We start from the raw sequence: 72089 nt of genomic DNA on the forward strand, positions 1-72089 counted from the left end.
TTTACTTATTCCGCGAGGTACGGAGGTAGTAGATTAAATGAAAAAAAAATTAATAGAGGGAAGCCACTTTTACTAGAGGGAAAGCAGATTTGGAGGCGGATTAAAAATAGATAGTTAGTAGGAGAAAGCCAATGTGCTATGTGATTATAAATTCTCCCGTGATGGAGTAAAAGACGATCAGTTCTAATACATTTAAACATCAGCACCAGAATATGAAGAAAAAAGTTTCTTGCCTTGATCTTGAGTATTGACCTCTAACGGAGTAGGAAAACTAAATGGAATTGGGGATACGCAATTGAATCTGACCCACCATTCACTCACCTGTTCACAGTATTGCAGGAAATATACAGCATCAGGTATTCAGGTGGCATGTTCGCAATTGAAACCGTGACCAAGAAGTGTTTCATGGAAAGCCGTATTACAAGGTAGATCAACACCTAAACATCGCAGAAAATATTTATAGGCCACTGGATATCAGGAGCAGAATGAATCTCCGCAAGAATTGTCGTTCAAATTAGCAATTGCCTATCTATTTTTGCATTCCCAAAGGGTGCACACGTTAACAGTGGTGAAACTCCGGTTTTCTAAACAAAGAAAAAGCTGGATAATTTATGTTTTTAAAGATTCAGCTATGAATGAATTCTTTCTTCACATTTTTGTGACAAATGGATGATTTTTTGTAATCATTATATTCTGAAGATCTAATAATGAATAGTTCATTTTGCCCATGTAACCACGAAAAAGAAGACCTACTTATGTCATGAGCAACTGCGGCTAAATTCAGATTGAAACGATGTCGACGGAAAAAAGAAGAGGCCAGTCAACGTTTCTTCAACCAGCATAGGGGAGTTCCACCGTACCATAAATGATTATTGTTAGGGGGAAAGTTTTTTCTAAATCCACCCAAATGCCAGCTTTCCCTAAAAGCGGCTTTCCCCCTAACAATTAACAAATGAAAGGCTGCACACACTATCTAAATATAATGAAAATATGTCGGACACTTTGCAACTCGATGATGATTTTCCATTTTTGAAGCAAAGAATATCATCTAATCATTTAAATATATAAGAACTGTATTTTTAATTCATTTTTATTTCCAGAATCAAATTCTTTGTTTAGATTGATCAATTTGAAGATACACAAAAATATTGTAGAGTTTTATTCTTTTCTTTGATTATCAAAAAGGAGAGAGTGGAGATTTATGATTAAGCTTAGTGGTATGTTTTCAGACTTTTTTTCTCCTGTTATTCAAAATCAACATCAATTTCATTTGTAGACAATTTCTAAGACAGCACTCTTAATTTGGTGAATTATTTAAGACTCATGTCATGCTTTGGTTGGTATGACATGGAGGGATTTGGAAAATGAGGCGAGGCCAGGTGATCCGGAGCCATCAGAATTATTAGTTTTGATTTAGTGAAGTAGTGTGTTGCAGCCGCCTTTGACTCAGTTCACTTTATGATATAGCGTAATTAGCTACGAGAGCTTGACAACTAGATATGAGCTGGTGGATATAACAGGTAGCTTTCATCCGATTCATTTGTTAAATTATTTTATGATGAGATTCTCAGGGAAATGTTTCTTTTGGAAAAATATTTAGTCGATCACCTGCATAGACGAAGACAATTTGTAGGCGAAGAAGAAGAACTTGAAGGTTTAGAGCGATGGATGCCCGCCAAAATGTGCATACTGTGAAGTCCCATGGGGCTAGAGTTGCAAGAAAACATATGTATGATTGGATTATGTTGGTTCTACTGATGGTGCTGTACCTCATCATCTACCTGATTCATCCGTTTCGCCGTTACATCGATAGGGATATGATGGATGATCTCAGATTTCCATTGAAAGATGTCAAGGTCAAATTCTGGGTTGTTCCGTTATATGCAGCTGGGCTGCCTATCATTACTCTGTTAGGATTTTATTACAAGAGGAAAGATGTTTATGATCTGCACCATGGCATGCTTGGTCTTTTGTTCACTGTAATCACAACCGGTGTCTTGACGGAGGCGATAAAAAATGCAACCGGAAGACCTCGGCCACACTTCTTTTGGCGTTGTTTTCCGGATGGCAAAGATGTTTATGATCTAGCTGGGGATGTTATCTGCCATGGGAAAGAGAATATGGTCAGGGAGGCTTATAAAAGTTTTCCCAGTGGTCATACTTCATGGTCGTTTGCTGGTCTAGCTTTTCTTTCGTTATACTTGGCAGGCAAAATCAAGGCATTTGATCAAAAAGGTCATATTGCAAAATTATGTGTTGTGATTCTTCCTTTACTGCTCGCATCTGGTGTTGCCATAACTTTAGTGGATGACTATTGGCACCATTGGGCCGACGTGTTTGGTGGAGCTATTCTAGGTGTGACGGTGGCAACATTTTTTTACCTGCAGTTTTTCCCACCTCCGTATCATAAAGAAGGTTGGGGACCTTATGCATATTTCCGGATGTTGGAACAGTTGCATAATACCAATGGTGCACGAATAGAACCAGAAAATGAATGTTAGATGAATTGGAAGCGTTAAGAGATGATCGACCTTTTGATTTCAATCTAGAATATAGATGAAATTAGCATGTATATTTAGGAAGTCGAGGCATGAATCACCTGAATCTATAGGATCATCAAAATGTTTTTTTTTTTCACTTTGTAAAGTCATTTTGAATAAAATAAAAAAATCGCTTGTAGAGATGAAAGTTGCATATAATTTTTAATCAATCACCTGAAATCACCAAATGTTTCCTATACTTTTATGTAAAATACATCTACTACATCGTCCGTGATCGATGTAGCGAGAGTCAGATATTCGACAACTTAAACCGCAAGAGTGTTTCTATTTTAAAATTTTAAAGTCACCAAGATTTACTACTTGAACATTGAAAGCTGCTTGCATTTATATATGGAGTTCTTACACAATAATTGCACTTAGACGTGTACCCAAACAAAATTTGAGTTTCTTATTGTTCCATAATAATTGTTGGATTTAATCATGCCAGTGATAAATTAAATACAGATTGAATTTAATATTAGAGTTATCAATTACTCTCTTCGTTTATTAAATAATAGGCTGGTTTTTATAAATAAAAGTTTTAAAAAAATAGACTGGTTTATTAATTGGAAAGTCAAATGTTACTTTAGTTTTGTGGGACCATTTTTTTCTTAACTTCTTTTGATGACAAGTGTCATGTGGACCACTTCACTTTACTTCTTTTACTGACAAGTGTCATGGGGACCATTTCCCTTCACTTCTTTTATTAACAAGTGTCATGAGGACCACTTTCAATGATTAGTTCTCTTAATTTCCTTAATTTTTCTCTAAAAACAAAACCAGCCTATTAAAAAAGAACGGAGGGAGTACTTATTTAGTGGAGCAAATTCATAATACTTAGGCTGCTTAGTGGAGCAAATTCATAATACTTAGGATGCTTTTGTTTGTTTTTTAATACAATCAGCTGCATAATGCTTGGCTTGAAGCAAGGTTAAACAATAAGCCTTCGAGATTGATGACTTTACTTCGAAAAGGATTATACTTTGATTCTTTGGATCGATTTTTCAACCTCCAATACTGTGGTTGGTCATTTATCTGATGTTTCTACTGCTTCGATCTCGGAGGCTTATTGAGATGAAATTTGGTTAGATTTATTCAAGTTACGTGACTTAGAAGATCCGAAATATTCGACAAGGTAATCTCATTGTGTCTCAATTTCTTTCGGAATTGAAGAAACCCATAGATGCATTAGTTGTTGCTAGTTATATTGTCTCTGATCCGGAAATTGTGGTCACTATTTTAAATGGATTTTATCCTGAGTATGTTGTTTTTGCTACTTTTATTCGGGTTCCTAATCCACCATTTACTAGTAGAGAAATTCATAATTTCTTATTTAGTGAAGAAATTGTAGTTAGTAATAGATTACATGCTTTAAAATTGACATCTGAGAAGGTTTTTGCTGCTATCTCTGATTTTCAATATCCATCATATAGTTATTATTTTTCACCTAGAGCTTACAATTATACTGATGCTAGAGGCAGTCGTGATAGAGGTCGTGGTTGGACTCATAATTCCTCCATAACATATTCTTCATTTAACCAACCACCTTCCCCACCTATCTGTCAACCTATGTCATCTTCTCAGAAACCACCTACATCACCTAGTTAGCCAACTGTGCCCATCTTCTCAGAGACCACAATTTTTTTTATCGACCCCCTGCTATATTAGAAAGGCCATAATATTATACATATTTAAAACATGATCGTTATCTGCAAACATGCAATGGCATATTAAACTTTGCTTATCAGGGTAGAGGATCCTCCTCAAAAAATATATGTTATGCTAGCTAGTGCAAATGTATTTGTTGAGAATCCATGGTTTGTGAATTTTTGTGCAAACAATCATATTACTGCTGATGAGAATTCATTCACCATTAATTCTCCTTATATAAGTTCGAAAATAATCAATACCGCAAATGCACCAGGTATCCATATATCTTACTTTAGATCTAGTACTAAATATTTAGACAATCTTTTTGTATTTAGTAATTTTATTTTATTTCTTTAATATGCTCGAAACTTGATATCTAGTTACACTTTACATCCAATAATAACTTCTCATTGACCTTCACTTATGATGGTTTTACTGTTCTAGATCTCTCCACTGAGAGGATTATGTACAAGAGATATCAGAGTAATGGTCAACATCAGATCAACATCTCGTTCTTTCATTTCATCATCAGCTTTTTCACCAACTGATTTTTTGAAAAATAGGCTTGGGAATGCCGCATTTCAGATACTTCAAAGGATAATTAAACAAATCCTTTGTTATTATTGATTTTAGGAATAAATTATTTTTTTTGTAATGATTATTAGATAGGATGTAGTGGCTGACAACCTTTTTAGTCATCAACTTCTGTAAGTGATACCCCTCTTGTTCTTCTTCTTATAAATATTTGGGGTCCTTGTAATGCTACAGTTGATGTCTCTGTGTATTATGCTGCAGTAAATGATGACTATTCAAAATATTGTTGGTTCTTTTATTTGAGAGAATTCACATGTTCTTACACTCATGAGCGGAAGAGTTGCTGAATCAAAATATAAATATATTTTTAATCTTGGTAAAAGTTTGTTAATACAATTCGGTCTACATCATTCTAATTGGGTAGATACATTTTACATAACTAAGTTTTTTATCAACAGACTTCCAGCCAAGTCCATTACATTCAATACACCCCTAAAATTCTTTTTCAATAACAAACCTTACTTCAACTTCTTAAAATACTTTGGTTGTGCCTGCTTCTGTTCTCTCAGGCCGTACATCACTTCCAGTTTCCAACGAACAAACAAGCATTGTGTCTTTCTTGGTTACAACTCTTTCCAAAGAGGATATACGTGTCTAGATCCATCGACTGAAGAGTTTACATCCACATATGTTATTTTTTATAAATCTTCTTTTCTATTTAAAAACTCAACTCTTTACAAAAACATCTTGTTTTTATTGATACTTTTCACTCTCTTAAACATAGTACTATTGAGTCATCATCTTTTGTTGAGTATGCTCCCATGTGTCCTATCACTGACTCTGCTTCAAATTTCTCTCACTAAATCGGTTGCACTTGATGCTAAACCCACTAATGCACCTAAAATAATTACTAAAGATAAAATGGGTATTTAAAAAACAAAAACTTACTATGGTTTTAAAATGTGTGTTGCCAAGTGCTTTTCTTAGTGATATTTCACATCCTACTCCTACATATTTTAGTCAGGCCAAAAAATGTCCAGTGTGGAGAGTATCCATGACAGATGAGTATGATTCTCATGTTATAGCTCGAACTTGGTCTATAGTGGCGCCTTATTCTGGTCAAAATGTAATGGGATACAAGAGGGTGTTTAGGGTGAACCACAAAGCAGATGGCGTCATCGATAAATATAAGTCCAAATTGGTTGCAAAGGGATTCTGTCATTTTTTTGAAATATTTATCTGATTTGCAAAACCTACTACTACCAGACTATTCTTGTATCTTTCAGTGTTATTTGAGTAGTTTATCACTCAAATTGACATCTGTAATTCCTTCCTCCACGGCGATCTCAAGGAGGAGGTTTATACGCAATAACTTGTTAGGTTTGTACATAGATTCTGAGTATCCTGATTATTTCATTGAAACAAATATATTTATGGATTGAAGCTCCTAGAGGCTGATACGATTTTTTTTTTTTTTTGATGTTTTTCTTTATCAAAGTTTTGTGAATTTTACCTGTGTTAAAGAATAGTAAGAAGTTGATGATTTTTTGGTATATGTTGATGACATTTGGATAAACTGGAAACGATTCAGCCTATTTTTAGTTCATCATCAATCAGCTAAGTAATTTTCTTTTCTGCATTTCTTTCTGGGTCTGGAGGTGGGTCTTTCAGACATATTACTACCTCTCAGGTGTGTACAGGAACATTGAGTTATTTTTATTTCTTTCTTTTACGAGATTTAATTTGTCTCTCCTTATGTTCTTCTTGTGATTCAAAAAACCTGTTTACTAAATTCTGATTTCCTTTTTGAATATCAATCATAGATATATCACTTAGTTCAGACCATTCCAGGTTAGACGCAAAACTATTTGCATTTTTTACCAACAATCTATAGGGATCATAATATACATCAGTATTTATGGAATTACATTATGCTAGTCCCTTTATCAAGCTCGCATTCAAACAAACATCTTAAGATGAGCACGATAATATATTTTAGACTTAGGTAACAAAATTGCTAGATATGGAATACCTGATATAATAGCAGTATCATAATCAAGAAATAAAAATGCATAATAACAACTAGAAAAACTATAGTAATTGAAAGCTTAGAAAAATTACTTAACTAATTAATTAACCTTCGGTATGGACTCAAAAAAATAAACATTGATTACCTTATTATGAAAGCAACTTACTCTGAAAATAATTGATGTAATGTTTACCCTGAGTAAAAATACGTAACTGGGAATGCAAAAAGTATCAAATGCATGGAAACTTAACAATTTAACAACTGAAATTAATTATATGTCATTCTAGCACGGTGAAATCTTTTACATATATAGTGAGTATAAAAGCGTGAAAACTTGACAATTTAACAACTGCGAATAATTAGATGCTCATTCTAGCATAGTGAAATCTTTTAAATATACAATGAGCATAAAATATTAATGATAAATACAAGTATATTGAACAATAAATCAAATATTTTTTATTGCAATCTTTTAGAAAGATTAGAATTGCAAAGGATAACAAAGTTTTAATATCTACATCTACATAATTATGAAAAGATAGCTAATTAAACTAAAAGAAAACAAAGCATAATTCTATTTATACCAATAGGCGAGACTTGATACTAGTTATTTTGCTTCATAGTTTTTCAACAAAAATGTGTTATTCTGCTTTGCAATCAACAAATAAGAAACTAGTTAATATTGCTACGTACTGCAGCATCATATTCGTGGCATAAAAGGTAATAAATGCTTTCTCAAACATTTTTTCTCCGGTGAAATATGTTAAAGCACTGCTCGATCGAACTCGCAAACGTTGCTATCTCAAGATTTTTGTCAAGTTTAGTTGTCAAAGCTATAAGTCTTGATTCATAGTCTACTTATAGCTATGTATCGGATTAGCATAGAATGTGTAGTTGAGATTTAGACTTCACGGCATTCGTCGATTGAAGACGAAGAACTACTAAGGGGAGCTTGTGGAACTTCATCAACAAAAGTTATGTGGAGACTTGAACTCATCTATCACTCAGAAGTCTATTTCTATTCTATCTCCTATTGAGACAAAAGTTGTATAGATATATAGACTTTACATTATACATATTTGATATTACGATCTGAGTTTAACTCGCTTATATATTTCTCGAAATATGTGTTAGTAACCTTTTGCTTTAACCAAGCTCATCTTTATTCTTGACGAAAGTCAAAAGATGATCATGTGAAAATCGCCTGGTAACACTTAACATGATTTGTGTGAGACAGTCATTTGATGTAAACTCGGAATGTTTCGTATGGATCTATTGATCACTTGAAAATTGCTTTGAAGCTAATAGTTTGTGTGAGACAGCTATTCCCGTCTTCCAAGAATGTTTCAATAATTAATAAGGAGTTTAGAACGATTAACCATTAATTTGATATAACACAGTATGCGTACTTGTATGCTAACTGTTGCAAGTTATTCGAAGTCCGGGAAGCATATTATGCATACCCGTGTGCGTACTGGTTTGATAGTTAAAGTCCGGGAACTACTCGTATGCGTACCGGATGAAAAGTTCAAGTATGGGAATTCAACTGAGTTTGGTCACGTACGACAGTATGCGTACTCGTTCCCATACTTGCGAACCGATACCAAGTCCGGAACTCTAAGTATGCGTACCCATTTGCATACTTGAGTGGGTTAAGTTCTAAAATTGGTTTGTTCATGAACAAATATATTTATATATTAAGGAATGCAATCTTTTGCAAACATTGTCTATAATGTTCATGAATTGATTCAAGTGAATCAAGATCGATTTTGCTTCAATTGTGTCTTGTATATTTCTATGAGAATATAAACAAGTGAACAACTCCATAACTAGTTTCATTTGATTCATTTGAACTAGTTGTGATTAAGATGAAAAAGGTTGATATGAAAGTGTGCGTATCTCTAACTTCGGTTAACTATTGTTGAGCCAACTATTTGCACACGTTTGGGTACGGTTACTCATACCTAAATGAAGTCACATTTCATTTGTGTATAACAAGCTAAGTTCGATCTAATGGTTGAAATATATTATCTTGACTCTAGTCAGCTTTTCATCTAACGATGAATATTGAATGCTTTGTTACCAAGATAGCATTGATTGCAAACCCTGATTTGAAGACTATATAAGGTAAAACTCTAGCAACTAGGAAACCTAATCCTCACACCTCCTGTGTAATACTAGTTGCGACTAGAGTCGATTCTTCTTTAACCTAGGTTTTTCCTAAAACCATTATAGGTTAACGACTTAAAGACTTCATTGGGATTCTGAAGCCAGACCCAACTATTTTGTCTGTAGTTGCCTGTTCTGATCTTACTTTGTTCTATCGTGTTGAGTACTATATTATCTAAGATTTGCTCGAGATTTAATCTCCGATAGGTAAGATAAAAAGTAGTCACAAGCATCTTCGTATCATCATTTGTGATTCCACAATATCTTGTTTTGCTTCCATACGATTAAGATTATTGTGAGGTGATTGATATTACTAGGATGTTCTTTGGGTATATAAGACCGGTGTATCAATTGGTTCCTGTTTACCTTGATTTATCAAAAGACAAAACAAAAACTCATAGGTATTTTTGTAAGAGACAGATTTATCTATTCAATAGACTTTTCTGTGTGAGACAGATTTTTTTATCAAGTCTTCGACTTTGGGTCGTAGCAACTCTTAGTTGTGCGTGAGATCAGCTAAGGTAATCAAGTGTACATATCCGGCGTGGTTCAAGAGGCGTAAGGAACGCGACTGTACCTTAATCAGTGTGAAATTGGTTAGGGTTTAATTATATTCCATTCTGTAGCGGCTTAATACAGTGTGGTGTTCAAATCTGGCCTAGGTCCCGGGGTTTTTCTGCATTTGCGGTTTCCTCGTTAACAAAATTCTGGTGTCTATGTTATTTCTTTTCCGCATTATATTTTTATATAACTGAAATTTCATAGGTTGTGCGTAGTTCAATCAATTAGATAATCCAACCTTTGGTTTTTGATATAAATTGATTGACGCTTGGATATTGGTCTTTGGTACCATCCAAGTTATTTCTCATATTAATCTGGCTCACAAATTTCTATATGTTCGATTGTAGATTAATTTTAAAAATTGAGATATAAATCTTGGATGTATTTTCCTTGATTGAGTCTGACTGTTTAGTTGATTCTCTTGGAAATATATTGGAGTTAGTCCATACAGATTTCCTAGACGAAATATTGGGTGTGGTTGTTAGACCCCCAGTTTTTCAATTGGTATTAGAGCAGGCAAACACGTTCAAGACCTCATAAGTTTGTATTTGTAGCAATCTGACTTTATGGACAGAAGTGCTATTTCTGTAAACATACCACTAGTCTGCTCTGGCTCAAATTACTCATGGTGGAAAATTTTTATGCTGCCTTTCTTCAAGCGCGTGATTTTCAAACATGGGTTCATGTAGTTAATGGCTATGATCCTCCGGTTGTTACAGAAGGCGATGTAATTGTTCCAATGGATATTGGTAGATATGAGCCTGACGAAATCCTTGCTGCGAAGCAAAATTATGACGGCTTAACTGCTATAAAACATGCATTACCCCAGATCTTCAGCACCATGTGACTACACGCACTAAGTCTAAAGATGCTTGGATATCTTAGAAACTGTATTTGAAGGAAATTCCTCTGAGAAAGAAGCTAGGCTTCAAAACATAAATTCTGATTGGGAAAACCTTCATGAGGCTGATGAAGATTCTTTTGATGAGTTTAATCATAAAGTGTCTAAAACTGTTAATACATCTTTTGCATTGGGTAAGACTATTTCTGAAAAGGACACTGTGATGAAAATTCTCAGATCGCTTCCAGCTAGATACGATTCTAAGAAACACGTTATCGTTGAAGGAGATAACCTTGATACTCTTTCCATAATACTCTTGTTGATCTTGAACTGGGTAAAAGAGAAAAACGTCACATGTCTTGCAATCCTATTGTTGCATCTAATAAAAAGTCTCTACGTACAAAATTGGTCGATACGAAGGATGAGAATTACTTTAATTCAACTCTCTTATTATTTGTGCAACAGTTAAAAAAAACTCTTAGACAGAGAAAAAGAAAGTCTCAAAAGAATTCGTCTTCAATCAATGGAAATGATAGAAAAGTTCACAAATACTATGACAATGGAACTTGTTCCAAGTGCTATAAAAGTGTTCATAATGTCTCTGGTTATCCTGATAAGGAGGTTAGTGAGTTAAGCAAGGCATGGATGGCAACTCTTGACTACTTTCCTGAGGAATATGTATGTGAAAGTTCACTCAACTACTTTGCTGATAATCACACTTGTGTTTCTAACAGCTCTGGGTGTTCCATGATACACGATCTCGCTTCCCCAGAAGAGAAAATTGATCTTTTAACCAAAGGCCTATACTCAATGAAGAGTATGTTTCAACTGGAAAAGGAAGCCTGGATTAAAAGGATCGAAAATCTGGAATATCAACTGCTTGAATTAAAAGAAGAGAGCGCGACTTCTCGCAATTGTGATTTTAAAAGGGAGAATCGATTATCTTCGATAAACTCTTGTAAAATCAATCAGCATCATACTCCTGAAAATATGTCATTCTCAAATCTCTCTTGTGATGAGAAAGACATATCAAAACACAATGGCACAACAAATCGTTTGTCTCTCTTATATAAAAATCAGGATCACCCTGAGTTGGTTTACACAAAGGTTCTTGAAAAATCCTCTTCTGTTAATTTGTATCAAAAAAAAAATCTCCTAAGAAATTTACATCACTTTCGAAAGAGATAATTAAAACCTTTCATGGTTTTCGAAAATCAATAAACAGGGATTTCAGAACACTGAAGGAAAGGAAGACGTATACCTTCGATCGTCTCCCCATAAACAGATATCAGAAACAAGGAATAACAAGATCTTTCTCTTTTCATAAGAATCCACCCGATCCCTTAGTGGATGGGAGAAATTACAATTTGTAATAGGTTCTGAGATTGTTCTTGTTTTCCCTTGAACAAGGACTATAATCTTTATAAAGGGTTGTGAAAAGATTTTTGTTATTTGTCTCTGTACGTTCTTTTTCCTGCAATTGTATTTTCTGAGTCAATAACCATTCTTGTGCTTAAACAGTTTTCCTAATGAAGTTTTTTTCTCTTGGTTACCCAAAATTCTGTTAGGGTTTTGGTCAAAGATGTTTTTAGGAATTTGTTCCATATCTTCTTCTTTTTAAGATGAAAGATTTCATTCCTTTAAGCAAGCATTTCATTTTCAGAGTTCTATCATGTCATCTTCAAGTCCTTCCAGTAAAGAAGATGATGTATGGACTGTTCTTTTTCCCTCTAAGAAAGTTCGTTTTGGTTCCTCCGATAATGAGATGTGTCATGACAAACGTGATTCCTCATCCAATGAGAATCCTACCGTCTCTCATTTTGAAAAACTCTCATTAACTATGAATCTTGTCTTGGAACAAGTACGTGCTTTGAAGAATGAACTCGAATCTTCTACCAAAAGACTAGAGGAAAAGATGGATAATCTTAAATCCAAGATTGATCTAATCAAATACGGGCTTGATGATTATATGGAATATGAGAAGAGTCTTCAAAGTAAGTGAAATGATTTTCTACTTCTTGCTTAAATAATGTCTAGGAAACTTCTTATGAGAATTTATTCTTGTGTTTTAAGAAGGATAACTAGAGTTTGGAATAGCCTATATTGTGATTACACGTTGCTATTGCCAACGATTCTCATCTTGCAATGTTTTTAGATTTATTTATTTAAATTATAAAGTTTATTTGGAAGATGATTTTGTAGTATTATTCTTTATTGGTTATATATATTGCAAAAAAATTGTTATGGGATATGTATGTTTGTGTCCGTGAACTATGATTGTCCATATATGTCAAAAGTTAAGCCTATTATGTCATTATGCAAATATTGATGGAAGATAGGATGAACTTTTGATTGCAAAGATTAAGTCTATGATATCATTATGCAAATATTGATGAAAAATATAATGAATCTTTGAATATTCTGCAGTATTGATCTTTCCCTGATCCACATCTATGTGAAAGTATTGTATGGCTCCGTAAGTTCTCTTATGTTGAGCATTTCCGATTAAATCAATCATAAGTTCTCTTGCGGTTAATTCAATTAAGTTGTCTGGATACAAATTCATGTTTCATGTGATTTGTTAATGTCAAAAAAATCCTTCTTTTTTTGTGTAAGTAAGGTCGCTCTTGTTGTTCTTTCGGGAATGACATATTATGGGGGAGAGTTCTTAATTGAACTTGTGCTTAATTGCCAAATCTTTGTGGGGAGTGTGGCTGTGGAATATTGTAGGATTTTTCTCGTATCTTTATAAACTCCTTGATGAATACACTAAGTTTCGACTACGTGAAATCATCGGAACAAAGTTGATATGTTCGCTTTTAATGATGAAGTATCTCTATGAGAATTTTATTATGATCCCACTTCGTACCTTTGCCAATTTATATTGACAAAAGAGGGGAGAATTAATGTGTAGTTCATACTACAAATACATATGGTTTACGAATCATTATGTAAGGGGGAGTGGTTTTTATTGTGAGATGAAGTATTGACTAAGGGAGAGTGATACATATCACCGTAGTATTATTGTCAAAGTTGTGATACAATTGGACTTTGATGCTATTATAATACTATGACATTGTATAACAATAATTGAGAACAATTGTTTTCTTATTGTTATGACTACGGATCTTCAATATCTATGATGCTGAGTTGAACACGTTCAGAATCACTGGAGTACTTGGAAGTGACGAAGATTTCGAGTAATGTTGAAGAACCAAGGAAATCAAGCATTTGGATGAGAAGCTACAAAGTTTATTTATTTTGTAATCCATATATATTGATAGTTTTGTCACTAAAATTGACAAGGGGGAGATTGTTAGAGCACTTCTCGGTCGAACTCGCAAGCGTTGCTATCTCAGGTTTTTTGTCAAGTTTAGTTGCCAAAACTATAAGACTTGATTTCTAGTCTACTTATAGCTATGTCTCAGATAAGGATAGAATGTGTAGTTGAGCTTTAGACTTCACGACGTTCATCGATTGAAGACAAAAAACTACTAAGGGGAGCTTGTGGAACTTCATCAACAAAAGGTATGTGGAGACTTGAACTCATCAATCACTCAGAAGTCTATTTCTATTCTATCTCCTATTGAGACAAAAGTCGTATAGCTATATATATAGACTTTACATTATACACATTTGATATTTCGAGCTGAATTTAACTTGCTTACATATTTCTCGAACTATGTGTCGATAAACTTTCGCTTTAACCAAGTTCATATTTATTCTTGACGAAAGTCAAAAGATGATCATGTGAAAATCGCCTAGTAACATCTTACATGATTTGTGTGAGACAGTCATTTGATGTAGACTCGGAATATTTCGTATTGATCTATTGATCACTTGAAAATTTTTTTGAAGCTAATAGTTTGTGTGAGGCAACTATTCCCGTCTTCCAAGAATGTTTCAATGATTAATATAGAGTTTAGAACGATTAACCATTGATTGTATATAGCACAGTATGTGTACTTGTATGCTAACTGTTGCAAGTTATTCAAAGTCTGGGAACCATATTATGCATACCCGTATGCGTACTAGTTTGATAGTTGAATTCCGGGAACTATCCGTATGCCTACCGGCTGAAAATTTCAAGTCCGGGAATTCAACTGAGTTTGGTCACGTACGAAAGTATGCGTACCCGTTCGCATACTGGCCAACCCAGACCAAATCCGGAACTCTAAGTATGCGTACCCGTTTGTATACTTGAGTGGATTAAGTTCTAAAATCGGTTTGTTCATGAACAAATATATTTATGTAATAAGGAATGCAATCGTTTGCAAACCGTGGCTATAATGTTCATGAATTGATTCAAGTGAATTAAAATCGATTTTCCTTCAATTGTGTCTTGTATACTTCTATGAGAATATAAACAATTGAACAACTCCATAACTAGTTTTGTTTGAGTCATTTGAACTAGTTGTGATTAAGATGAACAAGGTTGATATGAAAGTGTTCATATGGCTAACTTCAGTTAACTATTGTTGAGCTAACTATGTGCACACATTTGGGTACGGTTACTCATACCTAAATGAAGTCACATTTCATTTGTGTATAACAAGCTAAGTTCGATCTAACGGTTGAAATATATTAGCTTGACTCTAATCAGGTTTTCATCTAACGGTGAATATTGAATGCTTTGTTACCAAGGTAGCATTGATTGCAAACCTTGATTTGAAGACTATATAAGGGAATAACTCTAGCAACTGTGAAACCTAATACCCACGCCCCCTGTGTGATACTAGTTGCGACTAGCGTCGATTCTCCTTTAACCTAGGTTTTTCCTAGAACCATTATAGGTTGACGGCTTAAAGACTTCATTGGGATTCTGAAGCCAGACCCAACTATTTTCTCTGTAGTTGCATGTTTTGATCTTACTTTGTTCTATCGTGTTGAGTACTATCTTCTTTAATATTTTCTCAGATTTAATCTTTGATAGGTAAGATAAAAAGTAGTCACAAACATCTTCGTCTCATCGTTTGTGATTCCACAATATGTTGTTTCGCTTCCATACGGTTAAGATTATTGTGAGGTGATTGATATTACTAGGTTGTTCTTCGGGAATATAAGACCGGTGTATCAATTGGTTCATGTTCACCTTTATTTATCAGAAGACGGAACAAAAACTCGTAGGTATTTCTGTGGGAGACAAATTTATCTATTCAATAGACTTTTCTGTGTGAGACATATTTGTTTATCAAGTCTTCGACTTTGGGTCGTAGAAACTCTTAGTTGTGGGTGAGATCATCTAACGGAATCAAGTGTGCAGAATCCGACGTGGTCCAAGAGGCGTAAGGAACGCGACTGTACCTTAATCAGTGTGAGATTGATTAGGGCTCAACTACATTACAGTCCTAAGTTAACTTGTAGTAGGCTAGAGTCTTTAGCGGCTTAATACAGTATGGTGTTCAAATCTAGACTAGGTCCCGGAGTTTTTCTACATTTTCGGTTTCCTCGTTAAAAATTTTTTTGGTGTCTGTGTTATTTCTTTTCCGCATTAAATTTTAATATAATTGAAATATCACAGGTTGTGCGGAGTTAAATCAATTAGATAATCCAACCTTTGGATGTTGATATAAATTGATTGACGCTTGGATATTGGTCTTCGGTACCATCCAAGTTATTTCTCATATTAGTCTGGCTCACAGATTTCTATCTATTCGATTGCATATTGATTTGAGAAATTGAGATATAACTCTAGGATCTATTTTCCTTGATTGAGTCTGACTGTCTAGTTGATTCTCTTGGAAATATTTTGGTGTTAGTCCATACGGATTGCCTAAAAGAAATATTGGGTGTGGTTGTTAGACCCCCGGGTTTTCAAAATATTTATCGCACATATCACTACACCGAATTTAACGTTTAGCAACAACTCAGATCTGTTGCTGACTGGCCTTGCAACAGATTTCTGCCGTTGCTAAACACCCAGTCGCAATTGTTCGCGACAGCTCTAGCTCTGTTGCTAATTTAGGTCAGCAACGGCAGTAGCAACAGAAATCAGTTGTTGCAAAATTAAAATATAGAAACAGAAATGAACTGTTGCTACTCAGATGCTAATTTTAGAGTTATTCCGGGATATATTTTAGTAGGACAGGATATAGTTGTTCTGGTTCATATTTAGCAACACATTTAGCCGTTGCTAATATTTTTGTAACAACAAAAAATGGTCAAGTCTTTGTTGACCCAGTCAAAATTGATTTCCCCCAATATTTCCCTGCAATTACCCAGCTCCCCTTCAACTACCCTGGTTCACCTAATTCTTGTGATTCAATCTAATAACTCTGATATCCAACATGCAATCAAGATAAAAATTGAACTACATAATTCTCATGATTGACATACAAAAGTTTTATGTTGAGATTTGTCAATGAATTGAAAAAAAAAATGATTCACTAGTGGATGATTGACTTAAAAGTATCACAGTAGAAGATAGAAATGTTTACAAGTTTCACAACTTACTACTGAGATGATAAAGACGACAAAATTAGACATACAATGTTCTACGTGGCAGCAGTAAATTGATACAATGTTAACATAATCTGTAACTAGGAAATTGTATACCTAATTGCAGCTACAATTCTGAGCCGAAGCACTTTAACACCGGCTATTTCCTGCAAACACCGACAACTCATCAGCAACTCTTCAAAGATCTCAAAAATATGACCAGAACAAAAGAGAAGCAGCTTCATAGTATATGCAGAAAAACACCAACTAGGTACAGACCTTGTATCTCCAGCTGCGGATCAAGCTTAATTGTACACATTTGATGTGGGCTGCTGAATGACCCCCCTTCGTACTATCTACAGGAAAAAAAAAAAAAAAGAACAAAAACCCACTCAAAATCATTCTCACTTACTTAAGCTACTAAGGCTTTAGGCAAAGGATGAGCAACAATAAATGATAAGCTTCATGGTAACATATAACACATGTGTTAAGTAAGACATAAGCTTTCACTATATCGCAAAACCCATAAACTGGCACAAGACATATATCAAAGACTATGGAAAAAGAAAAACAAACGAAAATTACCATTCTCTTTTTATATGCCATCCCAACAAGTTTGTTCATTGCAATTTGCTCAGTCTCCCCGCAAAAAATCCCCCATTATGTTTACTTCAGCAACATAAAATAATCTAATATTAAAGTCATCCAAATGTTTATCCTACCTTCAAAAGGGCTTTATCTATCTTGCTTAACTTAACTTTCTTCCCCCTTGCCCTGCTAGATCAAAACAGAAAGCAAGTGATGTTCCACATCAGTTCCAAAAAGAGATACACACAGATCAGATATCTCGCACATACAAGGCCTAGTCAATTGCTTAAAAAGAAATGCAGGGTAATTTGGCAAAGGTAAATGTTTAAATCCATTAGAATATTCTAAGAAAAGTACAGAACAATAACAAAACAATCCAGTGTCAATCCTTTCGGTATAGTGCCTTCTTAAGTTCCTGAATTTCTATAATTATCTGTTCATCTTCTCCCTCTATCAGATCAGGCTGGAATGAATCAAATATTAGAGACAACCAAACGAACCATTACCAAGTAATAACTAAATGTGCCACCAATAGCTTAAAATTAACAAATATAATGAATCTTAGAGTGAGATCGAAGTTTACATGAGGTTCTAACTCAAAAGTATGAACCTAATTAGCAAATGGGATCTTCAAAGAATGAATTAGAAAATAATACTTACCATTCTTTCCGGATGTAGGCCAATGCTCTGCAGTTCTAGCATGAGTTTTTCGTCCAGACACATGACTTGATGTTAGCAGACAGAAGAAGAAATTGCTAAGCAGAACTATTTGAGAAGGACGGTGACCCACCCAAATGATTCTCGTCAAAGCCAGATGCAATCCAAGTATCTGAATTCATCAGTGCACAGCTGGAATCAAGATCAGACTCCAACGTATCCCCATCTTTACATTCACAAAAAGAACAAAAAACCAATCAAATCTCACAGATCAAATCAACTTCAAATAAAACCAAAATCAATTCAGAAATAAAAAACAACAAACCTTGATGATTAGCAAAGATCTTGAATGGCTTAGATAGTCTCATAACCAAATCCTTTTTCAGTCTGTTTATTTTTAAGAAGCTTCAAAGTTTGCAAGCTTTTTCAAACTGTCCAAGTTTGTAGCGACAGAAACCTATTCCAAGCCTTACAGCTGCAGGACCATTAGGAAACACTTGCAATGCCCTCTTAAACAAGTAGAAAATAGGACGAAGTTCAGTTTCTCATTATGATAAAAATAAAAAAAGGGTAAATACATGTTGATGTCAACATCCACACAATGCGTAGAGCAAACATACCTTATATAAGTCCAAAGACTCTGTGTAACGGTTAAGGCTGAACTGAACACATGCGTGCACACATAAAATTTTATCAATCAAATAAGTTTGAAGAAAAAAGACTGGCAAATTTTATGCTGGATATTGAATATTGCAAGGTTGTAAGCTCCAGCTTAAGATGCATAGGAAGAGCAATAGGTTGTCAATTCGACATACCTGACCAAGCAGGGCAGGCACATTCTTAGGATTTTCTTCCAGCACAATCTTAAACGTTGAAGATGTTTGTTCTGTTTCACACTTGGCCAGTAAAAGATGGCCTGTACACAAGAAGTTAGGATCTATCTTTTAACTTCCCAATCATGTCAGTAACAACATACTTATGAAACTGTCGAAAACATAACCACTTGGTTTCAATTCCTATCTCTCTACTCTAAACATCTAATACTCAAACACAGTGCTTCATTCATCAAAACAAGGTAACTAACACGTGTTCAACATTAAATTTACTAACCTTTACCAACCCAAGTTGAAGGCTCATGTATGTCAATCCTCGAAGCTCTGTTATAATACTGTGTTGCCAAAACAAAATACTCATATTTTTATCTTTGCTTAGTCTCAATTATTCCTTGATAACTAAAATATTCTCTAGCAATGCATTCCGCTATCATATCAGCATAGTACTCATCAATCTGTGGCGAAGACCCTTCCTCCAATATATCCTTGAATTGTTCGGGTTTTCCTCGTTTGAAGTATTCCCTATGAATAATTAAAAATATAATGTAACGCCATCATTAGTAGAACTATACCAAACACTTAAATACAACAATTCACTCAAAACGAGCACGTTTTGGAGATCGTTTAAATCCACATTAAGCTACTATCATTACACTAACAACTATCCATAATTTCTAACCTGGTTTCTGACAACCCATCAACACATAAATCCATTCATGTTAAGTTAAACTACATTATATTAATGACCAATGTACTTGTGGTCATTCATGTAAACAAAAATCCGATTTTTTTTCTCCACTGAGATTGCTTTAATCACAGTATGTTCACTAAATTTCGAAGTTTCACAACATGGGCATCACAAAATCCATCTAGACATAAAACCCAGAACCAAATTATCATCAATCTATAAAAAAAAAACCCTAAATTTAACAAATTTAACCCAAAAATAAGCTAAAAGTTTAAATTTTTTCTAGGGATTTCAAAAATAAGGATAAAAATTGAATCTTTAGATGATTAAAGAGAGGTATAATACCGCGTTAATGAGCCTTGTTCAGCTTTAAGTATCTCTTTCTTTCTATTGAATTCCATCTTTATCAAATCGGTACAATTTCTCTTTTCCACACAAAATCAACAAAAAAAAGATCAAACCAATAAGCAACAAAATCGATTTAAATTCGAATTAGAAAACTAAATCACTGAGATTTAGATAAGAGATTCTTGACCAGTCACAGCATAAACTTCTTCAAGTTCAATGATCGTTGCGTCTGTGTACCTGTATATTTTTCTTTACCACCGTCTGCGGATCCTATCTCTTCTTGTTCTTCTTCTTCTTTTTTGCGGCTGGATAGAGAGAAGGGTTAGAGAAGGGAGTGGATAAGATTTCTGAAGTCTAGGGTTAGAGATATATGGGAGTCAGGGTGGATTCATCTATCTGATTCAAAATGGGTTGAGTAGACTTGGGAAGACAAATAACAATAAGTGTTACTTGGCACGCAGACGAGTGGCATGCGTGATCTTTCTGCAGTTGCTAATAGCAACTGAAGCTCAGCAGTCGCGAATGTCGCGACAGAAAATAGTTGTTGCTAAATCTTAGAAACATCTTTTCTTAGTTGCTAATTAGCAACAACTTTAGTTCTGTTGCTAATCTGGGTTGCTAAATCCAGAATTTGGTGTAGTTTATCCAATTTCATTGTTAGTTAATAGAATCATATGCATTGATTAAAAAAAATGTGGTTGCAAACCCAACCAGTCATGCTAAGCTTTATTTGGATGTATGACCAACTTCAGGTGATCGTAATACTCTTTTAAACGGTTCTAAAAAGTTGTGTATTTTTAATTATTAAATATTCTAATTTCAAAATATCGTGGAAATGGTAATTATTAAAGAAAATTTTAATCTTCTAAGGATCTTTCATTTCCTTCTCTAATTCTACGTATAAAGACGTATGTTCATCTTTAAGATGAAGGTTATCAACATCAAGTACCCGAAATATATAATAATCTTCCGAGAAATCAATAGCCAAAAATTTACTAAGAAACAACAATTATCTTTACATTTTTGCATATATTAATTCATTGTTAAGTTGTTAATTAAAATATGTATGATACTTGACTACATTTATTGGAATACGAGGTTTTATTAACTTCTAATTGCACGTATTGCACAATTATCCACTAGTAAACGTTTCAGAACCATTGCTTTGTTGCTTTTCTCTCTTTATCCCTCCTCTTTATTCCTTTACCTTAGAAAAAAAAAATTCTTCAGTTTTAGATCCTTGATATTCCCGGTTAGGATTTTTTTTCCCAGATCCCCGATCGGATTAAGGTTGTTTCCCTTGTTTTGGTTGTTTATATCCAATAAAATAAATGTTGTTTAAACGATTTCAAGATTTTCTTATCATTCTGATGGTGGTCCAATACTATCAAGACTTGTTATCTATAGCCATAATAATGACGGTTTTCCTTTTTTTCTTGTTTTGGAAAAAAGAGGGGATTAAGGGAACCTCAACCAAACAAGAAAAAAAAACGAGGACAATCTAGATAACAAACAACAAAAGCAAGGAAGGAGCCAACTACAAAACCTCGCCTCTACTAGTTGAGTTCTTCGCTTAAATTTTCTTCATTATGTTTTCGTGCACAATCTTCCGTAGGTCTTCTGGAAAATTACTTGGATCAGATCTGCGGCTCTATTCTCTTTACGAAAGAATGAAAATTAGTAAACTCTTGGAAATTATTCCTGAGCCTTTGTATCGACATCCAAGTATGATGACAGAATAAAGGAGGCACAACATTTGGCCTAGTGAAAAAAGACACAACCGTGGAATCCATACGCAAGGAGACTTTTATTTCCCCTTTCATGATAGCAATCTTGAGACCAACTTTTGCTCCTTGAAGCTTATGAAAAATAACATACACATGCTATGAGTTGCCAGTAACCACTCCAATTGTCTCCCCATTGTCATCTCTAACAATGGCACCAAACCCTGCACTACCACCCTTATAAGTACCGTCAGTGTTAATAGCAAACTTACGAATATTTGGTTTAACCCAAGTAATCTGAATCTTATAAGGATGATAAAATCTAGGGAAGTAGTTTCATTTTGAGGATATCACTTTATTCTGCATATTTTCTTCCATAAGAGCATTGACAGAGGCTAGATTAAGCCTTACATCCTCTCTAATTCTCTATAAAATAACAGAAGTAGAAAGCACTTTTTGAGTAAATATCATGCGTTTCCTCTCACCCCAAATGTGATATATGTTAGCGTTAAAGGCCAACTTGGGTAAGGTACCAGTTGAACTATCTCCTTGCAAAATAAGTCACACACCATCAGATTTGACTCACCAATCAGAATGAGACACATCCCTACAAGTCTTATCAGATCACTCCAAACAATAGTTGCATAGCTACATTTAAACAATATGTGGAAGTCGTCGATCTTCAAGCATTAAATTGTATAGCACGCAGACAGGGTCTACACTCAATCCCCAAGGAAGGAGTTTAAACCTGGTCTTCAGACCTCTATGAGGCGTTACCCATGAAATAAAGCAATGCCTAGGAATGCAATTAGAGAACCAAACAAGAGAATGTCATTCCTTGGTTTCAGAATTAGGCTTGATAGCACTATAAGTATCCTCTATAGTATAGTCTCCTGTTTGTTAGCGGTCCAAACCACTTTATCCTCAATAAGATGCTTAGTTTTTACATTCATGACATCTAAGGCGATACTACACATGACATTAACCAGATTAGGAGATCATGACCATACATCATTTGTTAAGCAACTACTAACATGAACATCAATTTGGTGTTCAGAATCATAAGTAAAATGATGAGGAAACAGACTAAGGAGATTATATTGTGGAAGCCATCTATACGTCCACAACTTTGTGCTCTCCTCATTACCAATTAATTATAGAACAAACTTAACATCTACAGCCCGATGATCCAATATATACCGCCAACACCAAGAAGCATCCACATGGATCTTAAGAAACCAGAAATCCTTGCCTTTAATAAGATTATCCCATATATGACGAACATTAGAAGCAGTATTAGTAGCCTCGATACAACGTATACCAAATCTTTCTTCTTTATAAGGTAAGCATACAACTGACCACTTGAGTAAGCTCTACGCCAGACCAAAGAAATTCCCTAAAAATAGCATTAAGAGTATTAACAGTTCTCTTCGGAAGGACAAACAATGAAGTCCAAAAAATTAGCATGCTGCTAAGAATAACCTTTATAAGAAGAACCTTACCAGCAAAGGAAAAAGCTCGCGCCTTCTAGGATTTGATTCTCACAATCAGATGGTCTATCAGATCCAAACAATAAGAGTGTGATAATCAAGTCGAAAATAGAGGAAGGCCTATATACCTGACTGGTAACCCCTTCAAAACTTAGCATAGCTTTGATACTCAAAGCAATGGAAGCATCAACTGGCGAAAGAAAAATGTTGTTCTACCTATTATTTATCACAAGCCCGGTTCTGTTGGAGAAGAGAGTAAGAGTATAAGAAAGAGATCCTGACTGGACATCACCTTTCATGAAGACCAAAAGATCATCTGCAAAGCATAAGTGTGATAATCGGTTTCTTGCATCTTGGGTGGAGAGAGTAGAAGCCCAACTGCACTTGCTTAAGCATCAGAGAGTTAAAAACCTCCATAAGAATAACAAAAAGATAGGGTGAGAGGGGGAATCCATGCCTAATGTCGCGCTTACCTTCAATATTCCCGTAGGCAGAACCATTTACCATTATTTAGAATTTAGGGGCAGTGATGCACATTCTTACCCAGTTAAAAAATTTCTGAGGAATATGAAACTTTTCCAAAGTAATGAGAAGAGCATCTCACCTAATAAAGTCATTGGATATACTCAAATCGATCTTTAAAGCACACCTAAGGGCACCATTGTTCCTATGATAGTTTCGTAACAGCTCATGAGCTAGCATAGTGTTGTCTTGGATATATCTCCTCTAAATGAAGGCAGATTGGCAAGGTCTAACCAACTTCTTTACTACATGCTTGATATGAATGGTCAATATCTTGGTGATGCACTTGTATATAACATTGCAGTAAGCAATAGGCCGAAAATCATTCAAGGAAGAAGCATTAAGAATCTTAGGAAACAAGGAAACAAGAGTAGCATTTACCTCGGACAATAATTTGGTGCTAGCGAAGCAGCTCTTGACATCCTTGAGGAAATCAGTATCAATAATACTCCAACAGCACTTGAAGAAGTGAAAACAAAGCCCATCTGACCCCTGAGCATTACAGAATCAATAGCGGACAAGGCAAAGATGATCTCATCATTCGTAACTGGAATTATGAGGCCATTTTCATCCTCCTCGGAAACCTTGTATTGCAATTCAATTTGACGACTGAACATCAAAAGGAGTAGTTGAATGCTAGCCAAACAGGTTGGAGTAGTAGGCAATGCATTCGGAAGCAATGTCTTGGTCAGAAGTAAGCTTCGTACCAACTGCATCATACAATAAAAGAATCATATTCCCATCTTTTCTCTCAATTATGGACTTATGGAGGGGAAAAAAAGAGTGTTGTTATCCCCCAATTTCATCCATCGCACTATGGATTGTTTCTTCATCATCGACTCCTCTTATCTATCTTTCTTAGTGTAATCTGTGACAGCCTCGCATTAATAGTGTCGACACAAAAAAGGATTTACCTGCAACTCTTGCTGGACATAGGAAAGATGAGCTTTTGCCGCTCCAACTTGAGAACTGAAATTGGTTAATTTATTCTTCCTCAAAGCAATAAGAAACTTCTTAACATTCATTAACTTAGTAACAAACATAAACATTGGGGTTCCCCGAACTCTGATATTCCAAGATACGAAGACTACACCAAGAAAATTTGTTTCTTCTGCTCAAGCATTATAATACCTAAAAGCCTTGGGTTCGTTCCCTCTGCCAGAAAACACACTAGTAACCATATGAGAGTGGTCAGATATGTCGCAAGTTAATAATTCAATGACTGAATCAGAAAAGCAATCCATTCATGCCACGTTGTTAAACACTCTATCAAGTTTACAGGTGATTCTAGATGCATCATCTTGTTTATTAGACCACGTATAAAAGCACCCCACATAAGACAACCAAACAATTGAGCATTTTGCAAATAAACTTGAAAACTTGATAAATTATCTAAGTTGAGAGGGGCACCTCCTTGCTTGTCATGAGAGAAAAAATAAGCATTGAAATCGTCAATACTGCACCACAGAAGATTATTATCACATGCAAAGTTGGATATTTTATACCACAGATCCTTCCTTAAATCCTCTGAGTTATACCCAGAGACAAAGGTAAGGAAAAACCAAGGTCCATCACAGATAAAGGCCCTAATAAAGATACATTGAGCAGTGTTGAATAAGTAATTAACCTTAACAAAACTAGCTAGGGTCCCAAAGCAACCAAATTCTACCTAGAGCATGACGAGATTAATTATCTAAATACATCCAAGAAGGTTTAATTTTATTCCTAACAAAATCCTTATTTGACTCTTGTACACGAGTTTGGACCAAACCACAAATTTTGATATTATTTCTAAGAATGGTAGCACTTACCCTCACTTGGTTCAGGGGGTCATTCATCCGCCTGACATTCCAACAACCAATATTATTCATATAAGGCAAGTCTAGAAGGAGGCTGCCTAATCCGACATGACTTTTTCAGATCGGAACCTCTCACACCCATTTGCATGGAGCTAGATTTAGACTGATGGAGTCTACTGGTTCTGCAATACCAATAACTCCAGGAAAATCCGCCTTAGAAGATTCAGCTACATAAGTTTAAGAAAGTTCCCTCATAGCAAGATATCCTACTTCATCTAGGTCCTCCACATGGCCATCAACTGAAACCTCTACCAGAGGATCAAAAGAGTTCTTCATAGAAGCTGAAGATCCCAACTGACTTGCAGGTGCTTGTGCTCTGGGTAACTCAATCCTGGAGGGTACATTGGTGTAGATTGTGAGCCATTAACCTCCACTACAATCTCTTCAGCACTGTGCTTCATAGATTTCCTCTTGTGAGTGACAGGAGTCCATTATTTTTCACCACCAGAAAGCAACTGCATTTCAGTATCAAACTGACACTGATGACTTGCAGAAACAACTCTAATGAAATCCTTCGCTTTGAAGTTAGCCTCACACGGATATTGTAGTAGTGCTACCTTTTCCTTAGGACAAATACTTCCATTAGTACAAAATGTAGAGCAAACAGACACTAAGGTGGTTTCCATGCATATTCCACACTTCAATGTTGCATTTCCTACCATTCTCAAACACAACTGGGATGTTATTCTTAAGTTCAGAATTTAGATTTACCTCTACACAAACGTGAGCATAAGCTATTTTGGTTTTAGCAGCAGTGGGACCATCTAGTAACAAAGAGATTCCAACAACATTTGAAATAATACTCAAACCTTCAGGATCGGAAGCATTAACAAATACTTTTCTCAGCTTCAACCATACGGGAACAGATTGAATAATCTCTAACTCCTGTTCAACAAAAGGATCCCAAGTTTTAACAAAGAAAGGGCTACCAGAAACAAATACTGGTCCATATTCCAGTGCAGTTATACGATCTTCATCTAAAGAGAAAGTAAGAATAAAAGCCTTATCTCCATGAATAGGGATCGCAACGGATAGCTGAAATCCGAGATTCGTTTCCGAAAATCCGACTTCCTATAGGATTTAATCCGACATATCGGATATCAGCATCGGATATTCTATAGAATTTTACCTCTTAACCCTATCGGAATCAGAATACGCTCTATCCGTTAGGTTAATATCCGACATCCGATAGCATAGGGATGTACTTGTAATTTCCTACCCTATCGACTGTCGGAGAACCTAATACTCTCTAATTATCTATTGAATCTCTAATCTCTATTGAATCTCTATTCTCTAGTCTAGCGTTTTTTCATTCTAAAAAACTCAACAGAGAAGAGATTCGTCGATTCGAGAAGTTTGAGAAGATTGAGAGAAAGGAATTGAGTGACTGAGTAGGTTTGATCAAGAAGTTTGATGATCAGAGACTCTCAGAGAATTAATTCATGAATATAATCTATTGTTTCAAAGTTAGATTTCTTTTTTCCCCCAAATCGATTGCATATTTTGTTGTTCTTCTAATCTAATCGAAACCCTAAGTAAGTCATGAATGTTTCTATGTTTAATTTTGATATTCTGAGAATCAATTTTTTCCAGAGAAAATTAGGGTTACTTGTAGCATTTCATCCTGGTTCAGCATGGAAATATCTTGATCAATTCTTCATCGGGTATTTAAAAGATTATCAAGCTTCTGAAGTTTCTAAAAACTATGAGAAATTCAAAACAGACTTGACCCGAATTTTCAATGCATATGAATCACAAAACGGCACTTCAGCTCCTGCTTTCTTTAGCAACTCTGTCTCTCGCAAGGATGTAAGAAGGTCAGGTACAGCTAACGCAGATTATGCTGATTTTATGTTGGAAAATGATGAATGTGATGTTCAAAAGTCTGAGTTAGAGAAGTACTTAGAAGAACCAATTCTTCCAACCCCGTCAGTCCAAGATGAATTGAACTTTGATGTATTGGTTTGGTGGAAAATGAATGGCCCTAAGTACCCAAGTCTGGCAAAGATAGCAAGAGATGTGTTGGCTCTGCCAGTGACCAGTGTGGCATCAGAGTCCATGTTCAGTAAGGGTTCCAACAACACATAGAACTTCATTAACTCCAGATTAGTCCAAGCATTGGTATGCTTAAGTGATTGGCTACCAGACTTATTTGATGCAGGTAAATCTTCTTTTATTTTCCTTAGTTCTTTTCCTTAGCTTTCCGATGCTTGAAAACTTTACAGTATCATGAATCGAATCAATACTGACAAGTGACAACATATGGTTCTTTTGGAAGGGTAAGGCTGAAAAACATATTGGTTTGATTTAATACATATTGGCTTCCTAAGCACATTCTGCATCTTTGTAATTGTATCTTTGTACTGCATAATTTGCAAATTGAGATTTCATAAAATGTTAGGTACATTATTTTGTATGTGAATTTCTTTCGTTAACTAAGAAGCTTGATAATAGGTATTATTTCGTTAGGTAAATACCTCTTGAGATGCATGGTGATTTTATGTGTTGTGGTATATGAAATTGCAGCCATCTGATGTTTAGATTTGTTTTTGATTGTTATTTGGTTCATGGTTGAGAGGATTAAGCCCATCTTCCTCAGCGTGAAATTTTGTCGTTCTCCTATATCTCTCTGCACCTTGTTACCTCTGTGAATTTTTAGATTGCATATCTTTTGCTTGATTAGCATGTGGGTATGTGTGTTGCTTATAGTGGTGAAAGCTTTTGTAATGAATTTTCTTATCAATTGATTCTTTGTAAATGTAGATATGGAAATCGTGGACTGAAGTGAAGTTGATGCAATGATGCAACATGCCAGGCAACCAAGCAAGATCACACTACAGAAAAACCTCTGTATAAGAATATTCTAGGGACATAAAAAAATATTCGTATATAGGGGTTATTATTATACGGAGGCGTACCTTGAATAGACCAAAGAAAATTTTTCATACATGCACTTGAGAAAATACATATATATGCATTGGAAACACAAAAATGAATCTAGGTAAATATTAACTCAACTTTGACACCGAAAATTGACCAAAGAAATCATATAAGTGAAAGATATCACGGAGAATTGACCAGTGAAATTATGTGAGTGAAAGATATTTGTATTAAGTTATGCAGAAAAAAAGCCAAGAATGCACTTTGAAGCAAAATGATCGTGTAAATGATTACAAGAATCTCTTCATCTTAAACTTTGATGCATGACACGACCTAGATTATTTATATCGTAATATCAATTATTTTTTATATAGAGGTAGGTTCCTTAAGACGGGACTGGAAAAATTTATGACTTATTCCAATGTGGAATTTATTCTTAAATGTAACTGGCCCAAATCAGGACCAGAAATTTTTATTCTTATATGGAGTTTATTCCTATATAGGGTATTCTTCCTGAGAGGTTTTACTGTACTCACTTTTGACATTGTTAGCCTTTGATAGACATTGTGTTTTTTTTTTTTTGGCTTTGTTGTAGTCTGTTATGTACTTTCTTTTGCATTCACTAGACTGGGAGTAACTCTAAACATTGTCTTTGTGTGGGTTTGTACTTTCCACCGAACATTCTGAACTCAAAAAGACTAAGACTCTATTTATTTTTTTAGGTTTTTAGTTTTTTTCCTAATTACCGGATTTTATCGGATAAAATTCCGATATCCGATAGCTTATCCTTAACCTTATCGATATGGAATTTTTGGCTTCCGCCGGATATCCGATAATGCTTAACCTTAACCTTATCGGTACTGCCAATATCCGGCGGATATTTATCCGTTGCCAGCCCTATCCTCAATAGTGTTTTTCACAAGCATAAAAGGGTACCTTTTACTAACAAAACCTCCAACAACCATCTTCCCACAACAAACCCATTAAAGATATCAACATCTTTAATGGTAGCAGCAAGCTCACCATCAACCATTGTAAGGGGTTTGTAACTCAAATTAGCAGAAGAGCTAAACAAAGTAGCGCAAGATCTGTTAGCATCTCCACTCCTTTTGGGGTTAGAATTTCAATGGAATCAAAATGTTGAACAGGGGTCCATGAAGCGAACCATAAGCACTCACAGAAGAAGAATTGAATGTGGGAAAGAATTTTAACACACCGCCGCACTTTTGACTTCTGGTTTTAAAAAAATGCCACCGTTTTTTTTTGAAATTTATTAAGTGCCACAATTGTTAGCCTTTCCACCTAGACCCACGAGTTTGGTCATTTTTAGTTGATTTTGTCAAAAAAAAAAAAAAAAAATGTCTACTTTACATACTTACCCTTACAGCCAGGTCCTGTTATCCTTATCACGAAGGGAACAAAAGAAAGAAAAAGCCATCGCCCTCTCCTCTATAGCTTCTGCAGATCTGCTTCTTATTCTTCTCACTATTCCGTTTCTATCTTTTTGTTTCATCTTCTCCTTCTTTCAAATCTCGATCACAACAACAATTACAAGTCATTTTCTCACTATTATACTCTTTAATCGTTACATTTCATTCTTTTCTTTTTTTTTGAAGCATTACATATCATTCTTGAATTCTCGGGGATATGTTTTTTTATTTTAGCTCTAGTGAAGGAGAATGTATATATATACTCTTTATCTCCCGTAGAGATAAAGACAATTTGTAGGAGAAGAAAAAAAAAAGTGCCTTGAAGCTTTAAAATGACGAATACCCGTCAAAATGTGCATACAGTGAAGTCCCATGGGGCTAGAGTTGCGAGAAAACATATGTATGATTGGATTATGTTGGTTCTACTTATGGTGTTGTACCTCATCATCTACCTGATTCATCCATTTCGTCATTATCGGAAAGGATATGATGAATGATCTCAAATTTCCATTGAAAGATGTCACAGTCAAATTCTGGGTTGTTCCGTTATATGCAGCTGGGCATGCTTGGTCTTTTATTCACTGTAATCACAACCGGTATCCTAAAGGAGGCGATAAAAAATGCAACCGTGAAGACCTCGGCCACACTTCTTTTGGCGTTGTTTTCCCGATGGCCAAGATGTTTATGATCTAGCTGGGAATGTTACCTGCCATGGAAAGGAAAATATGGTCAGGGAGGCTTATAAAAGTTTTCCCAGTGGTCATACCTCATGGTCGTTTGCTGGTCTAGCTTTTCTCTCGTTATACTTGGCGGGCAAAATTAAGGCTTTCGACCAAAAAGGTCATGTCGCAAAATTGTGCGTTGTGGTTCTTCCTCTACTGCTCGCATCTGGTGTTGCCATAACTTTAGTGGATGTCTACTGGCATCATTGGGCCGACGTGTTTGGTGGAGCTATTCTGGGTCTGACGACGGCAACAATTTTTTACCTGCAGTTTTTCCCACCTCCATATCATACTGAAGGCTGGGGACCTTATGCATATTTCCGGATGTTGGAACAGTTGCATTATGCCAACTGTGCACGAATAGAACCACAAAGTGAACAGATTATCACAGCACATGATCAGTCTCAAATATTAGATGAATTATTGGAAGCCGGTAAGAGATGATCGATGTTATGATTTCAATCAAGAATATATGAAATAATCAAGTGCATGTATATGTAGGATCAACAAAATGTATTATTTTTTTCACTTTGCAAAGTCAATTTGAATATTAAAAAAAAAGCTTGCAGAGATGAACAAGATTTTATCTACACGTTTTGTTTTTGTTTGACTTGACACCCTGCAAAGTGCTGCTCATCATTAGCCAGTTCCAAGAAGTAGGGAGGTGGGAAAACTTGTTTTACTAACAAGTTTCAAAATCTACCTGATTACAGTAATGAATTGCTAGTTAATATCTCTAATGCTTAAGAACCAGTTTTATAATTTGTTGGGGATATATTAGAAGGGAACATGACACATTTTGACATCATCACTCATGTGTTGAATGCCCCAACTTCTTTGCCAACCCCAACTTTAGCTTAGCAAAGATGATACTTCATTTTGAATGGCATTCCAAACATCCCTATTATTTTCCTCGTCATCGAATTCTGCCATATACTCTTCATGAAGATGATGGCGATGATTAGGCACCTCAAAGAGTGACCAAGTACCATAATGTCCTAGGCCTCGTTCAACATTAGCACCATACAACAGTTGCTGCGAAATGACATCTTGTGAAGTTGCTTCTGTTTCATTAGTAGTCGCCAACGAATTACCTGCTCCATGACAACCATGCTCAACATGGTTGAAATTTTCATTGTCGTGCATCAAATGATCAAGGTCGTCAGGATCATAAATTGCAGGACCATTGCCAGTACTACCACTAACTTTACCCTGACTAGCTATTGCTCCCAGCAAGTTATCATCCTCACTGTAGCTTAGATCCCTCTGCTTGGGAGTCTCCTCATCCCTATCATTCCTGGGACCTGCTACAACTGCCAAATTATAATAACTAGACCCACGAACTTGAACACCCGCTTTGTTTTTTACAACAGTGCGCAGTCTACTACTTATCTGATCGTTATCGAGAGCAGGACATTTTATACTATCACTTCTGCTGATCTTTCTGCCTCTAGGAGTAGTACTATTTAAATAATTAGTATGATGATCCAGCCGGGTGACCATGACCCTTGACCTCTGACTTGCACCAGTAGTACCAAATATTCTTACTGGGACAACCTTTTCTTCCAGTAATTTTGCCTTGAGTGCACCAAGCAGCCCACCTAATTGATCTCCACCATCATTCATTTCAAATTTTGCAGTAGCTTTAGTACTAATACCATCCTCAAAGGAGAACGGTGTCATGTACTTCTCTGCAGCTCTATTACTTTTGTTGGAAGAGCAACAAGAGGCTGTGGATGAGTTCGTCAGTGGCAACTCGAAGTTAGTGCGAGCGTTGAGTCCACGGAGGGTGCGGGCGGCATCATCATAGGCACGCGCTGCTTCCTCTGCTGTATCAAATGTACCAAGCCATAGCCTAACCTTCTGTATGGAGTCTTTGATCTCAGCCACCCATCTCCCTGACGGTCTCTGTCTTACTCCAACAAACCTGCGAGAATTACTACCACGACCAACATCAGGCGAAGATGAGAAAGCCTTTCTTTTCACATTACCTTCAACGGGTCCTCGCATCCGTTAATGTTGTGAAGGCAGCTTGCGTAAAATGCAGTTGATGGTTCAAACCTCAAGAGTGTTGAAAGACCGCTTTATAAACACAAATGGGGACTGGAAAAAGGATCTAAGTTGGAAAAGAAGACAAATGTAAACGGTTCAACATAGCATGAATCAAAAATCTATGTTTGTAAATAATATAAATGCAACCTTGCTATTGCAGGCCAAGAAAACCATGTACGGGAAGAAAACTATGTACGGGAGTTTATTCTGTTTGTTCTTGCTTACCTTTAACTTCACCTAAAAATATTAATGTAAGAAGTTTTGTCCTTTGCTTTTGTGCTCGTCTCTGGAAATGTTTGTTTGTGGTGTGAATCATAAGATCATTTGCCATGGGTACGTCCATGAAGAAAACGGCTTTGGCATATTATTGTTTGATAGTATATATTGATTGCGTTGCAAACATTTGTATTGTAACACAGTTTTGCAACTTCTTTGACCAAGACTCTACTGTCCAAGCTTCAAACCAGACTCGTCCTCAAATCTGGAAAACGAGACTTTATTATAGACCCTGTGGCTATTTATTAATCAGCCACCTAATAATTCATGGTTTGACGTGGGCTTCCTAGAAGGATGCATTTTAGGCCGGATCATCTTAAAGATAACCAGTGTGTTAAATCCAGATACAACATTGCAGCTTTTATATAATCATCACTCAAAGAAAAGATCACAAGCATAAGAGACAAATGTGACAGATGTTACAAACTAAGACTCAGATCACTAAAGAAAATGAAAACCAATTGCTCAAAAAAAAAAAAACAGTCCACCCAACTCCGGGTGGATGTGAATCGAAATTCACTATCCAGAAATCATAGTACTGTTCAGTACCTCCTCCTCGGACTTCTAGAACGGTGCGCACGTGGTGATCTGCAGACAATTAAAGCCAGTATATTATTTTTAGGAAGAGATAGGAGTGCATCCAAACTTGCGGTACAGCAAGATAGTTCAATCACAAAGTAACATAACATACTGATGCCGCAGTCATATAGCTTTTTCTTGCATTGGTAGACTACGGATAAAAAAAGAGGTTGTACCCAGTACAGTTTATAGAGAAAAGTAAAATAAAAATCATATTGGTTAGAAATGACTTGGATTACCAAGACCGTGTAAGAACAATCTATGATACTAAGACCTCTGTTCAATGCAATAGAAAACTAAAAACAAACATTAAATCAGTTGCACTTTTAAGCAAACAAAGAGAAGTGAAATCAGATACTAGAAACACATAAGTAAATAATAATACAGCATATGAAGGCTCCCAATCTACTAAGAAAATAATAAACAGCAATCACAATCACTCGCCATGATCACCATAGTAGAAACAATAAGTAAGTGATGTGTGACACCGCATACAAAAACAGTCTGAAAGACTTAACATACCTCCTCCTCATGTTCCTCCGCTTGGAGGGTCCAGTGCTGAAGGCCCAGTCAACTGAGATGGACTGGGTTAGAAGCTCGACCCCATTCATTGAGGATATTGCAGATTGAGCCTCCTCAAACTCTTCATACTCGATTAATGCATAGCCCTGGAAAGAAAATATTATACGTCTGGTGATAAATAGAAGATGCCAAATGGGAAAATTTGTAAGAGGAACTAGCAGCTTGCAGTTAATTTCCTCTATGCCATCTATACTAGAGACAGAAACAGACAAATGCATCCCAATTGCTCTACTAGTAGTAACTGGTTTATTGAGAAATCAATAAGCTAAACAAGCTAAACAATAACTCTTATCATAAAACCACAAGTCTAGTCAAAGAAGTTATACGTCTCAAAAGAAGTCTAGTCAAGTCTGCTCTTAAGTTATACGTCTCATCACATGAACAAGCAGAAAAAAAACATTTCAAAAATTTTAACCTGAGTTACAACGACACGGACACGGTGTCAGTGTCCTGTGTCCAGTACGGTACCTTGACACGACAACTCAAAAAACTAGAAAACGGGTACACGGATAGCGAACTTAGCAAAAGACATACATATAGGTGTATGATCAATAAAAAAGGCATTAGAAATACAGACTCCATTTATATTTCTACATATCTTCATGATCTCATAGGTATAGCTGTAGTTGTAGGGAAATATCTCTCTAAAGGTAAAACTCCTTAATGAAGATAAGAAAATATCTTTTTACCAAAGATAAAGGTCATTATAGAAGTTAGGATAGTGAAAATATCTTATAAATCTGCTATAACTAAGGTATTTTTAAATCCTATTAAGTATTTTATTCTATTCTTGGTAATTGAGCCGTTTCCTACACGTGTCCATGTCCAAATGTGTCGACACGGTTCCATTATTTTTTTGAAGTGTCCTTGTAAAACAGATTTAAACAATTAATAATTAAACAATTAGTAAACATTGTGTTTCCACCAAATTGCACAGTTTCAAAATAAACTTCTACGTTTGCCCTCATGGCTTCATAGAACATTCAGTACAATCTTCTTTGTGTGCCTAATTAGATTTAACTACTCACAGTTAAAAAAAGAAACTAAACACTGAATACAGTGTTACAAAGCAGTGCTTAAAAATGGACTATTTCCCCAGCAAAACTAAACTTAGTTTTTAAAACTCTTTTCAAGCAAATTTAATTCTCTTACAAGCTATATGCGTTAAAAGCTGCTTCCCTTGTTCAGTGGGCAGTGAGGGTGCATGTGAAAGAGACAAGTGTCCTATAGTACTTGGTCCACTCGTAGATATGATTCAAGATCCGATAATTCCAAAAACAAATGTTATAACTTTAACAAACACACTTGATTGCACACTAGATTAAAAGCCAAAACAATGTAATATCATGGAGTATAGACGCTTCTTGTTTTGGCATACATGGTAAGCTACATTATCTATAAGTTAGAAAACATTAATTACAAAAGAGCACGTATAGTTGAAGCGTTATAAAGTGGTTGAAAAAGGATGCTAGTTTGCACTAAGGTAACACCAGAAGTTGTGAGGTACTACATGGAGAGTACTCATCCTGCAAGAAACTGCACATATCTATACCATGAAGAAAGATACCCGCTAAAAGCTTTTACATACCTTGACAAATCCAGTACGGCGATCAAGATTCAGATGCAAATTCTTAATCTCACCAAACTCGCCAAATGCATTTTGAAGATCATCCTCTTGTGCTTCTTCATGTACCCCGGTAACCAAAATAATCCACCCTTCAATGGCTGTGGTATAGATGAAAACTTAATGAGACACAAGATAATATAACAAATATAGATACACTTGTAATGCGCAGGTGTGGATGTACCCAGTAAGATAGGAAAGCATCATAAATTAGTAAGCACAGCTGAACTTCCGTAGCTGAAAATGTGAAAGCTACCATTATAATTTATAATATATGAGTAAGCGCTGCCCATTAACCTTTCCTACAGATAGATAAGGCAGCAGAACTACAGCAAGGTCACACGAATTAGAAGATGCAAATTTATGATATCCATGACAAATGATATCCTACATCTTTCCAACATAATATGGAACTCACTAAACTACCAGCTTAATTCTTTTACGAAGCCATTATGTCAAATGTGTAATTTTACTCTATCTATTGTTTGTCTAATCATTCTTCGTTATAACAACAGCGTAAGGTATTCATAGAGCGATTGACAGACAAAAGCTATCTAACAAGGGTCTGCAGTTTTCAAGAAATTTTTGTGTCGGCATGTCTCAATATTGGGGAAACCAACTGAACTAATTTATTTAGCATTATAAGTGCCACTCTTACACCAATTATGATTAATTGTCTCCTTTTACTTAAGAACATGGGTAGATTTTTCTTTTCCATGGACCACCGATTTGGTTTTCATGCTGTGTCCACCACCCCATTGGTGTTAGACACTCCATACTGAGGCTGGAGAATGAAATGAAATTCATACCCACATAACTGTTACATCTGGAGAATGAAATTCATACCCACATAATTGTTACATAAATTCTATATAAACTATAACTTGACACATTCAAATGGGACCATTATAACCTTCTTTCATAAACTTGGTAATACAGAGACTGTAATTTACAAGTTCATCCTTACTGTTCGAAAATGTCCAGTCCTAATTAAGACTACAACCAGATCAGTCCAATCAGTAGTCAACTTATTGCCCAACAAAGAGGAAGAGCAATGATTCTAAACAAAGAATCACATTGAGAAATTTCCCTCAAGCCCCCAATTCTAGCCATCCGTGTCTAAAATCGGTGTAAATGTAAAATCCATGAAATCGAAGACACCACAATACTTTCAACTAATCAATCACCTTAAACTAGCATTCATCTTCCTCGCAAATTGAGTTTGTTTCCTAGAGTGTCTCTAATGTTGATAGAAAGCTTTTGCTGTACCTAAACTAAATGTCTGCCGCAAACCCTAAATGATACTCCACGATAACATATTTTTCGCCTAATTAATTAGTCATAGACTACACCCTAGAAATCAAAACTATCTACACGCAAATAAACAGATTAAGAGCTGAAAAAGAACAAACATTCCGCTTAGCATAAGAAGAGCCATAAAATCAAGATTCTTACATCTTTGGGCACCAGGACCGCCATCAGAATCAAGAGAATCGAAATCTTTAGAAGCAAATCGGTTGGTGCGCTCAGCTTCGGTGCGCTCATCACGAAACCCTCTACCTTTAGTCTTCTTTGGTGCGGAGAACGAAGAAGAACCTCCTTCTCCACCACCAATAACAGCTGATTTAAGCTTAGGCTGAGGAGCCCTAGGAGAAGCCGCTTCAACTTCGCCTTCGTCCATTAGATCGTCATCCTCAGGCTCGAAATCAACGGCTTCTACATCTGCGTTGTTGGCCATTATCACGACTTCCTTTTTGCTCTTCTTCTTCTCCGATTGATTTTTCTATCTACTTAGGCAGGAATGAGGAGAAAACTGTTTCCGGTATTCTACGCACAGTCTCGAAGAGAGAGGGTTTTTATTTTAAACCCAAGTCTAATCAGATCATATCTCTCAACTGTAGTTAAATTCACCTCCGCGGACTAGTAGTGGTTTGCCTCTGGTTAACTCATCTTCATGGACCAACAACCTGTTTGTTTGCAACTGATTCGACGTCTGAATCTGAGTCAACCCCTGACTCGGGCCGAGTCAACAGTTAGACTGTTTGTTTTCCATTTTGAGTCAGATCTGACTCGATCTCTGACTCAGACATAATTCCTGATTCGGACCCATTTGAGTCAGGTAACAAAATACTCCTGACTTATGGGACCAAACTCCTGACTCACAAATTTTTGAGTCAGATCTGACTCAAAACAAACATATTGAGTCAGATCCAGATGAGTCAGGTGGTTTCACTCAGATCTAGACGATTCAGATGAGTCAGGAGTAAACAAACATGGTGTAAGAATGCTACGCGTCAGGTCATCATACGTGGAAGTAGTCCAGCGTCCTTAGGCCTAGTACTCCCTAGTCCAAAAAAAAAACCCTGGCTTAACAGTTTGGTGCAAATATTTAACGAGTTAGTCCAAAATGGTACCGGTTCAAACTAATCGAGAACCAGAAATGCCCTTCCTTATGATGATACATGGATATGAACGATTTTTTTTTAATTTTCAGATTTCAAATTTAAATCAGGAGAGATTCAGAGATAGAGAAAGAGAGAAACCAAGAGAGATTTTGATGGGATTTTTAGATTCAATCGTTTCTCCATCAGATTTCGATCCCAGGTTAGAGATCTCAGATTTCAGTCTCATCCTTTCTACTATTTTGTTTGTTTCTTTGAATCTATTTTTTTGAATTTTTTTTCTTAGTTTGAATGTATGGGATGATATCAATTTTGTCTTTCGTCTTTCATTCGATATTTTGATTTCTTTTTTTGATTTTGATTTTGTTAAGTTTTGATTGTCATGAAACTCTTTTGTTTTAAGTTTTTGATTTTGATTTGTTTTTGGATGTATGATATGAAATCGATTCGATTTTTGGTCTTTGTTTTTCTGATTTTCCATTTCTTCTGTGTGTTTTATTAACAAGCTGAAAGTTATTCATGGTTTAAATTGATAGAGTAATTGATTTCTTTTATTTTTTTGACTGTACAGAATGTGTACTTTCTTGTACACTGTATATGTTTCGATTTATTATGATTTTAAGGTTGATTCTCAGATAATTTAAATATGATTCGGATCTTTTAATGTTAAATCTATGTCTTAGTGGATTCGATTTTGAGATCTTTTAGATGTGACTTGGATCTTTTTTATTAGTTATTGGATTTATCATTGTATGTGGATTAAACCTAAGAATGCTACTTTTTGAGATCTTTTGCATGTGGTTTAGATCTTTGATGTCTTCATTTATGTGTTTTTGATATATGTTTTTTGTAATATGCAGTGTATCAACCATGTCTGGGTAGATTTTGTATGCTATCTTGAATCATGGTGAGCATTCGGCCCTATTTGGTAGATGTGTACATATTTTTACAGTAATATTTTCTACGATGAATGCATGGGTTGTTTTATTTGAACCATTGATCTATTTTGTTATTTTCATGTAAATATTTATATACATGTACACTAGTATGCTATGTGATGGATGCATGACCTGTTTTGTTGGTATATACACTAGATTTTGGTATTTTTTTGTAGATGTGTACATGTTTGTACTCTGAAATTCTCTGTGATGAATATATGGTTTGTTATGTGGGTATGGATGTTATATTTTGTTAGGTTTTTGTAGAGTGTAAATGTTTTGCAGACTAGGCTGCTCTTTGATGAATGCATGGCATGTCCAGTGGTGTATGATGCTAGCATGTGCATGAATGTTTTAGTTTTATGTAGAGGTGTAAATGTATGTACACTAATATATGTTTCAGTTTGCATAGCATGTGCATGCACTTTAATGTACATCGGATATTTTGATATATGGTTTTTGTAATATATTGGGTATCGACCATGTCTGAGAAGGTTGTATATGTTGTTTTTGAATCATGGTGAGTATTCTGTCATATTTTGGTAGATGCGTACACATTTGTAAACTAAAACTTTATGTGTGATGAACACACGAGTTGTTTTGTTTGAATTAATGTTGTATTTTTGTTGTTATTCTGTAGATGTGTACATACTTATACACCAGTGTGATATCTCATGATTTTATGTTCTGTTTTGTGGGTATGGATGTTGGATTAATTGGATTTTGAAGGTGTGCACCATTTATAGTTGTACACCATTTGTGTTGTGTTAATGTTATATGGTATGCTTTAATTAGGGGTATGAATGTTGGATTTTTGTAGTTGTGTACATATTTCTACACCATTGTGCTCTCTCATAATTATATGGTCTGTGTTTGTGGGTATGGATGTTTGATTAATTTGATTTTTGTAGAGTTGTACATGTTTGTACACTAGTATGCTCGGTGATGAATGGATTGTCTGTCATGTGAGTATGGAAAGAATTTGTTACGTTTTTATAGATGTGCCCATATTTGCACACCTGTATGCTCTGTAATGATTATTTTGAAGTTTATTTTTGATTTTAAGATTGTTGGGATCATGTTGTTGTGTGTACATAGTTTATACACATGTTAATGTTAATGTGTACATAGTTGTACACATACTGATTATTAATGATTAAGAACTTATTACCCTTATCCACCTTTGACATTAATTTTTTTTTTTTGAATCAGGTGCATGAATCATTGGCCGCAGTTAATGAAGATTGTTGGACATGGATACGATACGAGATGATTACCTCTTGATTATTCTATTTATAAATGGTGGATGTCACTAGGGTAAGTTTCTTTACCTTCGCAATTGAACTTGAAATCTTATTTTGAGCATAGTTCACTCTAGTAATGATGCAGATGATATGTCACATTTCAAAGTCGTTAGGTATTATTTGATTTAATATGTTATAACTCTAGGGACTCATAAGCTCAAAATGATTTTATTCAATATGGGTAGTGATATTGTTTCTTAGGTACACGATTCAAGTTGCATACGTGTGTATAAAATGGTGCACGTTGTCCTGTCTCATTTATATATGGCATTTTATGGGTACGGATGTGCACAGGTTGATTGTTTTGTGCACAGGTTGATTGTTTTCAAGTTGGATAGTTCTGCAACTAAGTGTACATAGTTGTACACATGCTTTTTCTTAATGTGAACATATTTATACACATGTTTATTGTTTTTGAATCTGTGCATAGTTCTGTAACTTTATGGTGCTTTGTTTTTTCCATATCATTTCATTGGTGTTTTATGTTTTATTTTCCAGGTTGAAGATTATCATATTGATGTCTAAAAGACAGGTAAAAGCTTTTATGGATAGGATCATTAGTCCCATATCCAGGACTCCATTTGGAAGACGAAAAACTCAACGCAATAAAATTTTAAGGGAGAAGTAAAGAATACCTATGATCTGCACTGAGTGCTTTACTTACCTTCCCTTGATGATTTACTACCCTTCTTGCTTACGGATTTGTACTTTTTGTTTTCATGTAGCTTGTTAAAATGGATGACACTATCTTATTTATTTTAAGAATCTAGTTTGGTTTTTACTTCAATACATGTGTCTTCATTTCTGCGGGTATGAATAATTTTCTAATATGTCAATACATGTTCAACATCATGTACACTTTAATTTTCTAACCTATCAGTAGATGTGCACCTTCATGTACACTATTATGTATGCATGAATTTTTTTACCTATAATCTACCCTGTAAATATGACACAAATCTACATTCAAAACATCATTCACACTAATAATAAGATTAATTCAAGGTTTACTAGTAATCATACTTGTTTAAGAAATTTAAGAAACATAGTTGTCAAAAGTTTGATAAAGTTACAAACAATTTAAGAAAGTTTTAACCAGAAATCAAGTTGTTTCTATCCTACTCGCACGCTAATCTTGGTATGCTTTATCTTCTGCAATATTCTACAGTTTGGCAGGATCACCGACAGGTTTCTGCAGTAACTGATGCTACCATCTCCAATAAGTATGTACACACCTATAAAAATCAGATAAATCCAACTTCAAAAATTATGAAACATGCACTAGTATGCACACCCTACAAATCCAACTTCGAAGATTATAAAAACCGCGACATCCGTACTCACAAAACAGATCATATACCCATGACATAACATATTAGTGTACAAATATGTACACACCTACAAAAATCTTACAAATCCAATATCAATGCTCACACAAGAAAGATCATATTCCCGTGACATGATACAGTAGTATATAAGTTTGTACACACCTATAGAAATGGCACAACCTGACATTCAAAGCCGCATAATATATCCTATTCCCATGAGATGATACATAGGTGTACAAGTATGTACGTAACTATAAAAATTTAACAAATCCAGCATGCATGCTCACACAAAACATGACATATGTCCATGACATGATACAGCAGTGTACAAGTATGTACACACCTACAGAAATGGAAAAACTCCAACATTCAAAACCACAAAACAGGTCATATTTCCCATGACATGATACAGCGGCGTACAAGTATGTACACTCCTGAAGAAATCTAACAAAAACAACATGAATGCCCACGAAATAAGCCATATTTATGCACTGTAAGCCATACATCCTTGAGTTATCATATATGTGTATCAATCTGTCCATATACCCCTGAAATAGCATGTTGTTGCGCAAATGTGTGCACAACTACAATAAATCTAAAAAAAACAACATTCATACCCACATAACAATCCATAGACCCCTGAAATAGCATTACAGTGCATAAATATGTACACTACCACAATAAATATGTAAACTACCAACATTCATGCCCACAGAATAGTCCATACATCCCTGAAACAACACTTCGGTGTACAGAACTTTACACCATCACAAAAATCTAACGACATTCATACACATAGAACAGTCCATACATCCCTGAAACCGCACTGCGGTGTACAGATCTGCACACTATCACAAAAAATCAAACAAAAACGACATTCACACACATGAAAGGCCATACATCCCTGAAACAATATGTCGGTGTACATATCCGTACACTATCATAACAAATCTAACAAAAATAACATTCATACACACGTAACAGGCAATACATCCCTGAAACATCACGTCAGTGTACAGATCTGTATACTATCACAAAAAATTTAACAAAATAGCACTCGTACACACATAACAATCCAATATATGAAAGTAGCAGATGATATTACCTTTTTTTTTACTTGAATAAGTGTTGAATCTTCTTTTGTTGTTGTTTTTCTTCTTTGAAGGTCTTGATTTCTCTTCAATCGCCGATTTCCTTTTAGATAATGATGGTTTTGGATCTTTTGCTACCTAATTAGATGTTCAATCTAATGCTTGTTGTCGATTTGTTCTCTTTGAAGCTCTTGATTTGTTTTAATTCATTGATTTCGATTTAGATGATGATTCTGGACTGTTTTGTCGTTGCATCTTCTTCACCATGATGTTACTGTTGCTGCGATGTTCATCCATATCTATAGTTTTGATTTGAATATCACTAATTTATGTTTCTTTTTCTCTCGGTTAAATGATTATTTTGAAGAAAAAAATCGTTTTTTTCCTTCTAGTTTTTGTTCGGGAAAATATCGTTTGGTCCTTTTTTAGGTAGTCCCAAGTCTGTTTAGTCCTTTCAGAAATCACCCTTTCCATTTAGTCCATAATTATTTAAAAATATTAAATGGACCAAAGTACCCTTCCGTGTTAATTCCTACTTATTTTTTGTAGCAGTTCATTATGTCTGATGAACTCCGGAGTTCATTCCTTCAAATGAACACCTAATAAAAACCTAAAAAAAAATTGTTTACTTATTTTTTGTAGCGGTTCATTTTGTCTAATGAACTCCGGAGTTCATTCTTTCAAATGAAACCAAACTAAATCACACATGAAAACAGAGTTCATTCTGTAAAATGAACATAACACAAAGCTTCATTATTATGACAAAAAACAGAGTTCACTCTTTCAAATGAACTCCTAATAAAACCTATATGAAACCGAGTTCATTCTTCAAATGAAATCCTAATAAAACCTATAAAACCGAGTTCATTCTTTCAAATGAACTCCTAATAAAACCTATATGAAAACCAAGTTCAAATGAACTCCTAATAACTCAAGATCTAAAACAGAGTTCATTCTTTGACATGAACACACAAAAAAACCATAAAAAATCAGATTTCATTTTGTTTGATGAACTTCGTCGTCTTCATCATTTTTCAACATAGTTCATTCTAATCAATGAACTTCATCAAAAATCATCATATTAATTATCTTCAACAGCAGCAGCAACAAACGATGATGGAGAAGAAGAAAACGATGAAGAAATCAAAGAGTTTCAAGCTACGAACAACAACATCATCGTCTTCGTCATCATATTCAAGAGCAGTAGCGGAAAACATAGAAGAAATAGCCCTAAAATCATCGTCGTCTTCATCATCTTCAAACAGCAGCAACAACAATGATAAAAAAACAAAAAATAAACGCAAAAGCTTCATCATCATCATCTTCTTCATCGTCTTCATCATCATCAACAACAACAACAGTAGTAGTAGTAGAGAAGAAAAAAACAAAAACATCGTCTTTCATCATCTTCTTCATCATTAGCAGAAAAAAGAATGGAGAAATGAAAAAAAAAACATATCTCAAACTAAAGAAGAGAGAGAAAGTGAATCTGAGAATAAGATATTTTCTACTCTTTTTTTGTATATATATGGACCCAAAAGGATATTTCTGTCCCTACAAGATAACAAATACATAATCCATGACGTCACCCTAAGACCAAATTATAATTTTTAGGAACAAACTGTAATATATTTTTCCAAAAGGACCAAACAGATAGTTGACTGAGTCAACTGGACTAGACTCTCTCTAATATATTATTCCTAGGACTAAATGGTATTTCCGGCTAGAGTTTTGATTTGAACCTTCATTAATTTATGTTTCTTTTTCTCTCGGTTAAATGATTATTTTGAAAAAAATAAACGTTTTTTTTCTTCTAGTTTTTGTTTAGGTATTGAGAAGAATAACAGTTTTAATTCGCAGCAAGTTTGGATTAAGAAAAATGTGTGAAGGATATTAATGTCTTTGCATCTTTTTTGGACTAATTTGTCCCTAGTTGACTCGGGTTGGAATAAACAGTACTTTTGGACTGGTTTTTGGACTAAACCGTATTTTTCCCTATGTGGAACCACTAACCCCAATAGGATTCATCAATCTTACGTCTAGGACTTAGACCGTTTGACCAGGGAGCATGTTTATTCTGGGTATGAAAAACCTTGCAAGTAAAATCCAATGAAAAAAAATTGGACAAGGAAAAAGAGCACGAATATTAATATTTTGAAAGAAAATTTAAACGTCAATAAGATGTTGCCTCGTTAAAACTTTGTCAGGAAAATCACATGGGACAAAACCTGAAACGAAGGAAAAAGAGTACAACTTTTGACGTAAATATGGATGTTAACCCAACTATACGAGTCTTACGGAAGACAAGCATTAAAATAATAACTCTAGTCAATCTCAAAGATGAGTTTAAGCTAGCATAATTCTAATTGCAAATTTAAGAAATAAAAAAAATAGAATTTATACTGCTAAAGCGTGGATTTTAGTATTTTAAAAACTCTTCAAGAGACCTAGAAAGTTGATATCATCAATTAATTAATCTGGATTTTTGGTTCGTACCAAAATTTTAAAAACACAGAAAGGATTATTAAACCTGATAAAATCGAGTCAATTGGCTGCATGAATATAATTTGAATCCTACAAGGATTACAAATTTGAATATGTTCCCCGACCACATAAGAGTCCTTCAAAGACTGTCACGCCAAATGTGTCTTATAAGAAGAACAATTATTAAACCAATCCTAAGGTTCGAGCGAAAAGAAAACCCTCAAATTGTTTTTAAAATGAACATATTTGTCGTATGACGCATTATGACTACACCAACCTATAGTTAGTAGGCTTGGCACTTTTAAGGTGTTAAGTCTTGGATCCAAAATTGTGTTAATCGAGAAATCAATCCAATCTAATTTGGATTATATGCCAACCAATCACATACGTCGATATTCCTCTGTAGAGGGATTCACAACCACCACCATTTATTTCAATAACTATTGTAGAGGAATATTCAACAATATTTAGCTTATCACAGTCCTACGAGATTCTCAAGTATATGTGTATCTTAAAAAATATTATTCACAGAATTACTTGTACCAGTGCCCGCAGGCATTAGTCTCCTTATCTTCCCATGAGTGATATGAATTATGAGAATGTGGATCTTTTTTGATACACTCAATTGGGGCACTATCTGTGGCCTCTTATAAAATGCTACGAATTTTATAAATGTAACTTGATTTGCCTTTCCAAGAGGCATAAGCTTATTAAAAGCAAAATAAAATATTTATGCGCTTATTTGAGATGGCAGCCTTTTTGGATTTGATCATGATGGAAGAGAAATGTATGGTAGTGTATAGTCTCCCTCTAATTATGGCTGAAATATTATCATCTCATATACGAAAAAAAAAATGTAGAGTATTTTCCGATCAAATCAAGGACATATAGTAATAATATATTTTGGATTTTAATAATAATACTAGTTTGACTGTAGATAATGACTTCAAAATACATAAAAAAATGTCCTTAAAAATTATAATTTACTTGATATACAAATTTAATATCAACCATGGATTTTAATAGTTACAACCAAAAGCATATAAAATATACTAATAAATCTCCAATGACCTGTAGTGCCGACGAGATATTCATTCACCTAAGAATGAAATTATAGAAACTTTATTTCATCAAAAAAATAAAATTTTAAGATATATAACATATATATATATATATAGTCACTACAAGGACTAATGATTTAGGCTAACAATCCGGGTGCGTACCCTTTAATCTTTCGTGTCCTACTGAAAAATGAAACAAATCCGAACTTTGGAGAATACTACCGAGAAAAAATTAAAATTTCCAAATATCATTCAACAATGCAGCAATTTCTCGTTTACCGGTGCTTAAGGATATTTCATCCTTAAGTATTGACGTAGAAAAAGTTTGTTATAATGATGAAACCATTATCGTTACTCTCTTTGTAGAGAAAATTCACGTTGTGGTTGATGGATAGTTTCTTTTAAAAGAAACTGAAACTATTGTTTCCCATATCTCATCTTTTCAAAAGCGCATTACCAAGTCCAAGATCCCTAGCTAGAGAATAGAAATCTATACCATTGTCATGTGAAAATCATTGGTTACTTGAAAACCCGTGTTATAGATTACAGAGGATTTCTTGTAATGAATAGAAATCATTGGTTTCCTGCAAACATGTAGTCTATGCCATTTTTTTTGTTGGAATCGACAAAAAATATCAAAGCATATTGGATAGAATTTCTTTGAAAAACCAATATCTCATCTTGAAAAAGCGGGGGTCTATCAACCACACTCAATATTTCGCTTAGCTCCAATATACTTTCAAGAGAATCAACTAGACAGTCAGACTCAATCTTAGGAAAAGTATATCCAAGAATTATATCTCAATTTATTAATTCAATCTTCAATCAAACAAATAGGAATTAACGAGCTCGATTGAATATAAGAAATAACTTGGACGGTACCAAAAACCAAAATCCAAGTGTCAATCAATATAATCAACAACCAAAGGTTGGATTCACAATTGATTGAACTTACGCAACCTGTGATATTTCAATTATATAAACAAATATAATGCAGAAAAGAAATAACATAGACACCAGAAAATTTGTTTAACGTAGAAACTGCAAATGCAAAAAAAAAAAAAACTCGAGACCTAGTCCAGATTTGAACACAACATTGTATTAAGCCGCTACAGACACTAGCCTACTCCAAGATAACTTCGGAATGGAATGTAGTTGAACCCTAACCAATCTCACACTGATCAAGGTACAGTTAAGCTCTTTACGTCTCTAAATCCCAGCAGGACTCTACGCACTTGGTTCCCTTAGATGATCTCACCCACAACTAAGAGATGCTACGACCCAAAGTCGAAGACTTGATAAACCAATCTGTATCACACAGAAAAGTCTATTGAATAGATAAATCTGTCTCCCACAGATATACCTATGAGTTTTGTTCCGTCTTTTGATAAATCAAGGTGAACATGAACCAATTGATATACCAGACTTATATTCCCGAAGAACAACCTAGAAATATCAATCACCTCACAATAATCTTAATCGTATGGTAGCGAAACAAGATATTGTGGAATCACAAACGATGAAACGAAGATGTTTGTGACTACTTTTTATCTTGCCTATCGGAGATTCAATCTCGAGCAAATCTTAGAGAAGATAGTACTCAATCATGATAGAAAACAGCAAGATCAGAACAGGAAACTACAAAGAAAATAGTTGGGTATGGATTCACAATCCCAATAAAGTCTTCAAGTCGTTAACCTAATGGGTTTTTTGAAAAATCTAAGGTTAAAGGAGAATCGACTCTAGTCGCAACTAGTATCACAGAAGAGGTGTGGGGATTAGGTTTCCCGGTTGCTGGAGTTCTCCCTTATACAGTCTTCAAATCAGGGTTTGAAATCAATGCTACCTTGGTAACAAAGCATTCAATATTCACCGTTAGATGAAAACCTTGTTAGACTCAAGCTAATATCTTTCAACCATTAGATCGAACTTAGCTTGTTACACATGAATGAAAAGTGACTTCATTTAGATATGAGTAACCGTACCTAAACATGTGCACCTTGTTAGCTCAACAATAGTTAACTGGAGTTAACCATATGGACACTTTCATATCAACCATATTCATCTTAACCATAATGTTAGAGCACTGCTCGGTCGAACTCGCAAGCGTTGCTATCTCAAGCTTGTTTGTCAAGTTTAGTTGCCAAAACTATATAAGTCTTGATTTCTAATCTACTTATATCTAAGTCTCAGATTAGGATAGTAAGTGTAGTTGAGCTTCAGATTTCATGACATTTATCGAATGAAGACGAAGAACTACTCAAGGGAACTTGTGGAACTTCATCAACAAATGGTATGTGGAGACTTGAACTCATCTATAACTCAAAAGTATATCTTCTCTATCTCATGTTTGAGACAAAAATTCATATTGTTATATAGACTTCAATTATACACATTTGGTATTTCGAGCCGAGTTTATCTCGCTTATATATTTCTCAAAATATGTGTTGATAAGCTTTCACTTTAACCAAGTTCATCTTTTATTCTTGATGAAAGTCAAAAGATGATCATGTGAAAATCTCCTTGTAACATCTTGCATGATTTGTGTCAGACAGTCATTTGATGTAGACTCGGAATGTTTCGTATTGATCATTCGATCACTTGAAAATTGCTTTGAAGCTAATAGTTTGTGTGAGACAGCTATTGTCGTCTTCCAAGGATGTTTCACTGATTGAAATGAGGGTTTAGAACATGTAACCATGATTGGATATAAACATAGTGTGTATTCACATTTGCGTAGTCCGAAATCGGGAACCATGGTATGCGTACCCGTACGCGTACTGGTTGGTTGTTGGAAGTTCGGAAACTAAGTATGCGTACCCGTACGCGTACTTGCGTAACCAAACTCAGCCTGGATACTTAGGTAATGCGTACCCGTTTGCATACTTAAGTAGGTTATGTTCTAAAATCGGTTTGTTCATGAACTAATACATTTATATAATAAATCTTTTGCAAACCGTGGCTATAATATTCATGAAATGATTCGAGTGAATCAAAATCGATTTTGCTTCAATTGTTTCTTGTATACTTCTATGAGAATATAAACTATTGAAAAACTCTCTAGCTTGTTTCATTTGAGTCATTTGAACCAGTTATGATAAAAATAAATAAGTTGATATGAAAGTGCTCATATGGCTAACCATTGGTTAACTATTGGTGAACCAACTAAGTGTACACGTTTAGGTACGGTTACCTTTATCTAAATGATGGTACATTTCATTTGTGTATAACAAGCTAAGTTCGATCTAATGGTTGAAAGATATTAGCTTAAATCTAATCAGGTTTTCATCTAACAGTGAATATTGAATGCTTTGTTACCAAGGTAACATTGATTGCAAACCTTGATTTAAAGACTATATAAAGGAAAACCGAGAACTCTAGCAACTGGGAAACCTAATCACCACACCTCTTGTGTGATACTAGTTGCGACTAGAGTCGATTCTCCTTTAACCTTAGGTTTTTCACGAAACCTTGTAGGTTAACGACTTGAAGACTTCATTGGGATTGTGATTTCTCTATAGTTGCGTGTTTTGATCTTGTTGTTTTCTATCGTGATTGATTACTATCTTATTTAAGATTTGCTCGAGATTTATTCTCCGATAGGCAAGATTGAAAAGTAGTCACAAACATCTTCGTCTCATCATTTGTGATTCCACAATATCTTGTTTCGTTAATCGATTAAGATTATCGTGAGGTGATTGATAATACTAGGTTGTTTTTCAGGAATATAAGTACGGTTTATCAATTGGTTCTTGTTCACCTTGATTTATCAAAAAAAAGAACAGAACTCGTAGGTATATCTGTGGGAGACATATTTATCTATATGATAGACGCATTTATGTGTCTATTTTGATCTCGATTTTCTATATTGTTAGTACCCATTTTTGTACTTATTTTGGTATTTTATCTCTTTGTAGGTATTTTGGGAGAAATAAACATGTGCGGAAAAATTGGCTAAAAGTGGTATTTGCGCTCGTGGGAGAAAATCACTGAAGGCACCCCTCATTTGGATAAGGGGCACCTCAATACTAAGGGACACCCACTTGTTGTTTGCACCCCAGGATACCCCAAGTGTTAAAGGCAGCCGGAAGTTGGTTAGGGGCATCCCATTTTCATTTTTTGAAATTGCAAATTGGCGGGAAATCGACTTCACAACTGCGAACTTCCCTGGAATGATTTTGAGAGGGTTTATCTCGAAGTTGGTTGGAGTTTTGGATTGGGAATGAGTTTGCACGGTGAAACAGGACGAGTAACTTAGTTATTCACAGAAAATAAACAAGTTTCCATATCTTCTCGGTGAAACAGGTGGGGAAGTTTCGGACTTTTGGTTGCGTTTAGTGCAGAGGATTTAGGAACTTCTTTCTTGGATTTTCTTGCAGGATAGGATTGATATGGGCCTGTTAGGGTCAAATAAAACAGAATACAATATTTTGGTGAATTGATCCACACTTCAACTGGTGGAAAGGTAGACGAATATATAGAGATTACATGCCTTTCTTACAAGGGTTACAGAGATGTTTTTGGCGTAACATAAGCTAGCAATTATAGAGAATGTATTTGCAATAAATCCATATCAATCTGTAGCGTAACACAAGCTAGTGATTGATACGTGATTTTCTCTTGGCAGCTGTTACCAGAAGAGCTTTGACTGAGTCTTGATGAGATGTATTCCTAACATCCCCCCTCAAGTTGTGCATGAGTGGCCGAATGCTCGACTTATCTCTGAGAAACTCAAATCTTACAGAAGCAATACCCTTTGTAAAAATGTCAGCTAGCTGATCTTTTTAGGAAATAAACTTTACCAGTAGTCTTTTGTTTGCAACTCTTTCTCGTACAAAATGGTAATCAATTTCAATGTGTTTCATTCGTGCGTGAAAGAACGAATTTGCTGTCAGATAAGTCGCACCCAGATTGTCACACCACAATTTTGGAACTTGTACTGCAATGCCCAATTCATGCAATAGTGACTGAAGCCATATCAATTCTGATGTAGCTATGGCTATGCCTCTGTATTCAGCCTCAGTACTGGATTTAGAGACCGTTTTTTTGCTTGCATGCACTCCACGAAATAAGATTATTGCCAAAGTAGCCACTTGTTGATCTTCTATCATCTAAACTGCCAGCCCAATCAGAGTCTGAGTAGGCATGAAGTGTTGTATCCACTGAAGGACGGAAAACTAAACCATAATGCACTGTATGTTTGAGATATCGTAGGATTCTCTTAACTAGATCCCAATGCTCAACAAAAGGATTATACATATACTGACAGACTTTGTTGACTGCTACCGCAATGTCTGGTCTGGTGAGATGAAGATATTTTAAAGCTCCACAGACACTACGATACAAAGTAGGGTCCTCAAATTTCACACTTCCGTGTTTACAGATATTGGCATTTACTGAAAGAGGTGTAGATACTGGTTTAGCAGCATCCATTTTTGTTCGTTTGAGTAGATCAACTACATACTTCTGCTGACTGAGTATCACTGAAGTGTCTTGGTGGATTACTTCTATGCCTAAGAAGTAACTTAGGTTTCCCAGATCCTTTACTGCAAAGGCAGAGCTCAGATTAGTAATAATATTGATGATAAGAGCAGAGTTTTAACCTGTGATGATGATGTCATCAACGTAGATGAGGACATATGTAACTACTTCCGATGCTTGTTGTATAAATAGAGGACTGTCATAAATAGAACCCTTGAATCCCAGTGCAATGAGAAAATTACTTAATTTGGAAAACCAAGTTCTCGGAGCTTGTTTCAACCCATAAATCGATTTGTTGAGCTTACATACATGACTAGGATAGTCAGGATTGACATATCCTGGTGGTTGCTTCATATATACGGCTTCAATTAACTCACCATGCAGAAATGCATTTTGGACATCTAATTGCTTCATCGTCCAATTTTGAGACACAACAATTGAAAGAACAAGCCTTATCGTGCTAGGCTTTATCACTGGGCTAAATGTTTCATATTAATCAAGTCCCTCACGCTGATTATATCCTTGTGCTACCAATCTGGCTTTGCGTCTGTTAATTGACCCATCAGCTTTTTCTTTGACACGAAACACCCATTTTGAGCTTAATTAGATTCATCCATTCCTCATATGGAACATAACTCCAAGTTCCGTTGCGAATGTGAGCATTAATTTCATCATCCATGGGTGGTCTCCATGTTGGATCTTTTGATGCTTCAATATAAGATGTTGGAGCAGTAATATGTGTTGTCTCTAGTGGATATTTAGTTGCTTGCAGACACAACTTGTTTACAGGCTTTCTAATACCATCTTGAGCTCGTGTGACCATATGATGCTGCTGAATTTATGGTTGAGCTTGAGAAACAGTGATATCAGCTGCTACTGATGAAGTACCAACTGTAGTATTGTATGTGGGTTGATTAATGACTGGAGATGATACTTCTGGCAGACTAGAGGACAACGGTTGATCAATTACAGCTTCAGCTTCAATGGATGACGATGCTGGTTGGACAGGTTCAAGTGATACACTAGAAGATGGAACTGATAAAACAGATGAGCTTAAGAGCTTTGTAGTGAGTGATTTCTTTGTGAGGTTAGGAGAATTTACCTGTTGCCTGGCAGCAAATGGGAAGCTTGTTTCCACAAATTTGACATGTCGAGAGATATATAGCCTGTTGGTTGAAACATGTAAGCATAAATAACCTTTGTGAGCACTACTGTACCCTATAAAAACACATGGTAAATATCTTGGTTCGAGTTTGTTTGAGACATATGGTCTAAGACATGGATAGCATAAATATCCAAAAACTCTAAGAGAGGAGAAGTCAGGAGTCTTGTTGAACAATGACTCTAAAGGAGATTTAGACTCAGTTTTTGAAGCTGGGAGTCTATTGATGAGGTAACATGCAGTTGTGAAAGCCTCAAACCAGTAGGATTTTGGCATTGAGGCATGAAAATAAGTGCTAAACCTGACTTTGTTATGTGTCTAATTCTACGTTCTGCAAGACCGTTTTGAGCTGATGTATGAGGACATGAAAATCTATGTATAACTCCTGAGCTATTTAGAAAGGCAGTGAAATTTTTAAACTCTCCCCCATTGTCTGACTGAAAAACTTTAATCTTGAGATCAGTTTGATTCTCAATGAGTTTTTTGAATTGAATGAACACAGGAAATGCATCTGATTTACGAACTTGTGGATAGATCCATGTGTAATGTGAGAAAACATTCATAAGAAGAAGATAATATCGATATCCATTTCTAGATAAGTAAGGAGATGTCCATAAATCAGACACAAGTAAGCTCAATGGCTTATCGATTACAGTACTACTATTTGGAAAGGGAAGTTTATGACTCTTTCTCACATGGCAAGAATGACAGAACTCAAACTTCTTATTGGAAACTGGAAGGGAAAATTTTTTAATGACTCGGAAAACAGTACAGAGCATTGGGTGTCCTAGACGCTGATGCCACAGTGGAATAGTGTTGGTTACTAGAGCAGCTGGAGTTGTATTGGTAATCTCTCGAACATCATCAAACATGTAGAGCCCATTCTTACTCCTGCCTTGCAACAGTGTTGTCCTGGTTTTGAGATCCTTTACATCAAAGAAATTGGAGTGAAATTCAAAATATACATTATTATCTTTGCAGAACTTTGAAACAGAAAGAAGATTTGCTTTTATGTCAGGCACATGAAGTATATTTTTGAGATGAAAGGATCGATTATTATGGGTAAAAGAAGCATTACCAATATTTTCAATGTGTAGAGCATTGCCATTTCCTACACGAACTTGTTCAGTTCCATCATATTCATGCCTGATGTTCAGATTGTTGAGATTTGCAGTTAAGTGATGAGTTGCTCCTGTGTCAGTCACCCAATTGTTATCAGCGGGACCACCAGGTAAAGCAAGATATACAGCTGGTTCTCCTCTTTGTGGTGCATTGTTATCTTTGCGAAACTAGCAGAAACTTGTATTATGGTTTTTGCGATTGCAAATCCGACAAGGACCTTGTCCTTGATCTCTTCTAGGCTGTCGATTGTGTTGATTTTGCTGACGAAAACCTTGATTTTGTTGAGATCGATTCTGGGGAAACCTTCCTTGCTCTTGTCTTTGATATGGTGGTGCAATAGATGAAGAGGCAATATTTTCCATTGGTTGCTGAATAGAAGCTAGTTGTTGCTCAAGTCTCATATCATATGCGATCAGATGTGCATAAAAGGCATCCATATCTATCTTTTTGACAGTGCTCAGCGAAGTGACAATTGAATCATATGCTTCATCCAACCCACTCAAGATTGATTGCTGCATATCATCTTCAGAAAGTGCATTCCCTGATGTTGTAAGGGCATAAAATAATTGTTTAGATTTTGCAAAATAATCATGCATGGAGCTGTTACCTTTGCACAAACTCATTAGTTGCCTTCTTAGATTCATCTGATGTGCCCTTGTCTTGGGTGCATATCTTTTTTCAAGTGCATCCCAGACTTCTTTTGAAGTTGTTAAACTAGATACACGACCTAATACTCCTTCTGTGAGGGATGAAAGCAGCCAGTCTAGTAGGATCTGGTCCCGCTGTTCATACTTTTCATATGAAGGATTTGATAATGGTGGTAAATCAGCTTATGTGTTTGGTATGGTTGGTGATGGTCTTGCATAAGTACCATCTACATATCCTTCTAAAAGATAGGCCTTCAGTAGTGGCTTGAATTGTGTCTTCCATAAAAGATAGTTGGTATCATTGAGTTTGATGTTGATGAGATGGTTAATATGAATTGCTTGAAGAGTGGATGTTTCTGGTGCTGCCATTGATGCAGAAAAATGAAGAAAGCGTGGTTTAGGATCTTTCTGGATGATACCAAAACAGAATACAATATTTTGGTGAATTGATCCACACTTCAACTGGTGGAAAGGTAGACAAATATATAAAGATTACATGCCTTTCTTACAAGGGTTACAGAGATGTTTTTGGCGTAACATAAGCTAGCAATTATAGAGAATATATTTGCAATAAATCCATATCAATCTGTAGCGTAACACAAGCTAGTGATTGATGCGTGATTTTCTCTTGCCAGTTGTTACCAGAAGAGCTTTGACTGAGTCTTGATGAGATGTATTCCTAACAAAATACGTTCAGTAAGTTGGTTAGAAACGTAAAAATGGGAGTTTCCTTATTGTCTCGACGAAACATGGAAGGAAAGAGAATCTCGGATGTTTGAAAATTATGTGAGGAAACAAGGAAGATATTTCCCTGAGATTGTATTTTATCGATTAATTTGGATATTTACAGAAGTTTTCATCTCAGAGAGACGCGTAAAAGGATTTATTCTCGTGACTTGGCCGTGGAGTAGAAGAAAGAAATATTGGAAGATTTTGGGGATATTAGGTCGATCTGTGTAATATAATAAGTTGGTTGGAGCCTGAAAAAGTGGAATCGAGACTTTAGGGTAGAACAGAGCCATAAGATAGAGTTGCAGAGGAGAAACTAAAGATTCAGAGAGAACATACGAGAGGAAGAAGAAGACCAGAAGAACCGTCACCTTTTCTTTCAAACTATAACACTTTTCCAACAACGATTTTTGTTAGTATTTCTCTGTAACAGTAGGCTATGTAACAGTGAGTTCTGTAACAATTATATCCGTTACAAACTCGCTGCTTTATTAGTTTTCTCTTGTTTTTCACACTTTTGAGCTATGAACACCTATTTCGAGCACTGAATAATATGAGGAGCTAAACCCCATTGCTGAGGCGACGGAGGAAGCCGTTTTTCCAATTATTATGTGGTAATTTCTATTTTTAATGATTTTTGCAAATTCTTTTATGATTATTTGCCTAGAATTAAAATTGTTTTATGGATTAATAATTAAGCAGTTGTGATTTCTTTTGATAGAGCATGCTTAGCCTAGGGTTCTTGATGTTCTATGCTTCGGATATACAATTGTTACTTTGAAAATCTATCTTTGCAACATATTAGAATCACTTTAAAACGAAAACAATTGCATAAATATTAATTAGATTGAATCACTGATAATTGGTTAATGGTGGAATACTTTGTCTCGGTTTTCTCTACAATCTTAAAAACAACTTTATTTGAGTTTCTATTTCAATTTGAGTCTAAAAACCAATCTTCACAAGTCCGAGTGACAACAACAATTAAAATCACATAACTATACAATAGACTTTTATGTGTGAGACAGATTTGTTTATCAAGTCTTCGACTTTGGGTCGTAGCAACTCTTAGTTGTGGGTGAGATCAGCTAAGGGAATTAAGTGCGCAGAATCCAGCGTGGTTCAAGAGGCGTAAGGAAAGCTATTGTACCTTGATCAGCAGTGGCAGAACTGGGAATTAGGTATGGGGTGGGCTTGACCATTTTTTTGGGCTGGCTTAAGCCTAAAATTGGTACATATAATAGGGCCCAACTCAAAATAGGCTGTAAAAAATGGTTTTTTTTGGCTTGTTGGGCTTGCTTCAGCCATCCCTAGTCTTTACGTAGTTTCGCCCCTGTTGATCAGTGTGAGATTGGTTAGGGCTCAACAACATTTCAGTCCGAAGTTAACTTGGAGTAGGCTAGTGTCTGTAGCGGCTTAATACAGTGTGATGTTCAAATCTGGACTAGGTCCCCGGGTTTTTCTGCATTTGCGGCTTCCTCATTAACAAAATTTCTGGTGTCTGTGTTATTTCTTTTCCGCATTATATTTTGTTATATAATAGAAATATCACAGGTTGTGTGTAGTTCCATCAATTAAAGAATCCAACCTTTGGTTGTTGATTATATTGATTGACACTTGAACATTGGTCTTTGGTACCGTTAAAGTTGTTTCACATAATAATCAGGCTCACAGATTTCTATCTGTTTGATTTGCTGATTACATTGTGAAACAGAGATACAACTCTTGGATATACTTTTCTTGAGATTGAGTCTGACTGTCTAGTTGATTCTCTCGAAAGTATATTGGAGTTTGTCTATACAGATTGCTAAGCGAAATATTGGGTGTGTTGTTAGACTCCCGCTTTTTCACGTAATTGGTTCAAATGACTCAAATGAAACTAGTTCTAGAGTTGTTCAATTGTTTATATTCTCATAGAAGTATACAAGACACAATTGAAGCAAAATCGATTATGATTCACTCGAATTAATTCATGAACATTATAGCCACAGTTTGCAAAATATTACATTCCTTAATATTCAAATGTATTAGTTCATGAACAAACCGATTTTAGAACATAACCTACTCAAGTATGCAAACGGGTACGCATACCTAAGTGTCCGGACTAAGTTTGAGTTCGCCAGTATGAGAACGGGTACGCATACCTTCCAAACTCGGTTGAATTTCCGGAAATTGAAACTCACGCCAGTACGTATACCCGTATGCATACTAAGTTCCCGGACTTTCATTAACCAACCAGTACGCATACGGGTATGCATACTATGGTTTCCATACTTGGAATATCATGCAACAGTTTAGCATACAAGTACGCATATTGTGTTATATCCAATCATGGTTATTTGTTCTAGATTCCCATTTAAATCATTGAAACATTCTTAAAAGACGACAATAGCTGTCTCAAACAAACTATTAGCTTCAAAGCAATTTTCAAGTGATCGAATGATCAATACGAAATATTCCGAGTCTACATCAAATGATTGTCTCACACAAATCATGTAAGATGTTACAAGGCGGTTTTCACATGATCATCTTTTGACTTTCGTCAAGAATATAAGATGAACTTGGTTAAAGTGAAAGCTTACTGTTTCGGGGTAAAAACTGATTCTGATGTTTTTGGTAAATTTGGGGTGTGTTGAATGAGAAAGGAATTAGAACCCTAAAAATGCATTGCACGAGAGTACTTATAGATTCAAGAGATCAATCTGTAAGATTCTGGCCTAAACCAGGAAATGGCCGTTCCAGATTCAATTCGATCACAAGGTGAAGGAGAAGGGTTGATCTTAGGAAGGGAAGCGAAGAAGGTGTTTGAGATCAGAATGTTGAATTATGAAGGTGTGGTTGTTTTATAACTTGTATCAGAAAAATGGTTTCTTGATACCTGTGTTGATAACACTTGTGTTCCGAAATAGGTTGAAAACCTATTTATATAAGTCATTGAGCGCACCCTGATCTCATAGGAAGTGGAGGAAGTTAAGTAGTGGCGAAGTGGAGTTGTGCAAAATGTGGTGATCATCGTGTTTCCATTATGAGGGAAGACTGGTCACACTTTCACCCACTACTCTCATTATTGTTAACTGCCCGTCCTTTCCTAACACTTTTTCGTAATGGGAGTGTTGCACTCCGCACGTTGTAAGCCGCCATACCAATACCCCCGTGAGCATCCCCCAGTTTGTGACATGTTTGATGTCTCGAGTGAATGGATCAAGTCATGAGACTCGCCGCTAAAATCAACACATAATGCTTTAGTTTAAATAATAAGTTATTTGTGAAATCAATATTTGCATAATATCGCTTATAATCAATGTATATAAAGCATCGCTTTCAAACAAGCAGCTGAAAAATAATCGATGTGCATGAAGCATCGTTGCTTTAGAGCTCGATTGAATCAGTCGTGAATTGAGTGTCTTAAAAAAGTAGCACGACCGGCCACCTTTGGGTGATTGTTTGAGGACCCTATGGGCGAGCTATCACTTGGACGATCGCTCCCTGTGGAGGAGGGGTGGTCGGTGATCACAATACCACCCAGTCGGTTTTCTAAAAATAAATCTACACCATCCAACTAGGCTAGCGAAGTTGGAAAGACGAGATGATTTGCGGCAATTATATATTGTCGTTGATGTAATTTAGGGTTTAAAGGCCGCGCGACCAACCCTCTTTTGGGTGAGAGATTCAAGTCATTGAACGTTAGTTCGAACAAGTCGATCGATCATGTGCAAAGGTGGGTTTTCGGTGATCATGTTGATGCCTTTGGGGTTGTCTGAAGTTGGATCTAAGCCATTCGATCTGGCCGGCAAAGATGGATGGTTGTGATCGATTTGCGATAGTAGCGTGTTGCCGCAAAGCAATTTTAGGGTTTTCAAACAACGCGTTCACCCTACTTTGGGCAAGTGATTTGATGTGCTCTTGTCTTGCTATGAGCAAGTCGATCGACCGAGGGTGGAGTTGGGTCGACGGTGAACACGTTAGAACTTCTTTAATCATTCAAAGGAAAATCTAAGCCGTCCAACTAGGCTAGCTAAGTTGGACGGTCATGATATTTCTGAGACCGTTTTGGCAGGTCTTAGCTCGTTTGAGCTCTCTTTTTTTATAACGTGACCACCCATGTTAGGGTTAGCGTTCGATGGCGTTGCGAGTGTGATAGATGGAATACGATCGGTCTGGGTATTAGTGGGCCTGTCGGTGGTCATTATAATGATCGCCTAGTGCTGCTAGGAGTAGGCTATGCCTATTGAATTGCATGGCCAAATCGTATGGTCGTGATCGTTTCTTAAGACTGATACGGACAGTCTAGATTTTCCTTAAGGAATTTAAACGCGTTCGATTGCGCTGTCTTTCAATTAAAAAGTGTGTAAAAACGCTGATCTCTTTATCAGAGAGTGGTGTAGCCTACGTGAGTGTTTTCATGTAGGTCTCAACACTGACACTTCGGGAGATTCATGCTACTCCACTGCGAGTGAACATTAATCGTCATATTATGCCAATATTGAGAGTTCGACTGGGAATATTGCATAGGAAAACATCAGGCAAATGCATTAGTGAATAATGTAGTATGTTAAAATTTACAGAATATCTTGGGTTGTTGCTTCACACACCATTCCGGATAAATTTTGTAAATATGTTGAGTTGCTTAATACATATGTAAGTGAAAAGGTTTATGCACTCATCACTTTCAAATGGCTTTTGTTCCTTTGCAGGATGACAGTGTATTAAAATACAGGGTTTCACGATTTTAGCCCTAAACCAAAAACCACCATCAACATTAAGTCCCCTGCTTAGCACGTAACAGTGACATTGTTGTGGGGTAAGCAACAGATGGTGATAGACAGAGTAAGAAGTTAACATGATCAGGGAGGTAAAAGTTACCATGAAAGGAAGGATCGTCCCTCGAGCATGGGGCCACGTGACTAGCGGGCTCGGTATTGGCGCGCCACTAGTTCGTCTGTAGGGGTTGGCTTGGCGGATCCAGCTTTCTTCGTCCGTACACGAATCCAAGATGGATTCCTTTTCCCGTTCGAACTCCCAAAACACTGTGTGTATAAAAGGGTATCCACTTCCCCCTTTTTTTTTTATCTTTCGTTGGCTTCACTTCTGTGTCTTCGCGTTAGCAGCAAGGGCGTGTCAATCGAGAGCCGGTCAGCAGGAGGAATAACGGCAATACGAGGAAGAAAGTATTGTTCAGGTATGTACTTCAATGTCTCTTCTTTATCTCCGATATTTTGTTTGTTCTTGCGTGTTGGTGTGAACCTTATCCGTAGGTGTAGCTTCCATGAACTTGAGAAATCATCCCAATATGAATGATCCCTCCTTGTGGGCAGCATTAACAACACCATTCATAACAAAGTAATCAGCATCACTAGTGTCACTAGCAAGATGAACAAAGAATCCATAGGCGAGTGTCGTTTGTTTGCTCCTCCTTTGTAAAACCTAGTTTTAGGTTTTGGTCGTGGGCGTAATACCCACGGAAACACTTTTTTTTTAGTGGGCGTCAGTCCCCGCTCGAGCTAGCTGTGGGCATAAACCGGCCGTGGGCGTATATCCCGCGGCCAAAGGACCTAGTTGTGGGTGTAAACCAGCCGTATGCGCATATTCCGCAGCCGAAGGTGAATTGCAATGAATACGGCTCTTCCATCATTGCTATTATTTTTTTATCCACATGATTCGATCCCTGAGCCTCGACCATTGGTTGCATAGAATTCGATAATAAGTTATGTGTGTGATCCCTTTTTAGCATGAAGTAATCACTATTTTCCGTTTTGCTTCATTGTAGTTATTTGAAAAAGTGAACGTAAGAAATTCTCGTTAAGATGTCACCTGAAAATATTTCTGTCGCTAAGCTGGGAAGCGTTAACAACTTCAAAAATATGCCAAACATTAATGAAGAGCTCTTCGCCGTGCCATATCCGAACATTAGAACTCATCCTGACCATAAGATAACCCGCCTCACAGGTTTAGATAATGAAGAGGCTACTCCGTCAATTTCTCCGGTGCGTGTGATGAGGTTCTGTATCCAAAAGAAATAGTATCCAACGGTGTTTAAGGATATTTCATCCTTAAGCATTGACGTAGAAAAAGTTTGTTATAATGATGAAACCATTATCGTTACTCTCTTTGTAGAGAAAATTCACGTTGTGGTTGATGGATGGTTTCTTTTAAAAGAAACTGAAACCATTATTTTCCATATCTCATCTTTTCAAAAGCGAATTACCAAGTCCAAGATCCCTAGATAGAGAATAGAAATCTATACCATCGTCATGTGAAGATCATTGGTTACCTGAAAACCTGTGTTATAGATTACAGAGGATTTCTTGTAATGAATAGAAATCATTGGGTTCCTGCAAACCTGTAGCCTATGCCATTTTTTTTGTTGGAATCGACAAAAAATATCAAACCATATTGGGTAGAATTTCTTTGAAAAACCAATATTTCATCTTGTAAAAGCGGGGGTCTAACAACCACACCCAATATTTCGCTTAGCAATCTGTATGGGCTAACTCCAATATACTTTCAAGAGAATCAACTAGACATTCAGACTCAATCTTAAGAAAAGTATATCCAAGAATTATATCTCAATTTCTTAATTCAATCTGCAATCAAACAAATAGGAATTAACGAGCCCGATTGAATATAAGAAATAACTTGGACGGTATCAAAAACCAAAATTCAAGTGTTAATCAATATAATCAACAACCAAAGGTTGGATTCACAATTGATTGAACTTACACACAACCTGTGATATTTCAATTATATAAACAAATATAATGCAGAAAACAAATAACATAGACACCAGAAAATTTTGTTAACGAAGAAACCGCAAATGAAAAAAAAAACAAACCCGGGACCTAGTCCAGATTTGAACACAACATTGTATTAAGCCGCTACAGACACTAGCTTACTCCAAGATAACTTCGGACTGGAATGTAGTTGAGCCCTAACCAATCTCACATTGATCAAGGTACAGTTACGCTCCTTACGTTTCTGAATCCCAGCAGGACTCTACGCACTTTATTCCTTTAACTGATCTCACCCACAACTAAGAGTTGCTACGTCCAAGAGTCGAAGACTTGATAAACCAATCTGTCTCACATAGAAAAGTCTATTGAATAGATAAATCTGTCTCCCACAGTGAACATGAACCAATTGATATACCAGACTTATATTCCCGAAGAACAACCTAGAAATATCAATCACCTCACAATAATCTTAACCGTATGGTAGCGAAACAATATATTGTGGAATCAAAAACGATGAGACGAATATGTTTGTGACTACTTTTTATCTTGCCTATCGGAGATTAAATCTCGAGCGAATCTTAGAGAAGATAGTACTCAATCACGATAGAATACAGCAAGATCAGAACATGCAACTACAAAGAAAATAGTTGGGTATGGCTTCACAATCCCAATGAAGTCTTCAAGTCGTTAACCTACTGGGTTTTTGAAAAACCTAAGGTTAAAGGAGAATCGACTCTAGTCGCAACTAGTATAACAGAATAGGTGTTGGGATTAGGTTTCCCGGTTGGTAGAGTTCTCCCTTATACAGTCTTCCAATCAGGGTATGAAATCATTGTTACCTTGGTAACAAAGCATTCAATATTCACCGTTAGAAGAAAACCTGATTAGACTCAAGCTAATATCTTTCAACCGTTAGATCGAACTTAGATTGTTACACATAAATGAAAAGTGACTTCATTTAGATATGAATAACCGTACCTAAACATGTGCACCTTGTTAGCTCAACAATAGTTAACTGGAGTTAGCCATGTGAACACTTTCATATCAACCATATTCATCTTAACCATAATGTTAGAGCACTGCTCGGTCGAACTCGCAAGCGTTGCTATCTCAAGCTTGTTTGTCAAGTTTAGTTTCCAAAACTATATAATTCTTGATTTCTAGTCTACTTATAGCTAAGTCTCATATTAGGATAGTAAGTATAGTTGAGCTTTAGACTTCACGGCGTTCATCGAATGAAGACGAAGAACTACTCGAGGGAACTTGTGGAACTTCATCAACAAATGGTATGTGGAGACTTGAACTCATCTATCACTCAAAAGTATATATACTCTATCTCATGTTTGAGACAAAAAGTCGTATTGCTATATAAACTTCAATTATACACATTTGGTATTTCGAGCCGAGTTTATCTCTATCTCGCTTATCTATTTCTCAAAATATGTGTTGATAAGCTTTCACTTTAACCAAGTTCATCTTTTATTCTTGACGAAAGTCAAAAGATGATCATGTGAAAATCGCCTTGTAACATCTTGCGTGATTTGTGTGAGGAAGTCATTTGATGTAGACTCGGAATGTTTCGTATTGATCATTCGATCACTTGAAAATTGCTTTTAAGCTAATAGTTTGTGTGTGAAAGCTATTGTCGTCTACCAAGGATGTTTCAATGATTGAAATGAGGGTTTAGAACATGTAACCATGATTGGATATAAACATAGTGTGTATTCACATTTGTGTAAAGTTCAAAACCGGGAACCATGGTATGCGTACCCGTACGCGTACTGGTTGGTTGTTGGAAGTTCGGAAATTAAGTATGCATACCCGTACGCATACTGGCGTAACCAAACTCAGCCTGGCTACTTAGGTAATGCGTACCCGTTTGCATACTTAAGTAGGTTATGTTCTAAAATCGGTTTGTTCATGAACTGATACATTTATATAATAAAGAATGCAATCTTCTGCAAACCGTGGCTATAATGTTCATGAAATGATTCGAGTGAATCAAAATCGATTTTGCTTCAATTGTGTCTTGTATACTTCTATGAGAATATAAACTATTGAAAAACTCTCTATCTTGTTTCATTTGAGTCATTTGAACTAGTTATGATAAAGATGAATAAGGTTGATATGAAAGTGCTCATATGGCCAACCATTGGTTAACTATTGTTGAACCAACTAAGTGTACACGTTTAGGTACGGTTACCTTTATCTAAATGATGGTACATTTTATTTGTGTATAAGAAGCTAAGTTCGATTTAACAGTTGAAAAATATTAGCTTGAATCTAATCAGGTTTTCATCTAAGGGTGAATATTGAATGCTTTGTTACCAAGGTAACATTGATTGCAAACCTTGATTTGAAGACTATATAAAGGATAGCCGAGAACTCTAGCAACTGGGAAACCTAATCCCCACACCTCTTGTGTGATACTAGTTGCGACTAGAGTCGATTCTCCTTTAACCTTAGGTTTTTCACGAAACCTTGTAGGTTAACGACTTCAAGACTTCATTGGGATTGTAAAGCTAGACCCAACTATTTTCTCTATAGTTGTGTATTCTGATATTGTTGTTTTCTATCATGATTGAGTACTATCTTCTTTAAGATTTGCTCGAGATTTATTCTCCGATAGGCAAGATTGAAAAGTAGTCACAAACATCTTCGTCTCATCGGTTGTGATTCCACAATATCTTGTTTCGTTAATCGATTAAGATTATTGTGAGGTGATTGATAATACTAGGCTGTTCTTCAGGAATATAAGTCCTATTTATCAATTGGTTCTTGTTCACCTTGATTTATCAAAAGACGGAACAAAACTCGTAGGTATATCTTTGGGAGACATATTTATCTACATGATAGACGCATTTATTTGTCTATTTTGATCTCGATTTTCTATATTGTTAGTACCCATTTTTGTACTTATTTTGGTATTTTATCTCTTTGTAGGTATTTTGGGAGAAATAAACATGTGCGGATGTTTATGGGTGAAAACTATTTCTGCCGGTTTTGGTAATTTGGGGTGTGCGGATGAGAAATGAATCTAAACCCTAAACAAATGCACTGCACAGGAGTGCTTTTGATTCAAGAAATCAATCTATACAACTCTGGCCTAAACCAAGAAATGGCCGTTCCATACTTGCTTCGGTCATAAAGTGAAGGAGATGGGGTTGATCTTAGGGAGGGAAGCGAAGAAGGTGTTGAGAATGTGGAGGTGTTGGCTGTGTATGACTTGTATCAGAAAGCTGAACTGGCTTGCAGAATGAAAGCTATCAGTTCTGGTGTTGGAATACGATTGTATCAACACTTGTTTCTATTGTCTTGTGTTGTTTTGAAGGGAGGACAACCTATTTATACAAGTCATTGAGCCTTACCCACGTCTCTCATGGGAAGTGAAGAAAGTGGAGTGATGGAGTAGTGGAGTTGCGTGTGTTAGTGTCATACGATTAGTCTTGCCCACTTTTCCCATCATCACTAACCGTCCATGTCTTCCTGACACATTCTTGTAATGGCGCGTTGTGCGCTGCACGCTGTAAACCGCCAGACCAATACCCCAATATGCATTTCCCAGTTTGTGACATGATTAATGTCTCGAGTGTGTGGATCGTGGGACCCACAAAAGGTAGCATGTGATGCTAGATTAAATAACTAAGTTATTTAGGAAGTCGATATTTGTGAAATATCGTGTGTATTCTATGCAGGTAATGCATCGAATATAATCAGCATGTGTGAAGCATCGTTGTTTTAAGGCTTAACGGATTAAGTCACGATTAAGTGTCTTAAAAATATATGCATGTCTATCCATCTTCGAGTGATCGTTTGGAGGCTGTACAGGTAAGTCCTGACTTGGACGATCACTTTGTGCGGAAGAGTGGTGGACGGTGATTGTGGTGATGCCTCACTGGTCGCCTAACTCCTGTCTTAGGTTATCCGTCCAAGCTGGTGAAGTTGGACGGACAAGATGGATTGCGACCCACATTTGCGACCGTTGGATTAGGCTTTAGGAGGTGCTCAAACACCAACCTTTAGCTTGGTCGAATCCAAGCGTGGGAGACATATTTGGCAGGGCCGATCGGGCATGTATGTAGATGGCATGCTGGCGTAGGCGCCTATACCTCACTGTCTCATGAAGGTGAAATCTAGACCACTGAATTTTTCAGGCAAAGAGGAATGGCTGAGATTGATTTGCGACAGAAATCTCATGCCGCAAAGGACGCGCGTCATGCCTACTTCGGGCGCGTGTTTCGAGACGACCAAGCCTGGTCGATCTTGGCCGATCAGTCAGGCGTGCAGACGGCGGGCTGGTGTACACGTATGTACCTTATTGTCCCATAGAAACGTGATCTAAGCCACTCAATTTGTCCGGCGAAGTTGAGTGGTCGAGATTGGTTTGCAATTGGGAAGTGTGACACGCCTAGTTTTGGCGTACAAATCGAGGCAACTAGTCATGGTATGCCTTGGCCGATCGGGTGTGGATATTGTAGTTGCAGGAAATCCTACACTACACCCCTCACAAGATTTCATTAATATTCAACTCATTTTAGATTAACAATCTTAATTTTATTGATTAATCTTTTGAACAATCTTACAAGAAAAGATAAAGGGAATAAGAATAGCAACCACACTTGATTTTTCTCTCTCCTGTTTGTTAGCTACTACTCTCCAAAAAGATCTCTCTTTCCTTTACAACTGAACGGCTATTTATAGGAAATTACATAGTGGATGACAGCTAATCTGTCCTTTATTTTCGGATATGGCTTGCGACATTCTCGCAACCTTACAAATTTTAATCTCGCAAACTCCCTAATTTTCGCAGGACCATCACATTTTTCTCATGATTTAGCTGACGTCGTTTATTATGTCATTTCTGAAGTTGTTCTGCGACACTGTTGTGTTGTGTTGTTAATAATTTCGCTGGGGCATTATTGCTGCGAGATTCTGATCCTACATCTTGCCTCTTCTCATATCTTCTCTGCGAAGTAGAAAACGATTTGAGAAATGCCGCATTTGTTCATCTCTTCATATTCTGCATTTATCACATGTATCCTTTCTTCCATTTATTTCTTGACACGTCTTCTGTAACCGCTGATTTTCAACCGCTCACGTCTTTTCGCATTAATGGTGTTTATTTCTTCGAGTAAAAAAAACCTTCTCTATATATTCTTCTTACCCTTCTTTCCATTTTCTTTTTACTTTCTCTTCTCTTTTTACTCTCTCATCTCTGCAACTCTATTGTTCCTCCGTAAGTTCTGCTACTGTAATTCTTCCCTCTTCAATCTTCTTACTTTTCATTCATTCCCATATCCTATATTCAGATATGCCTCCAAGCGGTCAAAAGCATGTGAAAACTTTTAAATAAATCCAAAAAGATCTCGATGAGAGAGGTTTTACACTTTCTACCATTCCTGGTGAAAGTGCCAAATCAATTCTTTCTATTAAACTTTTTTCTGATCAACATTGTGATGATCAGATAATCATAGTTTCGCTGGGAAAAATTCTCGCAGGTTTCCCCATTCCTCTTTATGACCCTGATATTCCTTTATTTTATGAGACTCTCGCTCATACAGACTTCTCGCGAGCTATCTTTCAATTAAGTGGAGATTGCATCCGTCTAATGTTGGAGTTCGCTAACCGTGGTGCTGGTAAAGGATCTCTCTATTCTAAAGAACTTAGGGATCCTAAATTCGCAGACTTGAAGATAATCGTCATGCATGACATTGATTGGCACTCTAGAATAAATAAAACCCCTCGCCAATCCAAAGATGATAAATGGTGCGTCTTCCCCTTGATGCTGAAAGGACCTTATATTGCTGGTTCGAATGTCATTCCTGCGAGTCTCGCTGCTTACCGACCTTGGGTATTCTCTTGGCCTGATAAAATGAACGAGGTATGTTTCTTCCAGTTTTGCCCACTTTACATTTCTTTATTTATCTTTACTCTTTTGTTCGCTGATTCTTGCGACATTCTACAGATCCAGAAATTGAAAGATAGCTACCATAGGACTGGGAAAGTCAATACCTTGTTAGCTCTTCGCTCATACACAGATGAGGTAAGAAATATTCTTTTATGATTTTAAACAATATATTGTTGCCTCTATTTCTTATCTTCATTTGTGTGTGAAGATTATTGCTGAAGTAGAAGAACCCACCAAAGCTGCGACGGCTGGTGATAAGGGTAAAGATATTCTTCACAAAGGAAAATCATCTGCATCCTCTTCAAAGAAAAGAAAGATATGGAATTCTCCTCCTCCTTCAGATGTTCATTTCCGTGATGGTTCTGAAGATAATGAAGACAACAAAGATGATGATGACGACTCTGCTGCGAATAACGATTCTGCATCTGAATCTTCTATGGCTAAGCTCTCTGACATCTTTTCTGATTCTTGGCAAGGAATGGGAGATAGTCAACTCGCTAATACTTGCAAATCTCTCGCCATGATTTGCGATGTTCCTTTATTGGATGGTGATAGTTCTCTTCGCGGAGTTTCTAGATCGGTGACTCCCAACTTCCTGCATTCTCTTAATAGTCTGGTATGCTTTCGTCTTTTTATTTCTTCATTATTGTAACTCAAAATCTCTTTCTATTTTAATACTTTTTACATTTTCTCGCAGGCTGGAAAAGCTTTTTTCGCTGTTGCCTCAGATTTGGAGAGGAGACGCGAAATTCTTGAAAAGAAGAATCTTCAATTTCGTACGAAGAATGAAGAATTGGAAACTGAAGCTAAGGGTCTTCGTGAGAAGAACGAACAATTAGAAGTTGAATTTAAAGGTCTTCGCGAGAAGAACAAACAACTGGAAACCGACACTTCTTCACAAAGGAACAAAATTTATACTCTTCAAAAAGCTAATGATCAGTTCTATGGTATGCAATTTTTCTCCTTTCCTTTCATTCATTCATCATATTGTCTTATCTTATTTGATTAATCCTTTTTGCAGACATTTATGGTCTTTCTGATGAAGCCATTCTTCTTCGTCCATTTCTCGATGCCCTAGATAATGACACTCTTCTTGAACATCTTAATAAATCTTTGAATAGTTTCTCTAATGATAAAATTTCATCTCTGCCTTTGAATGAACTTAAATCCAAATTTCGACTCTTAGAGATTGATCATAGATCTAGTTTAGGTTTAGCCAACCAATTTAAACGTTTTTATCTCAATTCTAAAGAGAAGATCAATGAATTAAGAGCCAAGATTAGTAAACTTATATATGATAAAGATCGTATCTCTGATCAAGGTGTTAAGGCTTTGGCGAAATTCCAAGAGATTCTTCTTGAGGTTCAACTTGAACGAAATGAAGCCAATCGTCAAAATGCTGTGCTTAGCGATAGAGAAAACCAAGTTCGTTCTCGTCTTCTTATAAATAGTGATGATGAGTTCGCTTGGGCCGCGACAATCTTGGATAACGCCAGAAAAGATTTAGGTGTAAATGTTAGTCTCCAAGTTGAGCATACAGCCTTGATTAGAGATATGATTTCTGAGAGAGAAGGTCATTAACTGTTTTCCTTTATTAATCTTTGATTTTTCACGAGTTTTTATCAAGTTACCGATTAATTGCTATATGCTTTGCAGAATCTGAATGTAGATATCGCCAAAGAGTTGAGGAACTTGAAGCTGAAAAAGAGGAACTCGCAAAGAATCTTTCTTCTCGCAATGACAAATATTCTAGATTAAAGAATCAAATCAAGATCACTGTTGCGAACTTTAAGAACGACGCTCTGCATTTTTGCAATCAAACTATTCAAATGGTTTGTGATGACCATAGTATTCCTCACTCTGATTATCCTTGTCTCTTGGAGGAGATCCCAAAGAACATTCCTAGTCTGACCATCTCTGATAGCGAAGCTGATGATGAAGAACTTGATGGTGATGAAGGTTCTGATGGAGATAAAAGTTTTGATGCAGACGAAGAAGAGAACAAGTCTGATGAAGATGATGAAGGATCAACTAAGAAGTAGTCTTTGTTTCTTTCTTTGATCTTCTGTAATACTTGTACATTTAATCCTTCTTTCTGTATATTTGCGAATTCGTTTGGTTCCCCGTATTCCTTAATATATGAGTTTCTTTCATTTTGACCTGCATTCATTAAAACAATTCTTCCTTGCAATACGGTTAATCAACATAATTATTAATTTTTGAATTTTTGCGTAAATCTATCATGTGGAGACAAATAACATTTTCTAATTTCATTCATTCCCATACTTGCCTCTGTTATTTGTATCCAAATGAGAGATTTTGCGGATTTTTCTTATTTTGTGCCTCAACTTCGCAGTTGTTTATGTATAATTTCGCAATCATATGCTAAGTGAATTTTGATTCTTTTCAAAATCTCATTCTTTTGTGGTCTTATTTTACCTTCCTAGTTAAAGGTCTTATTATGCCACCTCTTGTCATTGCGACGAAATCGCAGGACGTCCTTGCACTTTCATGCAAAAACCCATTGATCTTGCCTTAACTTTTTTCTTTGTATTATTGCCTCTCCAGGATAGTTGCGACAATATGACAGGCCTAAATTTTCTTGCGAAAATAAAGCCCCATGACATTACCGTCTTGCGACGAAATCGCATGACGTCTTCGCACTTTCATGTGAAAACCCATTGATCTCGTCTTATCTTTCTCTTTAGTATTATTGCCTCTTCAGGATTGTCGCACAAATATGACAAGTCTTAATACCCTTGCGAGTAAAAAGCCTCATGAAATTTGCGTCTTAAGACACTTATCAGCTCCCTAATGTAGGGTGCCGCCCTTATCTCCCCCCTGGCTTCCCCTTCAAGGAGGCGTACCTCTACCATACAAGGTTGGATCCTCCCATCCAGCCTTAACAACAATCAGTTGTTTTCGCAGCCTCTTATCCCTTTTACCTATAGGGTTTATGGTTACAAGACTGCACCCTAATTGGGGTTTTCTTCGAGCCGAGTGCAGTATAAGCCAAGACTTGTCAAGAATGGAAAGGTACGCTCCAGACGCCCCTGGCACTCTTGACTCAACCGTGTACCTCGGCGCCTTGGTCAGATTCTGCACTTCTTGGGAGAGTCCTTATTACCTTAGTCGCCCAACCTAAGTCATATGCTTAAGCTGAGAATCCAAGGTGCATCTCCCGGATGGGCTTTATTGACCCCAAATCTCCATGATCAGGTTCCGGTGGCGTTGTAGCCTTTCCCTGAGCCATGCAAAAGGTACCCCCTTATATGACGTACTTTAGGTCTTACATTTGCCTCTTGCGAAATTGTATTCGCGAACTAGGGTGTACGCCATAAAGGTTCTCCCCTTTCTCTTTTGTCATTGTTCTCTGATTATCTTTTGTAGAATTCGTTATCTCTGCGAGATTCTCGCACATCATCTTATCTTATTTGCATTTCGCAATCTCAATTTTGTCATTCAATAAAATGTATTTTTGAGAATTTTATTTGTTGCGAGAGTGTCGCAACAAATCATTCATACATTTATTATTTTTATTACCTTTGCCATTCCCTGCTTCTGCTTGGTAGTTATTTTATGCTACTGCTTCCTTGGTAGTGGTACGTTCACCATTTCTTATTCTGAGCTAGCATTAGTTTCGCAACATTTCTTCTTCTTTTCGTTCGATTGCATCCACCATCAATCTCTCACTTCTTTGTGTCTCTTTGATTTTGTGTCGCCAACTTTCCTTCTTGTTTGCTCTTCCTTCGCAGGATTCTACCTCAGTTTCGTAACACTTCTTTCCTTCAACCCAATCTTTCTTTATGATTCCTACACCGCTGGGGTGAGGGAATTTGATGCACTGGTGGAAAGTTGAAGCTACACCTAGAATCCCATGTAGCCAAGGTCGACCAATTAATGCATTGTAGGGTGATTCTACGTCAACGACACAGAACAAGATTTTAGAAGATATTCCCTTCAATGGAATTCGCATAGTAACCTCCTCTTTAGGCTTGTTGGCAGTACCATTAAAACCATATATCTTATATGTTGATGGTATAAGATCATCATCTCTCCCTCCCATGGTTTTATAAGTATGATAG

The 72089-nt window shown here is 36.1% G+C and overlaps 3 protein-coding genes, 1 long non-coding RNA gene and 1 pseudogene across 4 annotated transcripts; 2 read left to right on the plus strand and 3 right to left on the minus strand.

The window, feature by feature from the left end:
• The first annotated feature begins 1079 nt into the window (after positions 1-1079).
• On the plus strand, positions 1080-2684 carry LOC113280443 (putative lipid phosphate phosphatase 3, chloroplastic). Its single transcript, XM_026529068.1, has one exon. The coding sequence runs from the start codon at positions 1665-1667 to the stop codon at positions 2499-2501; it is 837 nt and encodes a 278-aa protein (XP_026384853.1). The 5' UTR covers positions 1080-1664; the 3' UTR covers positions 2502-2684.
• A 14002-nt stretch (positions 2685-16686) lies between these two features.
• LOC113326434 lies at positions 16687-20224 on the minus strand. The gene is made up of 10 exons (XR_003348373.1): positions 20114-20224; positions 19874-19953; positions 19118-19362; positions 18823-18923; positions 18628-18669; positions 18333-18516; positions 18011-18233; positions 17348-17536; positions 17042-17118; positions 16687-16929 (listed from the first exon to the last, which is right to left on the minus strand). It is a non-coding gene; the product is annotated as an uncharacterized LOC113326434 (long non-coding RNA).
• A 9599-nt stretch (positions 20225-29823) lies between these two features.
• Positions 29824-31005, plus strand: LOC113326441 (annotated as a pseudogene).
• Positions 31006-33161: 2156 nt separating this feature from the next.
• Positions 33162-37481, minus strand: LOC113280451 (RNA-binding protein Y14A-like). Its single transcript, XM_026529075.1, has 4 exons — positions 37072-37481; positions 35581-35717; positions 33933-34078; positions 33162-33419 (listed from the first exon to the last, which is right to left on the minus strand). The coding sequence occupies exons 1-4, from the start codon at positions 37352-37354 to the stop codon at positions 33374-33376; spliced, it is 612 nt and encodes a 203-aa protein (XP_026384860.1). The 5' UTR covers positions 37355-37481; the 3' UTR covers positions 33162-33373.
• Positions 37482-51255: 13774 nt separating this feature from the next.
• Positions 51256-51657, minus strand: LOC113356018 (uncharacterized mitochondrial protein AtMg00810-like). Its single transcript, XM_026599046.1, has one exon. The coding sequence runs from the start codon at positions 51655-51657 to the stop codon at positions 51256-51258; it is 402 nt and encodes a 133-aa protein (XP_026454831.1).
• Between the last annotated feature and the right edge of the window lie 20432 nt (positions 51658-72089).

Source organism: Papaver somniferum, chromosome 1, assembly GCF_003573695.1.
Source record: "Papaver somniferum cultivar HN1 chromosome 1, ASM357369v1, whole genome shotgun sequence".
NCBI classification, from domain to species: Eukaryota; Viridiplantae; Streptophyta; class Magnoliopsida; order Ranunculales; family Papaveraceae; genus Papaver; species Papaver somniferum.

Coding starts and splice junctions, on each gene's coding strand:
- LOC113280443 (XM_026529068.1), top strand. CDS start 1,665: ATGGATGCCCGCCAAAATGTGCATACTGTGAAGTCCCATGGGGCTAGA.
- LOC113280451 (XM_026529075.1), bottom strand. CDS start 37,354: ATGGCCAACAACGCAGATGTAGAAGCCGTTGATTTCGAGCCTGAGGAT. Junction 34,079..35,580: donor GCCGTACTGGATTTGTCAAG/GTATGTAAAAGC, acceptor TTTTCTTTCCAG/GGCTATGCATTAATCGAGTA. Junction 33,420..33,932: donor CGGAGGAACATGAGGAGGAG/GTATGTTAAGTC, acceptor AATTGTCTGCAG/ATCACCACGTGCGCACCGTT.
- LOC113356018 (XM_026599046.1), bottom strand. CDS start 51,657: ATGGATGCTGCTAAACCAGTATCTACACCTCTTTCAGTAAATGCCAAT.